At 52.7% G+C, this 70292-nt stretch overlaps 1 protein-coding gene across 3 annotated transcripts; it reads right to left on the reverse strand.

Annotated features, from left to right (window-relative positions):
- Positions 1-8194: 8194 nt before the first annotated feature.
- LOC101329280 (tyrosine-protein phosphatase non-receptor type substrate 1) lies at positions 8195-51241 on the reverse strand. 3 transcript variants are annotated; one of them, XM_033839520.2, is made up of 9 exons: positions 50909-51241; positions 49965-50052; positions 31838-32191; positions 25474-25794; positions 24559-24888; positions 22642-22752; positions 19571-19595; positions 13103-13142; positions 8195-10693 (listed from the first exon to the last, which is right to left on the reverse strand). In XM_033839520.2, the coding sequence occupies exons 2-9, from the start codon at positions 50041-50043 to the stop codon at positions 10439-10441; spliced, it is 1515 nt and encodes a 504-aa protein (XP_033695411.1). In that variant the 5' UTR covers positions 50044-50052; positions 50909-51241; the 3' UTR covers positions 8195-10438. The 3 variants fall into 3 exon arrangements, with proteins under 3 accessions (XP_033695411.1, XP_073648904.1, XP_073648903.1); XM_073792803.1 differs by lacking the exon at positions 50909-51241 and adding an exon at positions 50660-50771; XM_073792802.1 differs by lacking the exon at positions 50909-51241 and adding an exon at positions 50521-50586.
- Positions 51242-70292: the final 19051 nt, after the last annotated feature.

A 70292-nucleotide genomic window follows, 5' to 3' on the forward strand; every position in this document is an offset into this window, starting at 1 on the left:
CCCTGGGTGGCCCAGCCAGGGGAATGCGCAGGGGTCATTCTTGACATAGCTGAGCTCTGGGCACAAGGTGCTAAGAGCGGGGCAGTCAATTTCAAAGGGCCTTTGCTGCATCTCTTGAAAGATGTGACTCTAAAACTTGTCCTGCCTCAGCGGAATACACAGCTTGAAAGGGAAGTCGAGTTAGGAGCAGGTGGCTCAGGCCTTTGGTGCCTGCCGGGCAGAGCTGCTTCTGCACAAACGGGTGAGGGAGTGCTCGTGGGCAGCTCCCAGTCTGGACTGTGCATCTGGTTTCCTGCACCTTCCCTCTGAGCGGCAAATTCACGTCTATTTTTGTAATTATTTGGTGATTCCCTCATGCCTCCCCCCACCCCCCGCCATTTCCCGCAAAGGCCTGGGACCTTGTCAGCTGCTCTCTCTGTGTACACAGTATGACTTGCAGTAAGGTGCTGAGTAAATATTTCTCAAATAAATGGATTGCCCCCTTCCGCCAGTTTTGTCATGTTGGAAAGGCCCTGGGATTTATTTATTTATTTATTTTTAACAGATTTATTGACGTCTAATTGATATACAAAGAAATGCACATATTTAATATGGGCAATTTGATGAGTTTGGACATGTGCAAACACCCATGATACCATCACCACAATCAACATAACAGACATATGCAACACCTTCCAAAGTTCCCTTGTGTCCTCTTGTTTTCGTTTTTTGGAGTGCACAATACCATACTGTTAGCAATTGGCACTACGTCGTACAGCACATCTTTAAAACTTATTCACCTAGCATAACTGAACTTTATAAAAGATAGTTATTTTTAATTGCTTAAATTACAATACAGAGTTTAATTTTTCCTTTCACTTTCCAAAAATGCATATACAACATAATACCTAAAAAAATGTTGGCATCAATAGATAAATTTTCGGGAGGTCTTTACATGTTTTGGCATCTGTCAAGAATAAAGAAAGGTCTTTCTGATACAGTGACATTTGGACACAGACTGGGAGGAAATAATGAACGTTCCAGACAGAAGGAACACTAAGGGCAACGACCCTGAGGTAGAAGCACGTGTGGCAAATTCAGGGAAGACCAAGGACACCAGTACGGTTGGTGCAAGTGCGCAAGCTGAAGGCCCTGGGATTTAATCCTGCTTCTAGGACTAGTTGGGTAACTTTGAACTTCGCCTTCAAGGCGATAAGGCTCCGGAGACGGCCTGTCTGGGTTTGAACGCAGGCTCTGCCTCTTCTTACTAGTCACATCAACTGAGGAAAGTTTCTGAACGTCTCTGCCTCGGTTTCCTCATCTGGGAAATGGGGCCCTCGCTGTGCCTACATCACAGATCAGCGTGAAGGATAAATGGCTCAGCACGTGGCAAGCACTTACAATAAGGCAAGGCACAGAGTAAGGTCTAGATAAATATTAACTCGTATTATTTTATTATTAAATCAACTTTATTAAGGTGTAACTTACAAACAATAACAGGCATTCATCTTAAGAATACGATTTGATGAGTTTTGATGGATATATATACACCTATGTAAGCACAATCTCAATCAGAGGACAATCCCACCTCCGCAAGTGTTCCCTCTGCCCATTCGGTCAACCCCCTCTCCCCTGGCCCCCACTTGTCTGCTCTCTGTCTCCATAGCTCAGTTTTGATGGTTCTGGAACTTTATATAAACGGAGTCTTACAGTGTGTGCTCCAGCCTCTGGCTCCTTTTGCTCAATGTGTTTTCATCCATGCTGTTGTGTATATCGGTAGTTTGTTCCTTTTTATTGCTGTAACTCATGTTATTACCAGTGATATTCTCAGTCTCAGTTTCCTCTTCTGTGAAATGAGGTTAATAATTTCCACCTCATAGAATGCGGTGAAGGAGAAACAGGACCCTGAGTAGTGTGGCCGCATCACCGATCCCCGCACAGAGGACCCTGCATCCTGCACTCAAGCCATGCTCTCCCACCACCTCCCCCTGGTCCCCAGAGAGGGGCCCTTCCAACGTCACCAGGAGCCTGGAGCCCAGAGGGTCAAGGGCTTTGCGGGGTCAACTGGGGAGGGCCCTCTGAATAGATGCACAGCCGTGAGATGATGGCTGTGTTCATAAAGCAGACTGTTATTTTTTAATTCTTCTCCTTGTGTCCTTTCCCCTACTTCTCTCTTTCAAGGATAATTAAAATGCAAGCTGGCACTCCCTGCAAGGAGACAGCTGAAGATTTAATTGCCCCAAGAAAAATTTTCCAGTGAAAGGTCTTGCAGTAATGGCAGCTCCCGGCCTGGCTGCCCAAGAGGCTTTGCATCTCGCACATAATATTAGCTGTAATGCCTTCATCTGCATGTGCATGGGTTCCATTTACTGGCACGGAAGGAGTCAGGGCAGAACGGAGCCGACAGCCTCAGTCGGGCCATCGCCTTCTCACCATTAAACTCTCACCCAGCCTCACTCTGGAGACAGGTCTGTGGCCCAGATCCATGCGGCCGGCTGCCACACCAGCTGACCCTGCCCCGAGCGGGCCTGCGGGGGCAGGAGGCCCAGGCGCCTGGGAACAGCCCCTTCCACCACGAAGGTTTGGCCTGTCGTCCTTGAAGTGGGGCCAGGAGGACACGTCTGCTGAGCGGCCAAGCCCCACCAGCTCTCCACGTCGGGCCAGTTGCCAGCTGTGCTTGGGTTGCCCAATTTCAGGGCAGAGAAAGATCCTGCAATCTCTCATTCTGTTTTCCAAGTGTGGTACCAGTTTCCCCAGATGAGGCATCAAAGGCTCAGACAAGGGTCCCTGGCTCCTTGCCTGTTGGAGAGCGTGCATCAATTTTTTAAAAAGTGATCGCTCTGAACCCTGGATCATGATGAGAGGCAGAGTGACTCATTGGGAAAGTCAGACGGACTGGGGTTTGAGTCCTAGTTCCAAACCTGCCAGCTGGGGCACTTTTATTTCTCCTAAGGTGCCGTGCAGTCTCCAATTTCGGGACCTTTGTGCATGCTCTTCTTTCCCCACCTTTCTTCCCTCCTTCTATCCCTTCCTTCCATCCTTCTTTCCTTCCTATCCAGACCTCCATCCTCCCATGCATCTATCCATCTATCCATTCATCTTCCCTCCATCCTCCCATCCTTCCATCCCTCCTCCCATCCATCCAACAAATTCTTATTGGACACAGCCTGTGAGCTGAGCACAGGAGTTACATTAGTAAGCAAAGCTGGCACCCCCTTGCCCTGAGGCAGCTCCCAGGGCAGTGGAGGAGAGGAGTGTTAAGTCACCACAAGGTCAATGTATACTTACAAATTGTGACCAGGGCTGCAACGGAGAAGCTCTGGACAGGTTGTTACCGTGGTGTTCAACAAAGGAACTCAGCCCATCTTTGATTTGGAAGACAAGCCAGAAAGACGTAGCAAGTGTTCCAGGCAGGGGGAACAGCATGTGCAAAGGCCCTGTGGTTCCTGCCAGGAAGTGTCGGGAGGCTGGAGTTGCCGGTGGAGGGAGTGATGGGGAGAGTAACACAGGGCCAACCCCCACGGGGAAGGGCAGAGCCTGCACCGGTGCCTCCACACCCTCTTTCTCTGGCTCATTCTTACTCATCCTTTAGGGCTCAGCTCAGGAATTACCCCTCCAGGAAGCCTCTCTGCCCTATGCAGGTTGAGTGAGGCCTGTGTACTTTCTCCTAATAGGAAAAAGTGTCCAAAACTCAGAAATAAGGCAAAGAAGGTGGCACTTCCTTTCGTTGCCATACTGGGGCATTGTTTAAAAGGCCCACTAAAGGATCAGTTAGTTTTCTGGGATATATACCCAAGTTTGACTTTGCTATTCTGTACTTGTCATGTTTTATCATTTCCTGAAATGTCAAGTTGACACCCCCTTGTTCTAGTGGTGCTCATGCAGTGTTAGGATTATTACTAGGAGCTCTGGCTCCCTCACCCTTCATGGGCTCACAAGGGTATGGTCATCTTTTGTCAACATTGTATCCTCAGAATTTTGCACAGGGCCAGGTTCACAGCCTGAGAAATAATTATTGGCTGAATGAGTGATCTTGACCTTATCTCTTCACTTCTCTGAGCCTCAATTTTCTTATCTGTGAAATGGACATCATAGCACCCATCTGCAAAGGAAGTAAAGTTTCAGTGAAACACAGAATTCAGTTCCCTGTAATCCTGTGGGCTTCAGTCCCCCTTCTCCCAGGGGCTGGATCCCAAAGGTAGGAAATGAAGATCTGGTGTGGGGAGCTCATGGTCTGGTTGGGGGTGGTACTTAGTCACTGGAGGAAGGGAAGGTGACTCTCTGTGGGGCCAGGGCAGCCAGAGGCAGATCCATGTGGTATTTGTTGGGACAGGGAGACCAGCCTGGCTGGGGAAGAGCAGGAAGTAGCCTTAAATAGACCAGGTAGGGTGTAAGGAAGAGACCCTGGAAACCAGGCTGGGGTGTTGGATTCCCCAAAGTTGGTAAGAGGGAGCCATCCTAGGCTAATGAGGGAGGGAGGGACTCGATGAAATCATTTCAGCCAGGAGAGGAGAGCCACCATTGCTGAGCTCCTCTGAGAACCTGGCCTTGGGGTGGGTGTGTGTGTGTGTGTGTGTGAGAGAGAGAGAGATTGTGTGTATAAATGTGTGTGAATCTGTGTGGGGGGCATGTGAGAGTGGGGGTGTGAATGTGGGTGTGGGTGTGTGTGAAGGTATATGTGTGTGAGTGGGCGTGTGTGAATATGCGTGCGTGTTGACTGCCATCTGCACCACACTGTTGCAAAGGGCTGATCTATTCTCTATCTAACCTTCACTGGAGCCCCCTGAGCTGAAGACTACTACTCCCCCATCTCACAGGGGACCAAATGGAGGCTCAGAGGCGAAGGCATTTGCCCAAGGTCACAGGGTGAGGACTGCGCAGCTGTCTTGACACCCCTGGGTGGAGAGAGGAGGGCTTTGGGCGCAGGGTGAGGAGGGAAGGAGGGGTGTAATTAAGGGAGCCTCAGTAGACAAAGTGATGACAGATAAATGGTTCCTCACTGTTTCTCGTGCTCTTGAGGTCACCTGGATGTTATCTTTCAAAGGAATTCAGCAATGCTCCCTAATATCTCACCTGGGCCAGGCCCTGGGCTGAGCTCCTGGACAAAAGATAAGGCATGGGCTCCATCTTAAGAAAGTGTCAGGTTGGGGCAGGCATCAAAGTTGGGGGTGGGGTTGAATCCCCAGGGAACCAGGGCACCAGTCTTCTTAAAACGCTGAGGTATATCTTGTATGCAGAGAAATGCAGATATTGAGTATGTACTTGATGGATTTTTATATCTGCAAGTCCCCACATAACCACCACTCGGGTGGGGAAACAGCATCCCATCACCCCTAGAGGGCCCCCAGAGGGCCCCTAGGCCTTCTCCCCTTCACTACGTCCTCCAAGGATAGCCCCCCCTCTGACCTTTGTCACCAAGCTGTTGCCTGGTTTTGAACATCTGGGGCCCATGTCTCTTTGGAAAGCATTTTAAATTTCATAATCCTGTATGCAGAAAACAGACCCAGATTCCAGTCAAACACAGTGCCATGGTTAAGGGGGGGACAGAGGGGACCACAGTGGTGGCAGGCTGAACCCCGGGGAGGCCCAAGGGTACATTGGCTGGCTGGTGACCGGATAAGGGAGCGAGACCACCCTGAGACCGCATGATGTTTCCTGGCTCGCAATAGAGTCCAGTGCACCCCAACCCTGTATGTGGCCACTGCTGTCTCTCCAGCAACCCCCTGTCCCCATCATGCCCGTCCAGTGCCCACCCATACCCACAGTGGCACCACTGTCCAGAGGGACAGTGGCTCTTGAACAAAATTCATAACCTCTCTGCGCTTCAGTTTCTCTGTTAAACCGGGGATAATCTTAGGACCTACCTTACAGGTGTGTTAAGAGGCTGGAGTGAACTGATATTAAATAAGTTAATATTTGTACAGAGTTTAGGAGACTTTCTGATACGTGTAAGGGCTTATGTTAAAACTAAATAAAATAAACTAACGTGGATCCAATCTTGGCTGGTGTGAATATGCTAGAAGACGCAGTCGCTTTTACAGCTGGCCATTAGAACCTTGAGAAGGGGCAGAGATTTTCGTGATTATAATGTAAAGTGGGCAGGGGCTGCAGAAGGGAGACCACTGGTCCTCAGGGATGGGGGCAGGTTGCGGCGGTCCTATCGCTCTCCTTTGCACAAGGAACACCCAGGAAGTGCCTGATAAATGCCGAATGCTTAACTTATTTCCCGGCAGGAGGGAGAGGGTCACTTGGGTCCCATGAACTTAGATTTCGCCTGCCAACCTCAGCCCTAGAGATACGGGCTGTGGAGAAGTGAGGCCCAGGTGCTGCGTGAATTACATCCCCCGGTCTCCTCGCTTGGATGTGCAGTTGGCACCCCCGCTCTCGCCTTCCCAGAGAACGAAGGCATTTCCCCACCTGCTCAGCCTGTATTCATGCCTGGAACACCTCATCCTGCAAGCAGCACATGTATTTCACAAGCTGGGGCCAAGGGAGGAGAGCTGAGCTCTCTGTCACAGCCAAGGTCCTGGAGGGTGAGGCAGGTGACCTCTCTGAGCCCAGCAGGAAGCTCCTTGCCTCCTGTGTGGTCACATGGACCAGGCCAAGGGCTCAGGGCTGATCCCGGGTGGGCTTGTGGATCCAAGTGCAAGTCCCAGCTTGACTAAAGATTCATTGTGTGAGATTGGCCAGGTCATGTGCACTTCTGAGCCTCAAATTTCTGTCTCTCTCTGCAAAATGGGCACAGCCACCACCACTACTGGACAGTTAGGAGAATTAAACATGATGGAGAGACCTCCCTGGCGGTCCAGTGGTAAAGAATCTGCTTTACAATGCAGGGGATGTGAGTTCGATCCCTGGTCAGGGAGCTAGGATCCCACATGCCGCGGGGCAACTAAGCCCGCGAGCCACAACTCTTGAGTTCGCGCACCTCAACAAGAGAGCCCATGTACCACAAACTGCAGAGCCCATGCGCCCTGGAGCCTGTGCGCCACAACTAGAGAGAAACCTGTACGCCACAACGAAAGATCCTGCATGCCTCAACGAAGATCCCGCGTGCCACAACTAAAGACCTGATGCAGCCAAAGAAAAAAGAAAAAAGAGAAAGAAAGAAGAGGCAGACTACTTGGGCTCTGCCATGGGGCATTAGGGAAATGACTTAGCTTCTCTGTGCCTCGGTTTACTCATCTGTAAAACAGGGATAATAAGAGTTCCTACCTCACATGGTGGTTGGGGGATTAAATGAGTTAATAACTGTAAAGCATTTGGCATATCACTCACCACAGCAGGCATTAGCTATTATTACTGCTAATAATTTTGCAGAGTCAGTGCCCATATGTAATGTGTTGATATTAACTCAGTGGCTAGAAGTTGGGCTCTGAAGCTGGCAGCTAGAGTTTGAGTCTCAGCAACATCACTCATTAGTTGTGTGACCCCATAAAAGTTACACCACCTCTCTGTGCCTTGTCTATAAACAAGGCCAGTACTATTATTTACCTGGCGTTGTGAGGTATAAAGGGGTTAATCAGTGCAAAGCGCCGACACACAGTAAGCACTAACTATGAATGTCATGTTACCATCATTATATAACTGTCATTAATATTATTAATATTCTTATGGAGGGGACATAAAGAAACTAACATTTATTGAGCACCTACTATATACTAGCACGAGACATGAATCATTGGCAGTGTTATTCTAGGACAAGCATTAGCTTCCACATTTGGTAGAGGAGGAAAGTGGGGCCCCGAGAGGGTGACCTGCTTGTCCAAGATCCCACAGGTGGTGAGGGGTGACCAGACCCCACTGTGCAATGTTTAGGGCAGGAAGACCCAACGCTTAGTGAAGGCCTGCCATGTGCCGAGCACCCTAGCCCCTTTAATCCCCGCACTAAACCTAGAGGGGGTATTATTGTCCCCATCGTGCCAACGATCAGCCTGAGTCTCAGAGAGGTGAGTGGTTTGTTCCCGCAGCTACAAAGTGGCAGAGCCGGGATCCAAACTTGGTTTTCTGTTGGAATTCTGCTCAAGCAGGTGTTTGGGTGGCCTTACCCTGACTCCCTCTGAGCCAGGGGAAACAAAGTCTTTGTGTCTATAAAACACAAGAGAGGATCAAACGCTGAAGTCACTTCCAAGCCCTGGGGCCCACATGATCTTCTCTCAGGCTCGTGGGCGCAGGGACAAACTCACAGAGACAAGGACACTCAACACCCAGAGGGGCCGTTGTTACCCAGAAATCTTTATTACAAAAATATTTTGCAAGCCAAAAAGTTTAAGTTGCAACTATATACAAAATAGGGCCTGTTTCCTTCCCCGCAGTTTGAAAATAAACTCCAGAAACCATGCTCCTTCCATACTGTTGTTTTGACTGCTTCCTTTTCCTGGGGTTCGGTTCACAAGGTATGGGAATCTCCAGGCTGCCGGGCTGAAGCTAAACTACGTGACTTTCTTGGCCTCCTTCCTTACTCCCCTTCCAAAATTCAAAATAAAATAAAATGAAAATGGCACCAAGAAAACATTTTTTTAAAATTCTGTGTGTGTGCGTGTGTGTGCTCACATGCGTGTGCTGTCTCTGGGCAGAAGAGAGGGAGATCAAGGTTTACAAGCCAAGCTTTTGGAATCTGGAAATAGCTCGAGCCAGGTGGCTGGGCCACTGTGCTCCTAGATGCCACAGAGAAGCTCTGGCTTGTGGGGCCAGAGCTGCCCACATGGCCTGTTGGCTCAGCCAGTTCCTGCATGCCATCATGTAAAACAGATCACTGTCCCCCAGAGAGCTGGGTCTGCACTCGGCTCCCCGAGTTCCACCTGGAGGACCTGCTGATGGGCAGGATGGCTCAGCTTCTGCCTCTGACAGCGTGAGCCAGGAATCCCTCGGGCATCAAATGGCTGGACCCAGGGGGCAGTGAAGATTGGCATCTCAGCTCTGAGAGCTGATCAGTTACACGTGAAGACCGAATAAACAGGGCTTGCAATATCTTCTTGCCCTGGGCCCAGCCAGGCCCCCACACTGAAATGGAGGGGTGCGGGGTCCGAGGATAACAGGGTCACGGCCTCTGCCCAACCTCTTGACAGAGGGACAGAAGGTAGGTCATTCCTGGCGTCACAGCTACCCAGTCCTCCTGGCTGTCTTTGATTTGTTCCAGTTTGATTTCGACAGGGTTTGGGAGCAGAAATGGAAGATTCCACCTTCAGAGATGAGCTCAGAGAGCTGGAATGGGGAAAACATCCAGGCACAGCTTCCTACCCTGCATGGCCCTAAAGTGCTTGTGAGCGATGGAGGGGAGGGATGGCATCTTTCCTCTCCCCTCTTTACAGGTGAGCAGACTGAGGCATTGGGTCTTGGCCAGACGGAGAAGGAGGCAGCCTGGAGAAGCATGGGCAGGTTCAGACTTAGCACACTGGGGGCTCGGAAGGCAGAAGTACCAGCCTCGTGGAGAGAGGGCTAAGTGTCTCCGTGAAGCAGCCAACCTGGAACCTTCTTCCCCACCCTCAAGCCTCTGGGACTGGGAGGAACTCAGTTTCCACTGTAAGAGCATCCCTCCAGGACAACCGACCGTTCAACCTTAGACTGCACAAGACCCAACCACACACTTCAACACATGACAAAGAGCCAGGATAACACTGCTGTTGTTTTAAGAAAAATACAGAACAAAACACCACAGATCAAATTTTCTAACACCTCAGTTTCAAGATTGCACATTTCACATTTCTCAATAATTTACAGGCGTCCACAGCGAGAGGTTGTGAGTTAGTGCTTGCTGAAGGAAGCGAGCTCAGGTATGGAAGGGAGAGGTGGGGCCACGTGGAGTATCACCGTCGGAGGTCCTCCAGGTCTCGAGGGCCGTGAGGAGGAGGGGCGTTTTGTCTCAGTCCTTGGTGGCGGAGGAGTTCCTCAGACGGTCCTCTCCTCCCCGGGGCTTGTGGCTGGTCAGTGCAGGGAGGGGAGACCGGGACTGCTGGCAGCCACGGCACCAAGTCTCGGGATGCGCGTCCAGCTTCTTCGCCATGGATGGGCAGTTCGATCTAAAGGGAAAACTTTCCCCAAAGCCCCAGGTGGGTGGTGCTGGGACGAGGAGGTGGGTTTTCTCCCTCCTCACTCTGGAAGATCGGGCTGCAGAGTGTCAAGGAGGCAGTCAGTGGTCTCCAAGACCATGACAAAGACCCACAGTTGATGGACAGAGGCGTGAGAGTTCTTGCACCCCTGATGGCTCTGGCCAGCTCCCAGGTCGGTTCCCTGCCTAGTCTGGCAACACTAGCCTCCATGTGTGGCCACATAGAGGGGCCATGGCTCCCGTGGAAATGCTGGAGAGCCAGCTGGGCTGGGGAGACAAGAGCTACCCTCACTGTTGGGTCCTGTCCCACCCTGGCCCTCCAGGAACTGGGCTGGCTGTCCTCATCAAGGTTGCCCGCAACGGGACAGGAAGGCTCATGGGGACAGACCCTAGAGATGACCACGGCCCTGCTCACTTCCTCTGGACCTGGACACTGGCATACTCTGAGTAGGATGGCTCAGGCTTGGGGGCTGGCTGCTTAGGGTTCCGGTTGAGGTGGACCATGTCCAGGTCGGCGTAGGTGAGGGTGTCCTCGGACACAGGTGGTGGGCAGGCCTGAATGCTGGCATACTCCGTGTGGTTGTTGGGTTCGTCGGCCTTGGGGGTGGACTTCTTCCCCTTGGGCAGGTTCAGGTCTGCATATGTGATGTCGTTGTTGTCCTGGATCTAAGTGAGATGGAGAGAAGGTCATTCTAGAGCCCCCAGCCACTCACTCACCCTCAGTACCAAGTCTGGTTGCTTCTGTCTCTTCTTGGCCTCCACTGGCTCAGCCCTAGTTCATGCCCCTTCTTCTCCGGCCAAGGTCATCTGTCTCCAGCCTTGCCCTTCCAATCAGCCTCTTCCTCACACGGCCTGAAGGGTCTTCCTAACCATCAGTGTAGTGGCCTCACGTCCCTGCTTCAACGTCACCCCCTCCTGCAGTTCTCGCCTGCCTTTCCTGATGCTCTTTCCTCTGCCTACAGTGTCCAGCCCTCCTTCTTCTTGTAATGAAACCCAATCCACCCCGTCAATTTCATCCTAAGACCCTCCTCTCAGCTGGGTCCAGAGCTCTGTCTCTGTGCTTCCTCAGTCTGTGTTTCTGCATCACAGCACCCACCACCTAGGACTGTCTGTGCCTGTTTGGAGGTCTGAGAAGATGCTGACCCCCCAGTGGAAGCAGACATTCACTTATTTACTCATTTATTCAACAAAATTCACTAGGCATCTGTTATGATGCAGAAACCAAGGCTGGCACAGAAGAAGCCCCATGGATGTTAAATGAACGAATGAACGAGTGGTGGATGGATAAATGGATGGCAACAGTTTCAGCCCCGCTTCTGGTGAAGCTGGGGACTGGGGGACAGAAGACAGGGGTGTGTGAGAATGAGGCCAGCAGTGAACAGGAGGTAAATGTTCTGTAGGCAGAAGTTGGAGTATGAATCCTGGTTCTGCTCTCTCTGGCTGAGGGACTGGGCAGTTCACTTAGCCTCTCTGGGCCTTGGTTTCCCTATCTGTAAAGTGGGTCTAATAATAGTATCTATTGCCAGAGTCACTGGGAGGATCCGATGAGATGGTCCAGGTAAAGCTCTTAGGACGGAGCCTGGCTCATGCCAAGTGCACATATGTTCAGCACGTGTCAGCTGTCATCTGCCACCTGGCAAACCTGAACCTCTCCCACATGCTCATCTTATTACCCAGAACTGCCGCCTTGAAATTACCCATCATGAATGACATACTTTGCTCCTTCTGTGCCCGGCACCTGCGCTGTAGCAGTGGAGGGGAGCTACCAACGCCCATGATCCTACCTGATGCACAAAAACAACCTCAGTCCCCAACAGCTGACAGGCGCCCTGCTCACACGTGGATCACCCGATTTAGGCCCTAACACAACCTGCTTGGTAGGAATTATTTACTCTATTTTACGGTGAAGCATCTGAGAGCCAGAGAAGTTAAATTCGGTCAAAGTCACACAGCCAGAAAAGAGCCAAGGTCTGCTGGTCTCTGAAGCTGTGCTCCGACGGCCCACAGCACTGGGAGTCCTAGTCACGGGGCTGCAAGCTCCACAAGAGCCTTGCTCACTGCCCAGGGCCTGGCACATAGTAGGTGCTCAGGAAGTCCCAACTGACTGAATTCTGCGTAGGCTTCAGTGCTCTTTTCACCATCATTCTTTCCCTGCAAAGTTCCAGAAAGAACTTTGACTTTGAAAGCCCCAGAAAGTAAAATGACGGGGGAGAAGGCCTTCCCGTCCCATGACTGGAAATGGTCTTGGATTTCTAATCACCACCTGAGCTCATGCCCAGGACCCGCTGGAGGCAGGAAGGGTGGGGTGGGGCTGTGCTGGGTCAGGAGAGTTTTGGCCTCGAAGCACCGTGCCTCTCACCAGCCCTGAGTCTCTTCAACAGACTACAGATACGACGATGACAACTGCCAGGAAAATGTCAAGGACAGCTGCCATGTTCTCATTCCAGGTTCAGGGTAGGGCCTGTCTCCTTACAAGGCTCAGAGGAGCCCTCTGCCTCCAAGGTCTGACAGCGTCAGCTGGTGCAGACAGGGCCAGAGTTCTTGGAGACAAGCCAGCCATGGTGCCTTGAAATCCCCTCAGTGATGCTGGGGCGAAAGTGCCAGCTCAAGGGAGTGTGCCCTTGCATGAGGTCGTTAACGGCATGGGGTCTTCCCACCAGCACAGGCAGCGCAGTGCTGTGCGTTACCCCGTGTGAGCGGCACAGGGCTGCAAGGGTGCTCCTGGTGGAAGGACTGGCTGGGCACGTGCACGGAGGCTGGATGGCGTGATGAACACTAAGCCCGACTCCAGGGCACCGTTTAGACAGAACACATGGTGGACGGTGCCCTTCCAAGCTGTGCAGTGCTTGGCACTGAGTCAGACAGGCGGGGACAGACTCTCGGTGGTATGATTTCCTTGCATCAACAGGAGTTGCAGATCCTGTTCTAAATTAAGACTCCTTCGCCAGGGTGGGCGGGTGCCAGGGGTGGAGGATCCTTGCTTTCCTGAGTGCCCCCCTCCCTCTGCTCCAGCTGGGAGAGTCTGTCCCAGCCTGTTCCTGTTTCCCAGGAAGGGCATCTCACCAAGCACCGTACCTGGGTTGTTTCTCTAGTGTTCTTCTCGGGCTCATGCAACCTAAAAAGGAAAGAGACGCACAGATAAAAATACCCTCACTATCTCCAGTGCTCATGCAAATGGGTAAGAATAACATTTAGGTTCCACTTCCTATATGGGTGGGGGACGTGGATGAGCGATTCCCAACAGAAACACAACTGCTTATCACATGTTTGGACCAAAGGGCTTTTCAGCATGTACTACCTTTTTTTTGTTTAACCTACTTTATCATCAAGGATCTTTAAAAATTATAATACTCGGTGCTGGGGAAGGTGCAGTGAAACTGGCAGGTTCACACACTGCTGGTGCGGGGGGCCGACCGACACAACGTTTTCTGGAAGCCGCTTGGCAAAGTCAAGAGCTTGGAAGTTGTCCTCATCTTTTGACTCATAATCGCACACTTGGCCGGGTGAGGGGGGGGGATTCAAAATATAGAAAAAACTTTATGCACAGAGGCATTTACCACAGAACGCGATGGGGGAGGAAGGTTTACACCTCACAGCTCCACCAACTGGGACTGGTTAAGGAAATTAGGACAGATTTGTAGATAAAGACTTAAAAGGTTTATGAGGAAGTTTTTTTTTTTAATTACAAATCACATTAAAATGATAAGTATAAAAGCAAAATTCTCTGTGGAATGATTTCAATTATGAAAAATGTGTGGATAACACTGGAAGGAAACATAGTAAAATGTTAACAGCAGGGGTCCTTGGGTGGTATTTTTTCTTCTTTTTAGTTTCCCATGTTTTCCCAATGTTCTACATTATACACATCTAAGTCACCACTAAGAAAGGAAAAGAGAAGGACCAAGTGTTCTGGTTAATCAAAGAAGCTCTTCAAGCACTTGATTCTGTAATTGGAGGCCGTGGCTTGGCTCACTGCAGGGTCACAGTCAAGGTGGTGAGCAAACCAGAGCCACTGGCTCTGCAGGAGTTGTGTAAATTCTCAAGCTGGCCACTCTGGGGATGTTAGCCTGGATCATGTCAGAAACGAGCAATGGGGCTTGGCAGTGGGGTTATTAATGGATTTGGCATGAGCACTTGGCTCAGAAAGCAGTTCTGGGGCAGGACGGGCCCCACGTGGCCAAGCAACGGCCCTCCAGGAGCAGGGACACCGTCTGGAGGGGACCATCACTCACTCAGTCTCCATCCATACCCCTCCTGCTTCCAACGGGTCTGGCTTCCCACTGCCTTTGGTTCAATGCCTCGCCCTGCTCGTAAGCCCTGTGCAGTCTGTCCCTGGCTGACCTCCCTAGGGGTCATTCACTCCCTCGGCCTCATTCACCCACTTATTCACTCACCCAATATTTCTCCAGGGCTACTTGATGTGGCCCACTTTACATGTCAACAACAGCCTTGAAGAACCCCCTCAACCACTTTTCCTCTTGGTTAACCTTTGCTCATCCTTCAAGACTCAACTATGTTGTCACTTCCTTGGGAAGGCTCTGACAGTGCTGGGCTGGCTGGGCTGCCCCTCCATGACAATTTCAAACTTCTTGCATATTTTCCCATCTGGTTTGTGTGTCTGGCTGTCTGCCATGCTTCTTCACCACATAGGTATGGGTGCTCAAAACTGACTTGGAATGAATGACAATCAGGCTGCCCCAGGGCCTTTGCACACTCATTCCTCCTTGCCTCTTCATCTGATTCACTCCTTCTCTTCCCTCAGAGCTGTTTCAAATAGTTCTTTCTCAGGGAAACCTTCACTGAATCCCAAACTCCGTTCTCAGAACACTGGGCTCCTCTCTCAGAGCAATTATTACAGAACAGAAGCAGTTATCCATTTTTCATGTCTGTCTCTCCTCCGGTCCCTCCTGTCTCAGTGAACGGCATTGCTGTTACTCATCCCTGTGCTCGGCTAAGGAAGTGGGAATCACCCCTGATTCTCCTCCCTCCTCCTTTAAAACCTGTGTCTAATCCACTGCAAGGTTTGTCGACTCTGCCTCCAAAGTACATATCGAACCCCTCCAGTCCGTCATCACCACCATCCAGGTTTTAAATTTCTGAGGAGCCTCTGGCGTCTCTGCTCTATTCCTGCCCTGCCTGCACTCCACTCCCCACATGTAAAATGCATCTGCGATGTCATATCATCTTTCTGCTTAAAACCCTCAACTCCTTCCCACCACGCAGTGAAATCCATCTCCGAGTCCTGACTGCCTGGCCTGCGTGACGTGCCCTCACCCAATGCTCTAGTCCTGTCTCCGCCCTCGATCACTCAGCTCTGGCCCCCTTGCCTCCTCCATGGTCTGTGAACACGTCCAACTGCTCCTGCCTCGGGGTCTTGGCACTGGCCATTCCCTCTGCCTGGTCTACTCTTGTTCCCGATATTCCCATGGCTAGAGCCTTCTCGCCCCTCAGCTGTCTCCTAAATGTCCCCTCCTTAGATGGTCTTCCCTGACCGCCCACCGCACACCCACCCCCTGCCCCCCCAACCTCTGCTCTGCGTCTGACTTTGTGTTATTTAGTCAGTGCCTGCAGCACATCGTGTATTAACCTCCTAGCTTGTTTGGTAACTTGCCTCCCTGTGGACCACTAGCTCCATGTGGGCAGGGACTAGGCCCGTGTCATTCACCACCAGAGCCCTGACACCTAGTAATGGGCCGGTGCGCCATTAGCATGCCATAGATGTTTGCTGAATGAATGAACATCTCTCCCATGGGATCAAAAGTGCCACGAGACCAGGGCTAGTGTCCTTTTTGCTACTCTTTGCAATCCCCCGGCTTAAGGCCTGGCGCTCAATCCAGATGAATAAATGAAAAGAGTCAGGGAAGCCTTAAATATTCCAAGAATAAATTCAGTGAATGTCTGACAAGTGAACAAATGGCCGACCGAATGAACCCCAGTGCCCAATTAAGGGAGCAGAGCCACATTTTTCTCTCATCTGAGCTGAGGAAGATTACAACGTTCTCTTGTACGGTCCTAACCTAGGGAGTTAGAAATAGCCAGTCCCCCCACTGGCCCTGCAATCTGATGGGCCCTTTGAGCTCAAAGTGGTGGCATTGCCCCCTCCCCTGCTCCGCCCCCTCCCGGGGTGCTGGGTTGTTACCCATGCCAATGTCCTCTGGAAAGCGTCTGATCCCAGTCAGCCTAGCTGAAGCTGGCGGCTGCACGGGAAAGCACCATTACCGCTCACTAGCTAACGCTTTGGCTTAGAGAGATGAAAGGGAGCAAGTGATCTCACGGCTCCCTCGGTAGGCTCATGCTGGAAAAATAAAAAACAGGCAGAAAACGGTTGGCTTCTCTGGGGAAGAAGAAACAGTCAGCAAGAGGCACTGGATCAGTGATGAACAGCCTCAGCTTCAGCGTCAGAGAAATCTGGGTTGACTCGTGGTTCAGCACTTACTAACTGTGGGACCTTGGGAAGGTCTCACGACTTCTCTGAGCCTCAGTTTCCTCAAGCACAACATGGGGACAATAATAAGCTTCTAGAGCAGGGGTTCTCAAAGTCCAGCTCGGAAGCAGCAGCATCAGTGCCACCTGAGAACTTGTTAGGAATACAAATTCCGCCTCAGAAACTCAGGGGGTGGCGCCAGTAATCTGCATTTTAACAAGCCCTCCAGGGAATTCTGCTACACACTCAAGTTCCAGAACCTCTGCTCAATTAAACTGGGACAAGAGTAAATCATAGGATTTTTGCAATAATTAAATCACCAGTGGGCTAATATAGGTACAATCACAGATCTGTGCCTGGAACACAGTGAATGCCCGATAAACGTTAGCCGCTGATGCTGTTGCCATTATTATTATCGACACACCCCTTTTCTTCCAGAAATGTACTGTCTAATTGAGGAGATGACATGTAAAAAAATAGTGACAACAATAAAAACAAAACAAAAAAGAGAGATCCTTCCACATCTGGGGCTGTGAAGCCACTGACAGGGAGAGTGTTAGGGATTCAGGAAGTTAGAGATCGGGGATTGCTGTGGTGGTTTGGGACGGCATTTGTTCATTCATTTATTCAACAAACCTTTACTGAGCACCCATTCCATTCCGGGCATGGTGCCAAGTTCAGCAGCAATTAGCGGTGAACGTGAGGGAAGTAACCCCTGCCTTCGAGAGGGGTGGGTTATACTATGGGGACAAGTGCAGAGACAACTTGGACACACTGGGGTGTCCATCCAGGGGCATCAGGAGAGCTCCCAGGAGGGGCCTCTGTCCCTGGAGGAGGTAACACCCTTGCTGAGCCCAGAAGGAAGAGCAAGAGGTAACCAGGTAAAAGGAGGGGCGCCTACACTAGCTTCCATGTGGCACAACTCCCGGGGGCGCTGTTCAGAGCCGGCCGTGACTGCCGCCCCCTGGAGCTGTGCAGACCCTGGGTGGCTCAGGAGCAGGGGTGGGGAGCACATCTCAGGGAGAGGCCCAGCGCACAGGGCGAGGAGAGCGAGGATGCAGCGTGAGGGAGGAGGTGAAGGGGGGCAGTGTTGGCTGAGACACGGAATGTGAGCTCCAGGAGTGGCTGGGAGTAGAACTGTCCAGCGCAGCAGGGCTGGACCACGAGGTGCTTGAGGGCCTCAGGAGGGCATGTGGACTACCTCGAGGGCCACAGGGAGCCCCTGAGGGGTTTTAGGCAAAGGACGGAAGCTGAGCCTTGCCCTTGAGAAAGAGTGTACTTCAGTGGGAAGTGTGACAGTTGAAGGCCCGGCAACAGGAAGCACGTTTCCCTGGGGGCAGCGAGCAGCCTGGTTTTGCTGGAGTGGTGGCTCTGCTTGTTCAGGGATGGGGAAGCTGGGAGGCTGGCCAGGGCTCAGAGCAGGAAGCCACCTGCGGAGGTCAGAGCAGAAAGCAAGGCTCTCTCCCAAGGGCACCACAGACTCCCGCTGTGGGTCAGGAGGGACACATAGTGCTTCCTAGGGCCCTCCAGACAGGTCAGATGCTCTTGCTGTGTGCAACCGCAGTGCCTAGTATTTCCCCACTGCATCTGTGGTCCCCAACACAGGACACAGCACCCCTATGCCCCCAACCTTGGTATCGTCCTTGACCCTACAATCCATCGGCAAGTTCTCTTGGCTCTACCTGTGAAATATATCCAGAATCTGACCATTTCTAAGCCCAGCCCATCACCCTGGTCTAGGCCACCACCATCTGCTTGGACAACTGCAGCAGCCTCTTCTCTGGCCTCTCTGCCTCCACCCTCACCTCCTTTACCTTGGTCCACACACAGTGGTCAGGGTGATGGCTTTTAAAACAAAGTCAGATCATCTCCCTCCTAAGCCTCCTCATCCAACCGGGAGTAAAACCCTGAGTCCTAACAGCTACAGGCCCTAGACCCCTGGCTTCCCCTCCAGATCCTCAGTTCTGCTTTGCAATTCTGAAATCCACAAAGCTCTAAAAATATCAAAAGATTTTCAAAACCCATTTGCTGGCAAAACCTGTCCCGAACCAACATGAAGCTATTTATAGTTTGTATTTATCGTCCTTGGTGTGGACGTTCATGTTTCCATGCAGGTACATTCACGTGGTAGATGATGGGGTGCTGCCTCTACTCTGCTGGGGTGAATGTCGGGGGCCTTCCCTAAAGCTGCAAAGTCTGGATTAGTCACCCATCTGCTGCATGGGCCACAGCTAAGGTACGTGGGCCTGCACCTCCTGACCTCATCCCTTCCTGTCCCTTCGCTCCTTCTGCTCCAACGGCTGGCCTCCCCTATCCTCCCGGTACTGCCCACCTTGGGCCTTTGCCTCACCTGCTCTCTCGCCCAGCAGGTGTCCCCTCACAGGTCCCCAGCTCCAGGTCCCTGCTCATATGTCCCCTTCAGAGGAGGCCCTGCCCCTGCCCTCCCTGCCCCGCAGTCTCCATCCCCTTGCTGTGTTTGATTCGTCACCACCTGACGGGGCATTATACTGTTTTGCCTCCAGGCTTACTGCCTGCTTTTCTCACTGGCATCTGAGCCTCATGAAGGCCCAGACTGACTCTTGTTCACTGCTGTATCCTGAGTGCTCAGAACAGAGCTGGTGCACAGTAGAGACAGCAAAAATCACCGATAATGTGAACCAACAAACTAATGCACCATCTGTGATGTCATGTCATCGGCTTAGCTTCTGACCAGGTCACGGGCTTCAGGAGGGCACAGATGCTTCTACCCCACTCATGCCGGCATTGCCAGGGCCGTCTGTGCCAAAGCATTCAATGAATATTTAGTGAACGAAGGAAAGAGCAAAGTATACAATTTGGATTCGGGGGCAGAATGTGCAGGCGTTTTCTGCCACAGTCCAGATGGGATTTGATCAGGGTCTCACTGTCTGTGGACAGCAAGCAAGAAATCAGTGCCTCTGTGTGCAGAAATCCCCTCAAATCCCCTCATTTGAGGTAGTAATTACAGATGGACCTGGTGAGAAGAGCTCATAAAGGAAAAAAATAGTTGACTGGCGCAGTGGGTGTGCAGTATGCTTTGCAGTGTTGGAGGCAAACAACAAAATAACTACAAAAGCACCCGAGCCCAGTGATGCACTTACCTTGTAGAGGAAGTGGAGCCCTTGGCTGAAAGAGAGAAGAAAGAAAAGCCAGTTATTTAACCTAGAAACACACTTTGCTCACGTAACTTTGTGTGTGTGTGTGTGTGTGTGTGTGTGTGTGTGTGTGTGTGTGTGTGTGTGTGTAGGGGCGGAGGCAGAGGTTTACCTCCAAGGATGTTGGGAGGAATTATTGAAATCACCTCTAAACCACAGGAAACCCCGTGTCCACCCCACTGGGGTGGGCGGCCCATTATCTTCCATGGAGGAAGACCAGTGAGCTGGGCCTTCCTGCTTTCCCATCTCTGGGAATTGCCAAAGGTCAGATCCCAAAGCAGCCTTCAGCCTGGGAGGGGTCAACTGCCCTACCTCTGTCTGAGCCTCACTTCCATCCATCACACACCTTACCAGAGACCCTACAGCAAGCCTGGGTCCCCATCAGGGCCCTTCACTGCTGGAGAACAGGCTTTAGCAGGTCTGCTAGGTAGGGGAGTAAATGGGAATCCCACTTCTGCCACCGACTCACTTGCTGTGTGACCCTCTGTGGGTCATCTTCCCTCTCTGAGCTTGGATTTCAGTGCTTTAACTCACAGGGTTGGGCTGGACATCCATTTTCATCTCACCACTTTCCAAAAAAGGATCTTGGGAGGAAAGAAAGGGTCCATCTGGCTCAGAGATTTTAAGCCTGTGATATGGGGCATCCCACAGAGAAGCCACTGGGGATCAGCCACCAGTTGACTCTCATTTTGCTGTAAAACTGTAATTAAAAAGCAACATGCACAGGCAAATGTGCTCTGCACCACATTGTAACAGGCTGGGGGCTGCCACAATGCAAGAATTCTCACTGCCACATTAACGCTTGGTGCCTGGGCAGGTACTGGATTTTTAGGTGAGTGACACCAGTTAGACGCTGCCGCTCAGCATCTAACATTTGAATGGAAGATGATGGGTTGCCAAGTGCTGGGTCATGAGTCATCTCAGGGAGTCCAGTGATGGGACCAATCATCTCCATTTTATACCAAGGACACTGGATGACTCCCTAAGGTCACACAACTGGTAAGTGATAGAGTTGAAATTAGGATATTTCACTGTGAGTATGAGGTAGAGGATGGCAGATACCTCCAGGGACCAATGAGGGAGAAGGGGTGTCTCATTAGGATGGAGGTGAAGTGCAGAGTGGTCTCAAACAAAGTCCCTGGAGACCCACTGTCCAGGTGTGAATCCTGGCCTCAGCACTCACCAGTTGCGAGACCCTGAGCAAGTTTTATAACTTTCCCATGCCTCAGTTTCCTCATCTGTAAAGTGGGGTTAGGTCTGTGAACAGTGCCTGGCACATCAGAAGGTCTGACTGAGGGCCAGTTCTCACTGTCTCTAGAGCCTATGTGTGAGAGCTGGGCTCTGCACACAAGCAGACGCACCACTCAGGGCTGGGTGGCCTTCACCAGCATCTGCAGCTCTCCAACCCCCCTCCCCCTCAGGAACACTGGGTCACCGATGCCCAGGCCCATGGTAATGCGCTCACATGTGCCGGAGCCTGACGTGGTGGCCAGGGATGAGGCTCCAAAGGGGACTGGGACACTAGTGGACACCGTGAACGCTCCATCCAAGGGCTGGCTTGTCACTCTTGGTGGGCAACGGAGCCTGCTTCCCCACCTGAGGAGGAGTCCTTCCTGTGCGGGGGCGCCAGGAATGTTAGGGAAACCACCCTGTAGATCAACTGGCATCATTCTGGATTCCAGAGATGCGGGCCCCGACGCCAGCCCTCCTGGACGGGAGCTGGAGGCTCAGGCAGTGTCTCAGAGCTGAGTCCCTCCAGCCAGCCCAGCGGGGAGGGAAACTTGGGGACCAGAGGAAAGGGGGTGCAGGAGGGGGTACGTGGCTGATGCACAACACGCCCGTTGAGCTCTGCCTGGAGGTCTGGGTGCAGAAGCACAGCTCGGGACCACACTTTGCACCTTATAAGCTGCAGCACGTGGTGGGTCAAAACCAGCATTTTTAAAAGAATATAGTATAAAATATGACAAAAAGGAAAATATCAGAGTTCCAATTTTATAGATGGGGTGTGTGTGCATTGGGTTGAGACATGAAATGTATTTCTATCACTTGTAACCAAAAAAGTTTCAGAAACACTGGCTTAAAATAGTCTCCTTCAAGAGTGGGAAAGAGAACATGTATCCTTTTAGGTCTGAGAATGTGTCAGAGCTGCTGTTTCACATGAGCTTATTTGTTTCATAACTAGCCTCCAAGGCAGGCACTGCCACACCCATTCTACAGGTGAGGAAATGGAGGCCAAATTGTTCAGAGCATAAAACAAGGGTCTGGAACCCTAGTTTGTCTGACTGTAGAGTCAGAGGTCTGGCTACAGCAACAACTACACACACACACACACACACACACACACACACACACACACACACGTGCTTGCCCACGCACATGCATGAGCATGCAAACAAGGGGACGATGTCCTGGATTTGAACTTATACCCTCCTGCTGCAGTCCAAGGCCACACACCTTGCCACAGTGAAGGGAGCTTTCCAGGGAGGTGGCTCGTGTTTCCAGCTCATGTACAATACTGACGACAGGAGTTAACATTTATTGAGCACTTGCTGTGTGCTGGGCATCTTACTAACATTGTACCCACAGTCAGCCATTTAATCCTCCCAACGGGCTCAGAAGTAAGTTGTGGTATTATCCCCACTCCCTTCTAGCCTCCTGCCAGGGTGCCGGGCATGTAACCTGGACAGGTAAGGGGAAAGCAGAAGTCTGCCCGGGGCTCCTGGGAAACACTGTTTCCTCCCTGAGGTCCTCTTGACACCCTCGCATCTCCCTGCTTGCCACCTTGGTAGTGGTCCCATGAGGATGTGAGGCCTGGAGCAGTGATGGCTGCGGGGGTGCTGACCCACCCAGATTCCAGCCTGGTGAAGGGCCCACACAGCCATGGCACTGTTACCTTTGGACTTCTTGTTACCGGGAGTAACTGGACATCTTTATGGCTTAAACTGCATGAGGTCTCCCCCTCTGGGAAGGACAGTCCAGGGGCAAACTCATGAGGAGGAACTGAGAGATGCACCCACCTTTCTTCTGTCTGATTCGGAGGAGGTAGAGGGCGGCGATCATCAGGGCCACCAGCAGGGCACACACTACGCCCACCACGATGAAGATACTGTTCCAGTTGTCAGCCTTGTCTAGGACCACACAAAATAGAGGCTTCTTGTAGGAAAATTTAAAACAAAAAAAAAGGAAAACCCACTGCCCCTATTCACCATGAGGCAGGCTTCATTAACGGAAAACATCTGGCTCAGACATTTCAGGCCACATGGGCACGTCCATGGGTCTGCACACACCTCCCCTCATGGGTTACCCACCGGCAGTGCAAAAACCGTGCTGAGGTAACAGGGGGGAAACGCTGCCGTCAGCCTCGGAGAGGCCCAGCTGCAGGGCACGGGCGGGAATCTCCCTCCCGAGGAACAGACATATGTTCCTCCTCATCTAAGTGAGCCGTGGGGCGGCCACACAGGGAGCTCCTAATCATAGCTGGGGCATCACACAGCGCAGGGGGCAGGGGTGGCGAGGAGTGCTGGACGTGCGTCTGGACATGCAGAGCCCCGAGACTGTGCCCTGGTCCGTGCCCAGGGCCTGGGTCTAGGAGTGCTGAGCCCAGGACATGGGACACGGAGACAGGGCAGGGGTGGCGCCGGGCACAGGCAGGGGACCCCACATGAGGGCACAGTGGGAGGCCAGGAGCAGGTCTCAGACACGTGGGTTCAAATCATTGCCCTCTGTGGTGTGACCTTGAGCAGGTCATTTAAGCCCCCCTCACACACTGGCTTATGTTACTGAGGCCAATAGTAATCTCTACCTCATTGGATAGCTCTGAGGATTACCTCACTAACTAAACAGCTCGCACATCAACCAGCTAATTCACTCTTTCGTCATTTCTAAAAGTATTTCTTGAGTGTCTACTGCATACCCAGCACTGAAGCTATAATGCTGCGACAGCTATGGTCCTAGCAGCTGAGACTCAAAGCTGGGGGATCACCAGGGTCACCTCCCTCAACATTGCCAGAAGCAGGCAGAGCAGCCCAGAGACGGGCACTGACTTGTCCAAGCTCCCCAGCAAGACTGTGACAGGCGGAGTGGATCCACACAACCTGTCTCCGGGGGCAGGGCTCATCCTGTGAAAACCAGCCACTGGTGGCACCAAAGGGCACCGTGACAGGCCCAAGGCTTCTTTAGAGCTGTTTCCTTCAAGGATGCACGAAGGAAGGAAATGGACTCTATTCTAATCCATTCAAAGGGTCGCTACATACAAGTGTACAGGTGATGGAACATTCCACAGTGGTACCAAAACGCCAACTAGGTGCTGCCGTTTTGAAGAAAGAAGGGAGACACATCGACAACAGCTTGGATGGGGGCTGACACCTTTCACTCTCCCAGAAGGGTGGCAGCATCACCATCACCTTAAATGGGCCTAGAAATGTTCCCTGGGAATCGTCCCACAGAAATAGCTGTGCATGTAACAGAATGTGTACAAGGACATTTAGCGCAGCACTGATTTTACTTGAGATAAGCCACAGACACCCTGAAGCCCCCAATCCTACTCCCAGTGGGGCACCCTTGCGATGGCAGCCAGGGAGACAAGGCCCAGGTAAGAAAGAGCAAGCCGGAGGGAGGAGGGCGGACATGGAATGGTGAAAACAATTACTGTTAGTGAAAGAAAGCCAGAGGTAGGACGCTATGGACTGGACGCTCTCTCTCCTTCCCTACTTTCTTTCTTTCATGGATATTTATGTCAAAAGATCTGTAAAGAATATACCAAACTCTAACAAGTGGTCACTCTTGGGGGTGTGGGGTTTGGGGGCGGGAACTCACTCTAAAGTTCTACTTTACGTCTATTCATTTCTAGATTGTTCTATAAAAAGCATGAATTACTACCTTTAATATTAAATAAAAAAGGTAAAGAACTGGGTCAGTTGGATTGGAGGCCTCACCAATACGTTCATCTGCATCCTGGTTCTTCTGGGGAGCAGAGGCCTCCAGGGTGTGGTTTTTGGTGACCGCCGGCTGTCCGTCATGCTCCACCTGGCAGGTGAGCAGCACAGCCTCCCTGTGGGCAGATGAGTTCACCACGAGCCAGCTCGTCCGGTTAAAGGTCCCGTCCTTGTTCTCTATGAGGGTCGAGGCCATGTCCATTCGGGACACATTTCCGTTCTCCAACCAGGTCAGCTGTAGGCGCTGGGGGTAGAACTTGTTCACCTGGCAGGTGACATTCACCTGGTTCCCCACCCTGGGGTGTTGGGTAATCGTCAAGGTAGGCGGAACTGAAACAGCACAGGCAGAAGCTCTGACCTTATGGAACCAACAGGTCACAGGAGAGGGGCTGGATAACAGCTTCCAGCACAGCAAGGGAGTCACCAGAGGACAGTGTCAGGCATGCAGCAGGCGCTCAAACACCGAGGGTGTCTTTGCATAGAAATGAAATCATAAGCACACTGCAGGGCGCACAGTAGGTGCTTGAGGACTGGGCTCCTAGTAGGTTAATGATGTGTGTCATCTACAAGCACAGCCCCTGGCATGCAGTTGGAATATAATAACTGCAGCAAAATATACGAAATCGCCAAGCACATAGGGGCCTGGCTTATCGTAGGTGCTCAGTAGTTGGAGAAACTATTGATAAAGTAAAGGAAACTACTCAGCACAGTGCTCGGCACATGATGGGTGTCCACCTGGCAGCTGCCGTTAAAACGGTAGTTAGTGACCAGCTCATCTAGGAGCCTGGTGATGGGGCAGGACTGTCAGGAAGTAGATTCCAGGCAATTTGAGGCCTGGAGCAAAAAGCAGGGAGGAGGAAGGGACTGGGGCCTTGAGAGCAGGTGCGGGCTTAGGCTGGCGTGAGGGGCTTCTACCTCGGATGGTCTCAGACAAGTTGGCTGTCCCACGAAGAGGAGGGTCTCCCTGCAGGGTGATGTGGGTCACCTCGCAGATGACCTGGGAGCGAACATCCCCCGGGGCCAGCACCACCTTGGTTGTGCTGGAGATGCTGTAGGAAACGTTGTTTCCCTCCGGTTCCACGTCGGTCTGGGAGGCTGAGAGCTCATTGCCATTTTTGAACCATTTCAGGGAGATGTTTCTGGGGGAGAACCCGTGGGATTTGCAGGTGAAGCTCACTGTCTGCTCAGGTGTGACCCTCACTGTGGGGCCTGATACCACAGGAGGAGAGGGTTTGGCTACAAAAGGAACATTTATAAATGATGAACATGATTGTAATTATCATCACTAATGATAAAAATGTGACGCAGTTAAGAACCACCACACATAATGTGACGCAGTTAAGAACCACCACACATATTATGTTTTAAATTCTTCAAATAGTTCTGGGAGGGCAGTGTCATCATCCTCATCTGACAGAGGAGACACACAGGTTCCCAGAGGTGACTCTGAGTCAGGGGCAGGGCTGACATCGAATTCCAGGCCTGAGTTCAAAGTCCACCTTCTTACATCTGCCAGGTGATTTCCCACCAGTTTGGGCAAAGGAACAAAAGTACTGATTGGTCTCACTCTCCTATTAACTGTTCCTAGCTGGGCTCCCCCTGGAAAACTTAGGTAAGTTCGGAGAAGTGTTCACAGAAGTAAATGCAGGGGAAGCGGGGTCGTCGCGGGACCACATGGAAGCTGAGCCAGGCTGGCCGTCCAACGAGAGCTGTGGCCATGGCACCTCCCAGCTCCTCGTCTGTGAAAGGGGACAGCAGGCATTACCCTTCCCGGGCTGCAGTGAGGGTTAAATCAGGCAGTGGGAGCATTTTTGCTATGAGTAAAACACAAGATGATTCTCCAAATTAAACAAACACAGATCCCTCTTTAACCCAGACTGTATTTATATCCCTTCAGGTATCTATGAATTTACTGCATAGTTTTCATTCTTTCCACAAATATTCCAGTAGGACTAATGTGCCAATCCTTGAATTTGAAAGGAAGGGAGCAAAGGGATGTTTTTCGAATCTGGGTTCCTCTCCTGGGTCAGTTTTAGGTTGAAACAAAGATCATTGAGTGCTAAGAAACCAAAGGCGGTTAATTTCTTAATTGTTATTAAATCAGAAGAGACATAGACACAGGCCTATGAAGCAGCAGAAGCACCTCTTGTGTTCTGAAAATGGACACAAATCAGCAAATCAAAAGTGAGGGCAGGGGCTTCCCTAGTGGCGCAGTGGTTAAGAATCCGCCTGCCAATGCAGGGGACACGGGTTCGAGCCCTGGGCCGGGAAGACCCCACATGCCACGGAGCAACTAGGCCCGTGAGCCACAACTACTGAGCTTGCGCGTCTGGAGCCTGTGCTCCGCAACAAGAGAGGCCGCGATAGTGAGAGGCCCACACACTGCGATGAAGAGTGGCCCCCGCTCGCCGCAACTAGAGAAAGCCCTCGCACAGAAACGAAGACCCAGCACAGCCATAAATAAATAAATAAATTTATATATATAAAAAAAAAGTGAGGGCAGTTTATCCCTGTAGAAGGGTCCTCTAGGGTGTCTCCAAATTGTTCGTTATTACGTAACACCTCCTATAAAAGTTGGCAGACAGCAACTATTATAAATATTTGCATTTGTAAATATTTAACTTGCTTCCTAAAACTCATCAGACATTTTGAGGACATAGTAAGGAGGTGTTACTTGAATAAATCAAGTCATAGAAACACCAGCATCCTGGACGTAAGTAAAGGGAGCAGACACTGTGATCAGTTAGCACTTACAGAGAGTTTTGGGGAGCCTGGTGCTGGGCTGATTCCTCTAGGAACTTCAGCTCTCTCATTCCCCACATCAGTCCTGAGAGGGAAGCTCGAGAGTGGCCCCATTTATGGGATGAGGCTCAGGGAGGATGCAGCTGGCCAAGGGCACCCAGCGAGGAAAGGTCAGAGCTCATCTCACTGCACACAGGACTGACTGATTTTAGGGTCTCTGATCTTTACTTAAGCCTCAGTGTCTGATTCTAGACAAAGTGGATAAAGCACCACTTGGTAAGATGAGTGAGGATGTATGTAAAACACAGAGCCTTGCATATAGTTGCTTAATTAATAATACAATAACATCTTAATCATAAGATCTGGTCATTCCTAGGTCTGAAACTATGTATTTATTCTCTAAGTAAGAAGGCAAAACAAAAGTATTATGGAAAAAACAAGAAAAGTCTCAAATCTTGTTCCCTGCAGCTGCCATGAAAAATCCACATGAATAGAGGAGCAGGAAACCACCAAGTTATGATTCTCTCCCCCTTTTTAAAAATAATCCCCTCAGGGAAAAATCTGGGGGAACCGGCTTTCAAAACACACAAGGGATCATAGGCATTTTCCTGCAGGTCAGCCCTTTACAGAAGCTGGAAGCATTCTGAAAGGAGGGAACACGTTAGACTTGGTCAGTGTCACTGTGGTGTACTGACAGGAGGGCTCTGGGCTGAGCAGAGAGGGTCTACAGGGATTCTAGCACCTGTTTACACACACACACGTATTTAAAATATGGGAAAGTTTCCCCAGAGATGAAGCTCGGGTCTGAACAGGGTGATCTGAGTGCACAGGAAGCCCCTCTCAGCCCAGATGAGCTCACCGGGGAGGTGTCTCTGCCTCTCCACTCAGGCTGACTTCTTTGGGCCTCCTAAAAGCTGTCACTGTCCTGGACTATTCTGAAGCACCCACACCCGGAAGAAGTGTTCTTACAACTCAGGCACCACGGGGGACCCACCTTTGTCGGGGAAAAACCACAGCCTTCCCTCTGTGACCTCAGAGAACATGTAGATCAGGGCTCCTCTGTCCTGGCTGGGCACCAGCATCCTCTGCAGCAGTTAAAACACTCACCTGCCCAGGCCCACATCTGGCCAATTAAATCAGAATTTCTAGGGTGGGGATAGGGTCGCGGGAGCTCTTCACTGTCTCCCAGGTGATTCAACTGAGCAGCTGAGGTTGAAAGGCACCCAGCCCCACCCCAACTCCAGTTGTACTTAGTCCTGGAGGGAAAGTGACCCATCCGAGGTCCTCTGGCTCCAGCACATCAGAGCTCACGTTGGTGGAACACGTTCCGGGTGCCAGGCTCTGCTCTAAGCTCTTGACATGTATCCTTCATTCAGTCCCTGCAGCAGCTCTGTAAGGGCAGTGCTGTCACTGATGGACGAGGACACTGAGCCCCAGTGTGGGGAGGGACTTGTCAGAGGTCCCAGAGCCGGGACGGGGCAGAGCTGGGATGGAGGCCCAGGCAGGAGGGGCTCGGCCCAGGCTCTCAACTGCTGTGCACTGAGCTCAGTGACACCCAACCCACTCCATCCAGGGCTTCCCAGATGCTCTCGAGTCATCACAGACTCCTGAAAGGCAGCGTGATTACCACCATTTTACAGACGGGGAAACTGAGGACTAGAGGGAACTGAGACTAGCTAAGATCACACAGTCTGGGAGGCCAGCACCATCGCTCCCTGAGGGGCTGTCCTGTCACCAGGTCGTTGTACCCTCAGGACGTAATGCAAAGGCTGTGTGATTATCCTCTTTCTACACGTGAGGAAATGGGGCCCAGTACAGGGAACTGGGTCACAGCCTTGAAAAAACACCTCGACTGGGGGGCCCCTACTCTGCTGGTGATTTAGACAGAGCACCTCAAATCCTTCCAATTCTCCTGAAAGGAGACCATGATGATCATCATTTTACAGATGAGAAAACTGAGGCTCAGAGAAATGAAGGGACTGTCTCCTCACCCGCCCACTGTGTCCCAGAAGTGTTTCCTGTCACCTCCAAGCTTTCATGGCCATCAGCAGAGCAAGCGCCCCACCTTCACAAGCCCCACACTGACCACCACCCTCCCCTTTTCCCTCTGAGATTCTTGACTTCAAGCAACTACAGGGAGGAGTGGCCTCTGAGTGCCCAGGCCTGGGGACCCTGTAGCAACAAGGAAAGACATGGGCCCCTGACACCTGAGTCTAGAATATGAACTCTTGCTCACGCGGGGCCCCCAGCGCCCTCTAGGGAGCACCTCCCCCTCCTCATCCTCGGCCTGCAGAGCCAGGAATGGGCATGCATGGTGCTGCTGGGACTGCACTGGCCCCTCTCTGTGCTGTCCACGCTACGCTTCCCGGAGCTGCTCCCCCATGAGGCCTAGTGAAGAAGCAAGATCGCAGCAATGGTGGAAAAAAGATTCCTGGTGCTTTTAAGTGTGTCTTTTAGGAACATGTTCAGGACATCACAAGACACTGTAGTATCTGTCTGATCTGGTTGTAAAGGTAGTCCTGCCTCTCACACGGGACTTCTCATAGTTATTACTGAAGAACAGAACAATACAGGATTTTATAGGAGAGGGTTGAAGCTTTCTCTACACTTCGACAAGCACAGTGGGGGTATAGAGAGCAGGGTGTGAGTCAGGACGCTGGGGGTTCAGTCTTGGCTCCCCTACCTGCTCACCAGCCACATCCCTTTCTGAGCCTCAGTGTCCTTATCTGTAGAAGGGAAAACAGACAGCCCTTCCTTCTGAGCACTGGCTATAGGGAGAAAAGGCCATGAGGAAGATTCGGCGTCTGTCAGGCTGCTGTTCACTGGTCCCCTCCCCTCGCTCCCTTCTCATCCAGGGAATCCTCTGGGCAGGCGGCCTGGGGACGAGGACGAGCAGCCTCCTGGGAGGCAGCAGATCTGAGTGGCGGTGGAGCCACTTACTAGCTGTGATTGGCTGAGCAAGGAACCACCAGCTGGGAAGTTTAGTAATAGCTGCAAAGTCAGGATAAAGGCGCCTTCCCTACGTCCAGGGGTAATGGGGAGGTTTGATTGCTACCACATCTAGGAGGGAAAGTTGGCAATATCCACACGAATTAAAATACACATAGTCCATGATCTAGCAATGCCACCTCCAGCGGGCATCTCCCACTTGAGTACAGTGATGCAGGACAAGATTATCCACCGCAGTGCTGTTCTAATATCCTAAGTTTGGGAACAACTTGATATTTGTCAACAAAAGACTGACAGACGCTGTCTCCATATGCTGAGTGCTTTGCAGCTGCTGAAACACTGGGCAGCTCCAGGTGCTGATATGGAATGAGGGAATTGTGGCTAAAAATAGGGAGAGGTTCCCAGTCACCTTGGGCCTCAGGGCCTGAATGTGAGGGGCATTCTGAACCTTGGGGAAACCTATGTAAAGGCTCCCTGTTCAATGGTTAATTCAAGGAGCTTTAATCTTGTCCCCTCTATGTGCCAGGCTCTTCCATGAAACCAGTTCCAATGGTGGTGCAGGAAGGAGTCTGGCCTGGAAACAGATTGGGTTCTGGAAGGATTCCCTCACTGACCATGTGACTGCGGTCTAGGTCCCTGTCACGTCTTGGCCTCAGGCTCCCCAAGTGTACGTTGTGGGTTGCACTGGATGGTGTATAAGGTCCTCCCTGTGTCACAGTCCAGGATTCAAGAGTTAGGAAGAGGATCCAGGGTCCTTGCGAGAAAACTCTAAATGAGCACCTTTGCTACCTCAATGGGGCAGCCCCTAAGTCACCCACATGGGGAACCTCTTCCCTGGGGAGGGACATTCTGAGATGACCCAGCTCTGCTGGGAGCCTTCAGTGACTCTGTGAGTCGGTCCCTGAATCACAGGAGGGTTTTCCCAACAGACCCCCAGGAAACACCCAACCTCTGGGCATCTCCTCTAGCCCGGGCCGTCAGAGTAAACACTGAACCTATGCCTCTAGGAATTTCTTCTCAGTGCGATGTTTCTGAAGAGGAAATAAAGAAACCCTGCCCTGAATAGACTTCTCTTTGGAAGGGGAGAGAACATAAGTTCCACGGGAGAAGAGCCTTGTCTGCTTTGTTCACTGCTGCTTCCACAACATCTGGAGCAGGGCCAGCACACAGTAGGTGCTCAATAGGTGCTGAATAAAGAGAAGACTCAGCCACACTGAGGGGAGCACTCTCTGGAGGCAGGAGGTGATACCTGGGCTGTGACGGGGCAAGTCGCTCAGACCTTCAGTTCCCTCAGCCCTGGAACCAAAGGGCTAGACGGGATGGAAAAGGCAAGGGCTGTGGAGCCAGGCAGACTGGGGTTCCAGACTTTTCCCAGCTTTCCCAGTTGTGGGGCCTTTGGTAAGTAGCACAACCTCTGCAGGCCTCAGTTTCCCTGATCTGTAAAAGGGAGTGAAATCAGATCATGATATAAACACCCACTGCTGCACTTGATCCTTCTTTTTTTTCTTTTTTCTCAAAGGGTGGAGGGCATTCTTGTTGACTTGTTGTCACAGACCAGGGGGACAAAAGAGACCCAGGCCATACTCACCACTCACAGTGAGATGAGTGCCTGGTCCAGACTTAACCTCCACGTCAGGGCTTCCTCTCTTGAACTTCACACAGTAGTACATACCGGTGTCTGCTGGCGTGATGTTACTGATGCGGATGGAAAAGTCCGTGTTGTTTCTCTTTGTAGTATCTGCAACAGTTGTTACTCGAGGGAAGGGGCCTCCTTTGAAACTGTAGATTAACTCCCGGCCTGGCCCTCTGCCCCTGAACCAATTGACGGGCCCCACGGGGAGCAGGGAGGTCACGTCGCAGCGCAGAGTGGCCGTCTCTCCTGCTGCAACTGAAACTGACCTGTCAGGCTGAATCACCTGCAGCTTGTCCTCACCTGCCACTCCTGGAGGGAAACACAATCCAGTTACTTATTCATCCTTAGGTGATCCTGTAGGTTTTCTCAAGTGTTTATCAACAACAGTTTTCATTGACTTAGTGCACCATGAGCCACACCTGAACTCAGCACCTTGCACGTGTATCACATGTAACCTGCACAACGAGCCTGTAACGTGAGACCCTAATACAAGAGAGGAAAGTGAGGCACGGAGAGCTTAAATGATGTGGCAGAGAGTAGGTTTGAGTACTTGAGCCTGCTCTGGAAGTCAGAACTGGGCTCTCAATTCAAATCTGAATTTACCAGGAATAAAGAAAGGGGCACAGTGTTCCTGAGAGGGGGAGCAGCCTGGGCAAAGGCTCAGAGGTAGGCGGCAGCATGGTGTGCAGGGGGGCTCCATAAGGAGTTTAGATTCTGTTTTGGGTCTGGCTCAGGAAGCAGGCCCTGGAAAAGTACTCAGCAGTTGGGGCTTGTCCAGGCCGTGGACTTGTGAAGTACAAGGACTTGGGTGTGAGTCCCGGCTCAAGGCTTATTGCTGTGTGACCTTGGCTATCACTCAGGCGACCATGAAGATCCCATAGGGAGGCCTGTGAGTACGCTCGACAACTGCACACTTGATATTGCTTGATACCTTTAGTTTGGGCGGGTCCCTTTACTGCCCTCTGAGCCTCAGTCTCCTTATCTGTCAGTTACTATGGGCCCGTCTCCATGGATCTCTGGTAGGAACAAACAACATGCCTAGGCCAGGACAGTGTCAAAAAGAAGGGTCTGGTCTTTGGAGCCATCTGAACTGGTTTGAGACCTGGCTCACTTTTTATTCACCCATGACCTGATTATGCATTGCTTTAGTATCAGTTTCCTCATCTACAAGATGGGTAGACCACCCCCAGGCCTCTGCGTGTTCTGAAAAGAAAATGAGATCACACGCAGAAGTCACTTAGCACCAAGCTGGGCACAGGGGAAGCTACTGTCATCACACAATGAATAAATGAGGAGGGTCAGCTGCTCAAACTTCACTCCCACCAGATCTCGCTGATGCTCCTTCAGGCCAGGCCCAGGCTGGGTGCTGGGACACACAGGGGCTGGACCCAGGTCGGGCCTCCAGGGCTCCCAGGCTGGACAGCTGGAAGGGGTCCTAGAGGCTGGCGGTGGGGAGGGACCCGAGCCCCAAATTGGAGAGGACTGGGGCACATGAACAGGGACTCCCAGTAGAGGAGGTTGAGAGGGAGGGGAACACAGGAGGAAGATGGACAGGCCTGGTGAAGATGCTGTGAGAGGTGCTGTAGATGCTCGGAGTGAGGTGCAGCCAGGGCCTTGATTCTGAACAAGGTGTTGGGTGGGCAGAAAGGACAGATCATGAAGACCTTGGAGAAACACACACATACACACACACACAGAGACAGAGAGAGAACCACAGAGACGGGCAGAGGGAGGGGCAGACAGACAGAGATGGAGTGAGAGACTGAGAAGGAGGCGGGGGGAAAGAGAGAATAAGACAGAGACACGGAGTGGCAGCAGCCTGGCAGAGGTGCAGATGGGCCAACTGGTCTCTGCCTGGTTGCTCCACTGACCCTTGATGTGACCCTGTCTTGTCCTGACCGAGGCCACCTTGCCTTGTACATTGGACAGGGTTGCAGTTGCTGCCCCGAGCAGCCCCTCACCTCTGGCTGAGCTGGAGAGAGACCTTGTGAATTTACCCAGCCACAGACTCCTTCACTGCAGGTAAGCCCAGGGCCTCGGGACAGGCCTCTCATCCCCTTCCTGTGGTCCCAGCCCTGACTCCCAGGCCAGGGATTGCCTGTTTCTCATGGCCAGTGAGTGGAAATGCAGAGTGGCAGCCTGAGGACAGCTTGACCCTCATGGTGCAGGGAAGAAACCGCTGTCTGCAGAGGACAGGGGCTTGGGGTAGAACTGTTGACCAGGTGTGTGAGAGGCACACGGAGGAGGCCCACAGGGGCAAGCAGGGACCTCGGGAGATCCCGGGCAGCATCAAGAGCTGCCATGAGCACCCAGCAGGACCATCCCCGAAGGGCTGCGTCTACACTGGAGACTGGACTAGAAACGCCACCGGCAGGAAGCACGGGCGCTGGGGCCAGCAGGCTTGCGTGAGAGCATGGTCCACCCTCAGCCAGTTCAGCACCCGCCCTCCCTGGGCCTCCACTCCGTCACCCACGAAGTGGGGTACTGGCACCCACACCCCCGAGATAGTCATGAGGACACAGCTGGACATAAGTGCCTGCAGCACAGGTGCTGGTTAAACTTTAGTTTCTGTTCCCATTATTACCACAGATACATTATTATATTCTTGATTTTCCCTGGACTGTCATGTTCCCCCCAAGCAGGATGAAGGATCCACAAGGAAGTGTTTCCAGCCCCCTACCTAGAACACTGCCTGGCACACACCGGGCCCTTGATAAATACACGTTGAATGAACACATTAATGAAGGAAGGAGGGATTTCACTTGCTCCTGGGCAAATCCTCTCCCTGAGGCTCCTTCTTCATCTGTTAAAGGGGCTGTCACAGGCAGGTCTGGGAGATGGCGAGCCTGGAGCCCGGGACTGTGCCTGGCCCATAGACACGCTGTCAATGGTGGTTATTATTATCCTTATCAATACCACCGCACAGGGCTGTGAGGCAGCAGCTGGCGAGGGAGGCGGGAGCAGAAGAGGAGGTGCGGAGCCAGGCCTGCGGCTGGGGCAGGGCTATTCTTGTGCAGCCGGAGGCCTGCAGTCACAGCCAGGAGGCCACAATAAAATCTGGAGTTGTGTGGGGCCGCCCCCCCCGCCCCGCCTTTTTTAGCTCCTCTCAAGCTCTCTCTACCAACTGCAGCCAGATTTAGGAGGCTTAATTAATTAGCTAGTGTTTATAAAGCGTTTGAAGAATTTTAAAAGTGCGACAGAAGTGCCAAATATTATTTTAATCTGCTTGTGTGTGTGTGTTTCCAGCAGAGTCATTCCCTCGCTTGCTTGCTTTTCTTTTTCTCGGCAGGTTCTGTTCTGGGAATCGGCCTTGTTAAAAATCACTCCCGCGGTTCTGGGCCTGGGGTCATCGCGCTGGCATCACTGACAAACCCATTTCCCGCTCTCTCCTGCCCTCCTGGCAGAGAAAGCGATGGTTTAGCAGCCTCAACTGTCTCTGGGAGAGGAGGGCAGCTGGGCATCGTCACATGATGCTGGTGGGAGTGGAGAGTGGCGCATCCTTTTGGGAAAGCAGTGTGGCAGGAGGTACCACAGGTGTGAAACCTGTTCTCCAGCCCTTGCTGGGCTGTTCCATGAGGACATGACCCCGGATATGGAGTGGGGTTCCCATGTAATGATCTTGAAAAAGTTGGGAAAAAACCCAAGTGGCCAATGACAGAGGAAGGTTAAGTGAACAGTAGCCTGTCCACTAGACGGAATTACAGGCAGCCATAAAAAACCATCACTGTGAAACTGTAGCAGTCTGGAAATTTTTGCATGGCATAATTTTAAATGATACTGTGGTTAGCAAATAAAATCTGTTTATTGCAAAGCATTTAGAGAAAACAAAAAAGTATAAAAGGAAAATAATAATCTCATAGAATACCATCAAAGATAACTGTGATCAACGTTCTGATGTTGTTAAAATATGAGTGAATAAATACGTAAAATCACACTCAGGTTACTAAGGATATGCGCAAACATTTTGCTTCATTCATTCAGGTGTTGTTATAAAAATAAAAAATTGGAAATATTCTAATTTCCAAGAAAAGGAGGCTGCTGATCCCCTGACGATGAACTCACATGATGACCAAGCCTACACGTAAGGATTATAATTATGGACACAGAAATAGACTACAAGATCAGAGTCAGTTCCTGAGTGATGTTTTCAGTGTGATCCCAAACTTCTAGTTTTGAAAAAAATGTATATCTGATATTAAAGATTAGTAGTAATTAACTGTGAGTAGTAGACTTCCAAGGGATTTTGCTTTTACGTCTTCTGTTTGTGTTACTTGTGCAATGAAAAAGCAGGAAAACTGCTTTCAGTATGATCATGACATTGTAAACTAAAACTACGTATAAATAAACAACTGCAAGGTACTATACAAAGCCATAAAACACAACTCTCTTTGGATCATGAATCTAATGGGTTTTTCCTTTTTTTCCTTCTATTTTGGGTATTTTCAGATTTTCTAAACTGGATGCCTATTAAAGAATATTTACAGTATCCCATTTGGTAATAAGAAAATACAGTGCTTGGCGCAGAATAGATGCTCAATAAACATCTGCAGACTGACTGATCTAATCGTCTAGAGAAAAGGCCTAGAATGATAAACATCACGATGTTGAGGTAAGTTACGACTGGGAAATGGGACCAGCGTGGACCAGGGTGGACACGGGGATAGGCATATTTTCTATTTTATAGCAAATAATATATTGAAGTCTCTCTCTCTTTTTTGTAGTGAACATTTGTTGCTTTTGGAAGAATATTAAGCAATGAAATAAAACACGTAAGTTATCTAATGGAAGAAGTCAGCACAGTGGGTGGAACTGCCCCGTGTACTTGTTGTACGAGGAACTCTGTCCACAGGATGCAGGGAGCTCACAGCATGGCTGGACAGTGATGAATTACCAGGATCTGCTGTGAGCCAGGCCCTCAGCTCAGGGCTGCAGAACGGCTGTGTCCTGGCCTCATGGGGCTTGCACACGAGCAGACAAGATAGACTTTAAAGAAACAACTCCAATGCTACATTTGGACTGAGCCTCAACCCTTTAGACAGGGACTCCTGCTGGCACCTCTGACCCCATCTCCTGCCCCCTCCCCATGACCTGCTTCCCCCCACCGCGCCCACTTTGTCCTCCACGAATAGGCCAAGGAGGGTGCGAGAAATGAAGTAAGATGGGGACTGAAACCTGACCATTGGACTTGGAAAAATATTTGATTTTTTTTTTGTACAACAATCATGTGTAGTTTTTGAGATTAAGAAAAGATGAAGACAATTTCATCAGAAGTGAAAAAATAAGCATGGGTGCTTTTCTAATGGAACAAACAAATCAACTTAGAACTGAAACTTGCCGGGAGGGAAACAGGGCCACTGTGATCTCTGGGTGTGATTCCTCCTGCTTCATAAAGATGCAGAGGCAAAGCTGGAATGCCCATTTCCCAAGAGCCAGCCTTTCCCTGATGGGTGCTCACTGCCACTTGCATGGGAGCCTGCCTGCTCCTGGAAGCAGTGGGTCACCAGGGCAGGGGTCTTGGGGACAGGCTGGAGGTTACCCCTCAGATTTCCACAAACTCAAGGAGGCCGGAGGTCTGGCAGTGCCCAGGGCTCAGCATCCCAAGATGGCATCCACCGCGGCCCCCACAGCTGGGAGAGCTCAGCATCCCCCTTTCCTGACCTCGATCGTTTTCGGCCATCCTCAGGGGGCTGCTGGTTTATCCCCCCAACACAGCAGCACCTCATCAGGTGCTGCCTTTGGTATCTCTGATGTCTCTGTACGAAAGTGTGTAGTGCAGGAGTGTGGATGGGAGTATGCACACAGGAGTGAAAGAGGGCAGATGCAGGAGTGGGTACACGAGTGCACAAGTGCGCCAAGAACAAGTGTTCACACACATGTGCATGGGTGGGCATGTGCACAAGATGCTCGTATGTGCAGGAACGTGCTCTGGTGCAGCTCAGAAGTGTGTCAGAAGAAGACCAGGGACCAGGGGCAGGAGGGGGGCATGAACTGTGCCCAGGAGGGTATCTGAATGTGGGTGTGAACCTGTTGGTGGCATGAGAGGGTCTGTCTGCACCTAAGGTGTGAACAGACAGATATGGGGAGGGGTGTGAGCATGTGGGTGCATAGAATATGTGTGTGGGTAGGGGAGGATAGGAGCGGGATGTGCGCACAAGTGTGTGTGTGTGTGTGTGTGTGTGTGTGTGCGCGCGCGCAGGGAGGGCACGTGTGTGATGGAAATGGTGTATACATGAGTGTGAACGTGAGGGTGTGTGTGCTTTAAGTGCTGGGGAGCAGGGGCCCAGCGTGTGTGGAGACCACTGTCTGTGTACACCGTGTGTCCATGCACCCAAGTGTGTGAGTGTACCCAGTGGTGAACATGCCTGGCACATACAGGGTGGTGAGAGAGGAAGGAGGGCAGGGGAGATGCTTCCCTCAAATCTGGCTCCTGGCGGGAAAGTGCTGCATGGCCCCTGGCACAGGGTCCTGCCCTTGACCAGAGACTCAAACCTTTACTGAGCACCTACTAACTGGGTGCTAGCCGTAGGGCACAGTGGTAAAGAAGCCAGCCTGGAAATGCCCTGCTGAAGCTCATGACCCTGGGTGGGGCAGACGGTCCCCAGGATGCATTCAGGAGGGGGCTGCATGGGTGATGGCTGTGTAGACTCTGCAGTTCCCATTTGGGGAGCTTGGGGCACCGATTTTCCTCTGGAGTCAGAATGATTCATTCATGCCCTTTCAAACCTCACTCTATTGCTAGGCCCTGTCCTAGATGCCACAGGACACAGAGCCAAGTAAGACGGCTCCCCACCATGTGGGGCAGAGTCCCGGACACAGGCAACGATCATGTGCAGGGTGATCAGTGAGCAAGAAGAGGCTTGGGGATAGGGTATTGGAAGAGGGGTGAGATCTGAGAAGACATCCTGGAGGTGGTGGTCCCTGAGCTGCATCTTGAAAGCTGACAGAGGCTGGGGAGAAGGGAAGGCATTCAAGAAGGTGGAACTTTTCTTCCTCTGCACAAAGGTGAGGAGGAGAGAAAAGGGCTTGGCACAATTCAGGGACCAGGGCACAGTCTTTGGGACATGCTCAATGGCTGTGAGCAAGCTGGGGAAGGGCTAGGGACTGGGCTAACCTAGCACCTGAAAGGATGGCTTCAGTTACCATCTGAACAGCAGGTCATCACTGGGAGCAGTCTACTGGTACCCATTGGGTGGAGATGCCCCAGGTTCTGCGGTGGAAACTAGCACCTGCCTTGGAACCAGCACAAAAGAGGATACACATGGCCTTGTGAATAAAGTGGGGGAGGGCCCAGTGGGCCCAGGGTACTTTCTCCTTTACCCCCACTCCAGGCAACTCAGAGAACTGGGTACTGTCCATACCCTTGCAGGGAAAGGGCAGACTCTGGTAGCTCCTTCCATGCAGCAGGTAACCTCCTAAGGTGCCAGGACAGTCCATAGCTTGGGCTCTGGGGCCAGAAGACCTTTATATGTCAGCCCTAGTGGAGTGACTTGGTAGAGTCACTTTTCTTTAAGCCTCCACTTTCTCACCTGTAAACAAGGGGGTACCATCGTCTCTCTCCCCAAGGCCAAATCTTCAGTGGTTGGAAGAACTGGCCTGAGATCTGTACGTTTCCTCGACTCCCATCTTTCTCCTGACCCACAGCCAGCTATTAGCAGAGCTTGCTGCCTCACCTTCCAAGATCTGGCCAGACTCTGACCTCTCCCTACCACCTCTACTGCACCACCGTCCCTCACCTAGATCCTCATCTCAGCTTCCAAACCGGCTTCCCTGCTCCACCTCACCTCTGTGTAACATGTATCCTCCCTGTAGCCAGAGGAGCCTCTAAAACCTAAGGTAACATCATTCCTTTGTGCAAAACCCTCCTGCACCCTTCACTGTACTCAGAGTGAGGCCCAGGATCCTTGCGGTGGCCCCCAGGGCCCTGCAGTCTTGCTCTCAACCATGCCAGATTCTCTACGCACCTCAGGGCCTTTGCACTTGCCATTCTCTCTGCCTGGCACTCTCATCCCATAGATATCTGCATGTTGGGTGCCTCACCTCCTTCTGGCCTAAGAGGCCTTCCTCGGCGTGGTATATAAAACACTACCCCCCTCGATGTCCCTTGCTCTGCTTTATCTTTCTACAACACATATCACCCTGTATCTACAATACATATCACCTGACATATGACAAGCATTTGTCAATTTCATCAGCCTCTATCTCCCTACCCTAGATTTACTTATAAGCCCTCTGAGAGGGATTTCGTTTTGTTCCCTGCAGTTTCCTTCAGGTTTATACCAGTGCCTGGCATTCGTTGAATGCATGTTCTGGTTTGGATTCTAACTCTGCCACTCATGAGACCGCAGGAAGTGTCTTAACCCCTTTGGACTTCTGGTTTCTCATCTGTAGAATGAGAATGAGGATGATGATAATAATAATAATAACACTAGGGCTCTTCTAGGATGAAACAGGCTAATGTGTGTAAAGAGCTCAGTGCTGCTCCTGGCACAGAGGAAGCGCTCGTGCAGGGCAGTGTCACCATGCAGTGGATATTTAAGGATGAAGAGGATGACAGAGGATCCCAGCCTTAAGCCTGAGAAGCTAAGGATTCTCTCTGAGGCAGAACTAGCTCTGCCCCAATGTCTGCACAGGACCACTTGGAGCTGGACCTGTGGGCAGGCTATATGCGCTGTTGGCGGGAGGCCGGGGGGGGCAGGGAGGGTCAGAGCCCTGGTGAGCATTTGCTAGGTTTAGACGGGATCTGGAGGCAATGAAGAAATGCTCGCAGCGCAGCCCTCTTTGCAAAGCAGCAGGGAAAGAACTATGGATACGTGTGTGCTGTAAGCACCCTTCATGTTCGCCAGGACTGGTGGGGGCCAGGTGAGGCTGGGAGAGCATGCAGGGGCACTAACACCCACCATCCACTTCCTTGACAACCTAAGGACCTCCTTCCCACCTCCCCATTTTGCAGAGGGAGAAACTGAGGACCGGAAGTGAGGCTTGGAGAGGCTGAGAACCCAGGCGGTGTCCTTCCAGGCCCAGCTGTTACTCTAGGACAGGCCCTGGTGCTGCCCGGCCACGGCCTCATGGGTACAACGTGTGGATGAGGTCACATAACAGGGAGCCCTCATTTATTTAACCGTCATGACGGCCTAGTGAAGCAAGTGCTGTTGTCACCAGCCCCTTCCTACAGGTAAGGACGCTGAGACCCTGAGAGGCAGGGAAGGGGCAGAGGCAGGACTCAAAACACTGAGGTCAGTCACGTGCGATCTCTTCCCCCTGTGACTGGGTCCCCTCTGGCTCAGGATTCTGGATTCTCAGGCTATCACGGACGTACACACGTTTTCCCAGCTGAGATAACGGCCCCCTTAAAAGGAACGCACATTTATTAAATGACATTTGCCAAGGTTTCAGCACACTCTGCTGCCCACAGCAGACAGTCTCCGGACAAGATTTTTCCCCAAGCTGACACTATCCGCTGATGCCTTTTATAGTGTTTTTTGCAGTTCACAAAAGCACTTTCCACAGCTCTTAATTCCCTTAACCCTCAACAGTCCCTGTGCAGGAGGAAAGAGTGGTAGCATTTCCGTTTTACAGATGAGGAAACTGAGGCTCAGAGCAGGGCAAGACACCTGCTCCAGAGCACACGGCCAAGAAGTAGCACATGCTGGATTCACTCAGGAATGTGCCCCAAAGTGGGTACCTCTCCACTGCCTCCCCTGCTAGAGAGGGGGTCTGGGGTACCATCAAGATGAAGGGTGAGAGAGGCATCCTGGCTGGAGCATCTGAGCTGGAAGGGACCAGCAGGAGAGCAGCCAAGCTGAGCCTCCACTTCACAGAAGGGGAAACTGAGGCCCAGAGGGGCAGTGTAGTGAGTTCCAAGTCCTGGCCGGTAAGTGATGGAGCAGGACCTCCACCTGCTCTGTAGAGCTCCAACCATAAAATGGTGACCACACAGAGATAACAGTAATAGTAATGACGGTTAATGAGCATTGAGCACGGGTATTATCAGGAGCACGACAGGCTTCACCAGCCTCCGCAGGGACCCGGCAACACAGGCTGTCATCACCCCCACTTCACAGAGGGCAAGGCTGAGGCTCAGAGAGGTACAGCCACTTGGCCAAGGTCACAGGGCTGCGGAGCAGTCTGACTCCACCCACAACTTCACCCACTGCACCACACAGCCTTGTGCAATGAAGGACCCACTGGGGGAGGCTGGCACCGAGTCAGGCCCTCCAAACCAAATCAAGGCCAAAAGGGCGTAGCACGAACTGTGTCATGTTTCATGGTTTGCCTGCTCGTTCACCAGGGTGTCTACACTGGGGCAAGCTGTTCTATATAGCCAGAGTTTAAGTACCAATCCCAGGGTTTCTGGGCCCCTACCTCCATCCCAGCTGGCACTGATATTTTGTGCTTCCTGATATTTTAGGGATCCCTATTTCAGCACGATAGACAGGGATTTGCAGTGTGGTCATGGCCCCCGTTACAGAGGTAGGACTGTGTAGTGGTTAGAGCACAGGTTTGCTTTCCAACCAGGGTTACTGCCTGTGTGACCTCATGGCTCTGAGCTCCCTTTTGAAAATGAGTGTCTTTCTTCATTCAACCAATATGTATTAATCTGCCTACTGTTACCAGGCCCTGTGTAAGGTCCCAGGAGGCCCAGCAGTGAATAAGACGTAGTTCCTACTCTCATGTAGCTTATATTCTAGTGGGAGAGACAGGGCTGAAATAATTAAACAAATATAGAAATAGTTAGGAGTGCAAACGAATTTGGTGCCATGATAGAGAATAACAAGCAGAACCACTTTTAGAATGGGGCAGTTGTAAAAGGCATCTCCGAGGAGGTGAGATTGCAACTGAAACCTGAAGAATGCAAAGACCAAGGAAGGTGTTCCAATAGGCGAGAACAGCAAGTGCAAAAGCCCTGGAGTAGGAAAGCAGCTGGTGCATATGAAGGCCAGAAAGAAGACTGCTGTGGCTGAAGCCCATGGAGGAAGGCAAGTGTGGTACTGGTTGGGGCTGGAGAGATGGATGTGGTCCCGAAAATGCCATGTCTCATGGATCATTGTAAGGAGTTTGATTTTATTCTAAGGGCAGAGTGGGAACCACTGAAAAGTTTGGAGAAGGACAAAGAGGATTTGATTCACTCCAGCTGCTATGGGTAAAGAAACTGGAGGGGGTAAGAGTGAAAACAGGAAAGCAGTGATGAGGATACTACAGTGTTTAGTGGTCTGAGTGCAAATCCTACCTCTGCACTTATAAGCTGTCTGAGCGCAAATCCTACCTCTGCACTTATAAGACCTTAGGTAAGTCACTTCACCTCTCTGAATCTCTCTTTCTTCATATGTCCAATGGTATAATAACAGTTCCCATCTTACAGAACTGTGTGGTGAGAATTAAATGAGATGGTGTACAGAGTAGTGATCATACCACATGACCTCACATGTTCAATGTCAAGTGCTCAGTGAACCAGATCCTACTTGGTCTGGCCCTGACCTCTCCTAACTCCCCTACTGCCTATCTCCCTTAAGTCCAGACTCACTGGCTATTCCTGGAACACAGTTAACCCATCCCAGCCTCAGGGCCTTTGCACTTGCTTCTCCTTCTGTGTGGCCTGCTCTTCCCCTGATATTCTCATGGTTGCTCCCTCAGTTTTATGCAGGCCTCTGCTCCTCAGAGATGCCCTCCCTCTCTCCCCACTCAACCTTCTATTCCCTCGACCTGCTTTAGTTCTCTTCACGGCACTTGTCTCCACCTGACATAATGTTTACTTGGGTCTGTTTTTCCTTCCTCACTAGTGTCAGTGCCATGAGAGCAGGTATTTTTGTCTGTTTGCAGTTGTATCCCTAGCACCTAGAGCCACCTCTGGCACATAGATGCTCAAAAATATTTGTTGAATGAATATTTGTGATTAAAATGACCATAATAAGGACAGAAAAATGGTTGAGTAAACCAAGCCTTGGATCCAGCTTTATTTAACTCTCACTGGTTATGTGGCCTTGGGAGGAGTCCAACTCAGGATTCCCTGAGTCCAACTCAGGGAATCTCAGTTTCCTAACCCATAAAATGGGGATGAAGGATTCTATGCTTTTTGGCTCACTGTAAGGATTAGACAATGGCTCACATCCAAGCATTGATGGATGAAATGATGCCTGATGTCTACCATTTGCTTTACAATCCTCCCTCCTCCCCCACCCCCAGAAAAATGAGGGGCAGGTGAAACACGAATGGCCGATGACTGTTGAAGCTGGGGTTCCTCACACCATTCCTCATCTCGCAAACGTTTGAAATTTTCCAAAATAAAAAGATAAGGAAGAGGCAGCACACATCCACAGCTCAGCTAGTCCCTAGCACACCATGCACTACTTTTTTCCAGCATGGGCCGCCACTTCTGGAGGACAATGTGGGCTCTGAAGAATGAGGGCACTAGAACCCACCGTGGCATCGTCACCCACACGCTCCGGCTCCGGGCCCCTAGCCTAAAGGCTCATCCCTCACTCCTGGCTTCCAATCTCCCCCTGATCTGGGCACCTGATCTCCCTCAGCTCCTGGCTTACTCTGCAGCCATCTCACACTCTGCGCCCCCAGTCGGACGTGCCAGGAAATCTCACAGACACAAAGAACCAATTCTGTAGAATGGCCAGCTTCCACCTCAGCTGTTCTGCATCTCTCTGGACCGAGGGCCTGGCAGGACACCTGGCAGGGAAAATCCACCTTGTGGAGGGCTCCATCAAAAGACCTGTCCCAGGAACGCCCAAGTTAACAGAAAAGCAGTTTCAGTTGTGAAAACAGATGATTCCTTCTTCAGTACGGGACAGAAACACATCTTGGGAACACCCGCCGCCTCTGCCTCCCAGAAGGACACACTGATTGACAGAAATATGCGAGGAGTGCCAAGAGGGCAGGACGCCAGTACCCCAGGGCCTCAGTGTTTCTACCTGTCAGGGCGAGGTGACGCCTAGTGAGCGTACATCATGGGTACTATGGTCATCCTGACTCTGCCACTTACTGTGTGGCCTTGAGCAAGTTGCTCTGTTTCTCTGAGCCTAGTTTCCTCACTGGTCAGATGGATTTGATTACAACCATGCACATCACCCAGGGTAACTGTGAGTCCCACTGGGATCATACATGCCCAGTGCTGAGCCCAGTAAGTGGCCAGAAACAATGTTTCCCATTATTATTACTTTGGTATTTTCCAGGGAATTTGGGATCCTGTCAGATTTCTAGCTTTAACGATGGAAACTTCCAGCACAGCTCAGTTTTAAAGAGCCTTGGCCTGGATGACAGGGGGCTTGGCATGCCACCCAGGCCTTGCCAGGGACCTGCTGTGTGAGCCTGGCCGGTCCCTTCCTCCCTCAGGGCTGCAGTTTTCTCAGCTGCACAAAGAGGTGCTGACTGATGGCTCTCTCAGGCCCCCTCCTGCTTTCCTGGTCTAGGAATCGGCAATTCCAGCCCTGTGGATCCGGACAGAGACACCTAGAGGCAGGCTGTGCCCACGGTGGCCGCTCAGTCCCAGTAACTATTCCATCACACCAGCTGGTCGGTCTCTGCGCAACTTGTCCTCCCCAACCGCACAAAAGCCACAGGGAAAAGTGCCAATCTCGTGTTCACTCTCAACAGCTTTTGTTGTTCTGTGAGCACCTACTGTGTGCAAGGAGCTGTGCTGGGTGCTTTCCAACATCAGTCCCACTCCCATAGATGAGAATACCCAAAGAACGAAACAATGACGATTACAACACTGGTTGAACGTAACGTGCAGTAAACTGGTACTGAGCGCTTACTACCTGCCAGGCATGGCTTCAAGTGTTATACATGGGTTGGCTGACTTAGTGTCTGAAATACAGTTGTTGATGTCAACTCCATTTTACAGGTGAGGAAACCGAAACACAGAGCTCAACAAATTGTCCAGGTAGGGTATGCTGTGTCTGTATGTGGAGAGGCTACAATGCAGAACCACTATGTGAACCAGAGTTAAACATGCACTCATATGTGATAAAGCAAGGGGAAAGTGATAAGTAGCTTTAGATAAATCCTGGGGTGAACGTTCAGAGGAGGAAGAGATCCCACGGAACATGAGGCAGCACAAATGGAAGGCTGAGTAGGATTCCGACATATGAAGATAGGGACGTACAGGGAAGGGCATCTCTGGTGGCAGGAACAGCATAAGTGAAGGCACAGAGATGAGAAAGTTCAGCTGAGGGTGTGGATTTGTACGAAGGCATTTACCAAACTGGGTTAGGCCGCGTGTTAATGGGCATTAAACAAACCCAATGCTTCTTGTTCATATGTCTAGGGAACCCTGGAGCAAACAAGGCCTGGCTGGGGCTTCTACAACTGCAGGCCTTCTCAGGGTCTCTTAGATGCCAATGCACTTGAGCTGCCAGGAAAGCTTTGGCTGCAGGGAGGAAGCCTGGTCGTTTAGAAGCATCTCAACAGGTCAGCTCTTTGGAAAACATGTAGCTGAGGAATAGGGCCTGTCAGGGAGGGAGCCCAGGCCTTGTTGTAGGTTTTTTTTTTTTAAAAAAAGAAAACTTGGACCCACTCAACAGTTTTGAGCAGGGGAGTGACATGATTAGAATTGTGTTGACAGACCAGAAATCTGAGCACATTAAAAAGAGGCGGAGCGGGGGGCACCTTCCATCAGTCCAGGACTACAAATAAGAAAATAATCTGTCGCACGGAGCCATTGGAAGCAGCAAGCGAGCGTGTGTGGGATCTGTACAACAGTTTTAGACTGCCTTCCTCTCACACACCCCCTCTCCATCTGTCGCAAAGGGCACCAGGAAGATGCAGGGAGGAAGATTCCAGCTCTGGGGCCTCCAGAGCTCGGCTGTCCAGATCGGGGGCTCTGATGGGAGCCACACTGCTCCCAGAGCTGTCGTTTATGAGGACCAAGGGGCTGCCAGTGCTTGCATCCTCTGGGCGCTTTCAGAGAAATGACCACGGCTCAGTTAACAACTTCTGCCCCAGAAGGAACCCTTCCACAAACCTCTGTCTGAGCTGGGTGGGGGCCCCTCTGGTTCTCTTCAGCTTGGACTAAGTAACCCTGATTAAGTCATTGAATTTCCTCCCTCAAAGGCTGCCTAGCCATGAGGCCAGGATTCAAAATCCAGGCTCCCTACCACTTACTGCTTGGACAGGTTACTTCCCCAGTTCTGGACTTTATTTTCCTCATCTGCAAAATGGGGATAACAGCCAACTCATGCTTTGCTTCGCTGATTGATGGGATTATGCAGATGAGGCGCTCAGCACACAGCCTGGAATACAGGTAACATTCAAGGAACATTGGTTCTCCTCCCTTCTCTCAACACACGGTTCCCATCAGGACTTCATACGTGCTGGATGAATCACACCACGAGTCTCCACGGGGTTGGTAAAGGAATAATTAATGGCAAGAAAGTACCCAGAGAACACCAAGGCCTTAAAGGACCTTCCACAGACTGAGTTCTTTGGGGCCAAGCACTCCGCCCCCCTTTCTCTTCTTGTGAAACAGGAAGTGAGATGAACTTCACCACTTAGGGAAGTACAGAGGAGTCACCAGCATGCTACCCTCTTCCGACAGGTGAGAGGTTCAGCAGAGGGCCAGCTGTCCCCCAAAGCCTGACCCCCATTTTGGCCTGGCCTTCTCCAAGTCAGAGCGAGGAGTGAATGGGGGTTTATCTGAAGTCTGTTCAGCAGGGGTCCCAGAGGTCGCCAGACCTAGGTGGGGCCAAAGTGAGGAGCCTGCAGGCTCAGTGTCAGGCACCGCTGCTGTGCTGCAGAATCCGGCTGCCCAGCTGTCCCCACCCCGGCCCCTTGCCCTTCTGCCAGCCTCACGATCTCCCTCGGTGAAGCTGTTTGAGGAAACAGGCCTCACGTTGGCTCCAAGAACACAGGTTAGTGACTTCGCCGCCTCTTTTCAGAATTTCCCTTTGGCAGCATCTGTGCTGAGAGCAATCTTTAGAAACTTCTTTCCCTGTCTCCCCCAACCAAGATAATTCCCATGACCAGCCCCCTCCAAACAGTGATCATGTGAAGCCACAGCAGTCATGTGACACTGCCCAGGCTGACAGTTCTGCCAGAGACACTAGTAGTCATTCAATCCAAAGCTGTCTTCCTAAGCCTGACATTTGAGTTTCGCAAACAAATCCATTTTCTTAGAAAATTGGACAACTGCCTCCTTCTACCTTCCTGCCCTTCTGTCCTGCCTCTCTTGTGCTTTGTCATAAAGCCCATGCCTGGAGCCCTGGGAGAAGGGTCTGAAGGCCCATCCTTCAGCCAGACCAGGTGAATTCCCTGCCACGGGCGAGGGTGACCGGGACCCTGTAGAACCGAGTGAAGGATGCTGGGATGCTTGAGCTCTGGCGGTGACACCCCCTCCCCACCACCCTCAACCAAGAAGTTTATTCTTACCTCCTAAGATTTATTTATTTCCAAGTTAATCTTTGCCCGTCTGCTGCTCCCACTTTTTCAGGCTATTGATACTGAATGGATTGGAACAGAAGTTTTATGGCCTAAACTTTACCATTTTATAGATTGTTTTTATAGGCAAAACGGGGAGAATTTCCTCCCGAGAAGGGTGTTGGTGTTCCCAGGTAGCCCTGGGAAAGGCAGCTGCCCACTCATTAATCAGCATCACCCCTCATTTGCCAGGGATGGAACCACGGGGTCCTGGTTAGAGAAGGGTCTGGAATAGACATTTAGAAATTAACTTGGACCCAGTTCCCTGCTTCAGGAAAATTAAGCGCTTGAGAGAGACCCTCGTGCACTTCCAGGCCAGGAAGGACGGCAGGGCAGGGCCTCGGACTTTTGCTGGGTGTAAATGGCCGGCTCAGGCAGGAAGGAGTAGATCGGAGATGCCACCGGCTCACCAGAGAGCCATGAAATCTATCAGGACCTCCTCTTGTCCAGCGAGGACCCAACTGTAATTGAAAGACTGGGAGAGGGGAGGTGGGGGGATGGCTGCGTGGGTTCCGGGGATCAGGGGAAACTGTGGGGCAGAGAGAAGCTGCTGTCCACCCCCACTACTCCCTCCACCCACTGTTTGCTAGTTCTCCGTTTCTCACAGCTATCAGATGGTTACCAGTCTCTAGGCAAAGGCAGGAGGGGGGAGGTGCATACTGAGCTCATCTTTACCTCCTTCCTCAGGGGAGGGGAGGTGCAGAGACCCCTCTGCTGACAACACGGCTTCAAGGAGCCAAAAAAACAAGATCCCCATTCTCCCTCCAACAACTCCTTTAACGCAGTTTCTCCACCCCCCACCCCCTCCCAGGATACTCAGGGTGCTGCAAAACCCCTTTAAGAAGCAGGGCTCCTGAATGGTGACCTCACCCCTTGGCGAACACACGGTAGACTTCTGAGCCCGCCTGCTGGATACAGCCAGGTGTTTGATGTAGGCCAACAAAAAGACACGCTCAGAGCCACAGGTAACAGCCCCACAGAGCACCTGAGCTGCAGGGAGTTGCCTGGAAGCCTGGGGAAGGGAGGAGGAAGGAGGAGGGGCCGGAGAGCAGCAGGGAGCACGACCATCCAGCAAGAGGCTTTGGCAACCACGGGGACAATCCGCCGTGTTTCCACATCAGGATCTGTGGATTGCAGCAGCTCACCCCAGGGTTACCCTGGCCTCCCTTCCTCTCTCTCCCCCATACTAACACTGTTTTACTCTGCGCACAAGAGGGATAGCTCACTCTTCCCTAATTGCAACAGCCTGCTTCTGTTCCATCCCGTCAGTACTGGAAGGACCTCTGCCCCTTCTCTTAGACCCTGAAGTCAAACATGTGGAAAACATAAGAGCTTCTAGAGAAGCCAGGGGCGCCTTGCTCTGAAAGCTTCTGACAGCCTGCCTCCGCCAACAGATTGGGCAGGGGCTGGTGAACCAACTCATCTGGGTCTGTCCTGCTGCCCAGCATAGTGTCGCACAGTCAGAGTCGAGAGACACTGTGTTCCATCCTTGGCTGTGTGACCTTGGGCAAGTCGTTGTCCCTCTCTGGGCCTCAGTTTCCGCATCTGTAACCCTGGTTACGGGCACCTCTCCCCCATACTGCTCGACATTAGCCGAGTGGCGGTCTGAGAGGCCTGAACCCGCAATCTGGGGACGGCAGCGGTGGGGGGTGGGGGTGCTTACCTGACCAGGCGCTGGACGCAGCGAGCAGCAGGCAGAGCAGCGGCCTGAGGCGGCCGGGGGCCGGGCGGGCGGGCTCCATGGGCCGCGGCTGCGGAGCGAGGAGGGAGAGCGGCCGTGAGTGCGCGCTCGGGCGGGCGCGGACTGGAGCGGGGAAATGACTAAGGCTCCCCCCTCTCCTCTCCTCGCGGCCGGGTCCCCCCCCTCCCCGGTACGGGCGCCTGGAGCGGCTTAGGAGCCGCCGTTAGCGCCGCGATTTTCGGAGAACCCCCGCCCCCCGGAGAGATCGAGAGGCGGAGAGGGGGAGAGACCCCAAGCACGCGAGAAACGAAGCCAGGGACGGCCCGAAAGAAGCGGCAGGAGAGGGAAACAGACCCAAGGGAGCCAGGCAGAGAGCCAGAGACACAGAGAGGCGAGAGAGGGGGAGAGAGCGAGCGAGCGAGCGAGCGAGCTCGGAGTGAGCAAGGCGGCGCGCAGATCGAGACAGCGCGGGAGAGGGAGGACCGACGCGAGGGCAGGGCGAGGGGCAGCGGGCCCGGCCGCCCCCGCCGCTGCCCACCTGCCCCGCCCGGGCTCCTTGCGGCGCCGTGGCTCGCCTCCTCTGGCCCATAGTCCCGGCCACGGCCCCCGCCCTCCTTCCCCTCCCCCTCCTCCCGCCGGCCGCGCGGGAAGCTGCGGGGCTCCAGCCCGGCCGGCACCTCAGCCGAACGCCCGCCGGCTGCGCGCCCCGGGAGGGAGGGCGGCGCGCGCGGCCCCGGCCCCCCCGCACACCGGCCCGGGCCCAGGCTGCGGCCCCCGCCGGGGGCGCCCCTCTCGGCTCAGGACTGGACGAGCCCGGGCTCCGACAATATGCCAGTTCAGAAGCCCGCGCGGCGGCCCCGGGCCCCGAACCGCCTCCCCCTCACCGCCTCCCCCTCGCCCCCTCCCTCGGCCAGCCGGGCTCGGACCTGCGCCGCCGGGCCGGCGAGGGCTGCGAGACGGTGGAAGAGCCGCCGGAGCTGCCCAGAGCCCGGGCCCCTCGCTCCACTTTGCGCAAACTTGTTTTTCTAAGGTCAGCGCCGCGAGCCGGTTACATCGTCCTCTTAAGGTGGACTGGGGAAGTTGCGGCCGGCCTCCCCTCGCCTCCGGACTCCGGCCGCGGGAGGCTGGAGGCGGCGAAGGAGCGGGGGAGTGAATGAAGGGGGAGCCTGCCTTTCGCCCCTCCCCAGTGGCCCTGCTCCTGTGCCCCAAAGCCGAGGGCCCCTCTCGGGGTGGGTGAGGGCCAGAGGGGCCCCGATTCTTTCAGAGCTGGGCCGAGGTGAAGGAAAAGCAGGAAGTAAGTGAAGGTAGGGGGAAGGGGGGAGGAAGGAGAGAGTGATGGTACAAAAATAGCGTGTGTGTAGGAAGGACTTCAGTACCGCCTGGAAAAGCTCGCGGGGAGGAGAGGGAGTAGAAGAGGGGCTGTGGCCAGGAAACCCGAAGGGAAGGGTCCGGGCCTCCCTGGGCAAGTGGGCTCTTTTAGCGAGGTTCCTCTCTGTCAAGGATGGCTGATTCAGGGGTGCGGAAGGCCCAGGCAGGGGTGCGGGGCCAGGGGGAACTTGAAGGCCTGGGCTTCAGGAAGATGGCCGGTGGTGAGGAAGATGAGGGGATGGGAGGAGAGCAGGGGCCAGAGGTCTGGAGACAGGACAGAGCCTGCTGGTGAGAAAAAAGCAACGATTCTCCCTTTCTCAATCTCTCTCTCTGTTTCTCCCCTTCTTTGAGGGAAAGCTGTGTACCCAATAGCAGCCAGGCCAGAGATAGCAGGTGGGAATCCTCTGGTCACCTGGCCAAAGAAGGCTCCAGACTGTGGAAGGGAAGGGAGACCAAGACCCTCTGCTAATTGTAAATAACAGTAGCCGTTTGGCTTCAAAAAGCCATTAGGAAGATATGAAGCAAGGTGGGAGAAAGGCCAGTTCTATAAACTGTGGGGATTGAGGCTCAGAGAGGGAGGGGACTTGCCCAAGGCCACACAGCAAGGCCTGGGTAGAAACCAGATTTGAATTTCTGATTCCCAGGCTAAAGATCTTTGTACAGTGACAGCCCCCACTTCTCCCCCGCCTCCCCGGACCCTACCCCAGCCTCCCTGTCGAGTGCCTGGTCCTGGTATGATGCTAAGACAAGGAGGCAGGCAGGGTGCTGCCTAGGTTCAAATCCTGCCAGCCACCTCTTGTGAGCTGTGTAGACTTGAGAAAATACCTTGTCATTTTTGTGGCTCAGTTTCCTCATCTGAAATGAGGCCAACAGGAGTATCAACCTAAAAAGACTGGTGTGAGGTTTAGATAAATTAATATTTATACAACACTTTAAAAAGTGCCTGGCATGTACCAAGTGCCACATAGCATTTGATAAATAAGTCAAGTATTTGACAGCAGTCCTTGGGAACCCACAGGGACCTGGGCAGTATTTGAAGTGCCAGGGGATTTTCTTTTCTTTGGGTGGGGGAGTACAGCAGTGACCCACGCCATGTCCCTGTCTACAAGGAATTTACATTCTAGTGGGGAGACAGATAGGTAGAGAAGCAGAAATAATTAATGAACAACAGAAGGTCGAGCTTACGCAGTGAGAAGGGTGCACTCGTTTAGATAAGGGTGAGGCCTCCGGAGAAGCTGGGAGCTGAATCGCAAAGAGGGGCAGCAGGGTGAGGATTTGGGGATTTGTTCCAGGAAGAGGAACCAGCACATGTAAAGGCCCAGGGGCCAGCTTGGCTGGAGGGGAACGAGTGAAGGATGGGGGAGAGTGGTCCAGCTGGGTGGCCTTGCAGGCCTTGGTAAAGCGCCTGCATTTATTCTGCAGGAAAGAAATCGCTGGCGGGTGTTAAGCATGGTCTGACTTATGTGTTTAAAAGGCCACTCTGGCTATAAGTGGAGAGTGGGCTGGAGGGCAGGGAGTGTGGAATCAGGACACCAGTGAGGAGTTTTTCTGGGATCCTCCTAGTATCTGAGGTGAGGGTAGGGAGTCTCTAGCTGTTCAAGGCCACATGTGACTGAGACCACGAAGGTGACCAGTGGGGCTTCTGGGAAAATCCATCCCCCAAATCCATGTGTGTGGAAGTGGGGGCCGGGGCCGCTACTGAAGGTCAGAGATGAGGCAGCCTCTGGCCTGGGCTTCCAGAAGGCTCTGCAGTTCCCTGTACACACACACAGACACACACACACACACAAACCTGCCCGGGATTAGGAAACTGCGGATTAGGGAAGGATAAGAGTGGAACCAGCTGCTGCTTATATGGAGCACCTTAGGCCAGGGCGCCCAGCAGGACTTCCCAACACCCTCACCTGCGCCCCAGGTGGGGGCCCTGGCCTTGTTCTCCCGACCCAGCATCCACATAAAAGTCACCCGTGGCTGACTGTCAGGGCTGGGAGGTCATTGAGACCAATGGGCAGCTGGATATACTGAGGTGGGGGGACAATTTGCCTGAGGTCACACAGATTATGGCCGATAATTGAGGTGAATCAGCCCCCTTCATAGCAGGCATCTTGGGCTGCCCCAGATTAAAATAAAACTGCCTTCTGACCTATCTCATTCATTCACACGCTTATCCATGTTTATTGAGCGTCTGCTGTGCGCCAGGCACTGGGCTGGGCACTGGGGATGAAGCAGTTAGGAAAAACAGACAAAAACCCCACCCCAAGGAACTGACGTTCTGGTGGGGCAAGCAAGTCTCTAAAATAGCTGGTCTGTGGGATGGGGGTAGGCTGCAGGGTAAATAAAGCAGGGAAGGGGCCCAGGGCTAATGAGAGAGGAGGGCGTCAGGGGAGGCCTCAGAAGAAGTGATATTTGGGCAAAGACCTGGAAAATGTGAGCTGGAGCCAGAGGTGACTGCATCCAGGCATCGGTCCTCAACTCTCTCACTCCCTGGAGCAATGTGTCAGCACATCCCCGGGCTGGACCTTCCCTCCACATCCAGAACCAAAGCACCCCTCACCCCTCCCTGCTACCACCTGGGTCTGAGCCTCCATCATCTCCCACCTGGGCTCCTTCTTCCCACCCTTGTCTGTTCTCCACTCAGCAGCCAGAGGTCAGCCCACGTCCCTCCCCTGTTGTCCAGCATCGGTGGAAAGAAGATTTGAATGAGTGTGTGGAGGGGAGGGTCAGGGCCTTGAAGTCGAGACTGCCTATTTGACTCATTGGACTTGGGGAAACATTTTTTATGAGCCTCAGTCTTTTCGTCTGTGAAATAGGAATAACAAGGTCTACCCCTCCTCGAGGGGTCAGTGGTGGCACAAATGTGAAAGCAACTGTGGTGGGAGCATATCTGGAGTTTGCCTCCGCAGGTGGGGTGATGGTGCCCCGTGTGTACCAGGCCCTTTGATGTCTTCGAAGCCTTAGCCACCCCACTGTGTCTCCAGAGGTGAGGAAACAAGCCCAGGGACAGAAAGCAACTGGACCAGGGTCACTGCCAGGGCACGCAGGAACCTGCAGGGACCCAGTGCTGCCGGGCACCAGCCCTGTGGGCTCTGCTCCTCGCTTCCCGTCACCCTGGGCTTGGCGTCAGCACACAGGCCCGCCAGCCACCTTTGTGTGGAGCCTGTCATGAGGCTGGAGCTGCCAACGACCTATTTTTCTGGGCAAGAGGAGCCATTTGGAGTTAGAGGCCTCAGCTGTGGAGCCAGAGCAATAAAAATAAAACCAGCAAGGACTCCTGGGCAGCCTGGATCGGGGAACCAACCGCCCCGGAGAGGAGCTGCTGAGGGGCCGGAGAGAAGCTGGTGGGGGTCGGAGGAGGGACTGTCCTCACTGTACCTGGCTCTGTTCTCTGACCTCTAGGTGGGTCATCTCCAGAGGTCACAGAAACTGCAGTTCAGAGGGATGGAGTGACTTGCTCGGGACATGGGACACACAGCTAGTGAGTGACCAAGCCGGTTAGGATTCGAGCTCAGTTCTCCAAATAATACCGACAGTTCCCATTTGTTCAGCACCTACTATGCTTTCCAGGCATACTTTTGCGACATTTTCAAACCACACCTGGGTACTCATAATTCCTCTAAGCTGCCTTAGAGGGGTCTCTGCTCACAGGTCACCTTGCCAGACCACCCTTTTAAAAGTCATCTCCCTTGTGACCGCCTGGAGGGGTGGGATAGGGAGGGTGGGAGGGAGGGAGAGCAAGAGGGAAGAGATATGGGAACATATGTGTAACTGATTCACTTTGTTATAAAGCAGAAACTAACACACCATTGTAAAGCAATTATACCCCAATAAAGATGTTAAAAAAAATAAATAAAAATAAATAAATAAAAGTCATCTCCCCCCACCCCAATGTGCTCTACCTCCTTCCCCACTTTCTTTTGTCTTCATTGCATGCATCACAGCTTGCCAGCGTTGTGCATCTGCGTTGCATGTTGTCCATCTCCTTAACTAGCTGCGGGTCAGCCTAGCCCTGGGGCCCAGTGCCCGGCCGTGGGAGCACATCCTATGGCTCAAACCCCAGCACTGCCTCAGACCAGCTGTGGGGCAAGTTACTGTGCCCATCTGTGCCTCACTTACCCAGATTCAGGGATGGATGGAACCAGACCTGAAAGGTCTCTTGTAAGGGAAATGAGTTAATCTGGGAAAAGATGTTGGCTGTTGTCATTGTTTTCTCCCAGCACTGTGGCCCCAGGGCCTTAATAGTGAACAGTAGGTTATCAGTAAATATCTGTTCAATTACAAAAATGACCTGCCCAAGATCACATGGTAAGACATCTAGGATGTGGCAGAGTCTGGATTTGAAGGAGTTTCTCTGAGCCTGTGCTTCAACGCACCCTACTTTGTAATCACCTTCCCACAGCCCCCACCTTCCGGCCAGAGCTGAACAGGAATCAGAGCTGAGCAGCTACCATCCTCACCTGGAAGGACTGTTAAACCATAGATCCCAGGGCCCCACCCCCAGAGTTTCTGATTCAGTAGGTCTCAGGTAAGATCTGAGAATCTGCATTTCTAACAAGGTCCCAGGTGATGCTGCTGCTGCTGGTCCAGTGGTTCTCAAAGAACCACTGAATGGACGGGTGGGACTGTTTCGTGAGCCCAGTTTCAGCTTTCCTGTTGTCTATCCCTGTTTTCTGTCCTCCCAGCCCAGGGGAAAGCAGAGGGGGCAACAGTACTGGTTCAGAGACTGCAGCTATTGCCCCAAAGCTGCGGGGCTCTGACAGATCACAGAGCCAGGGCCTGGGGGAGCCGTGCTGTAATTAGTGCTTTCCAGGGGAAGTCAGCGACTAAGCGACTTGGCAGGCAGGCAGGCAGGAAGCTCGCCTGAGCTCGTCAGGGGTGGGACTGCACTGCCAGGCCCTAAACACTGTTCTCAAGCTCTGGGGATCTGGCTCTGCCTGAAGCTGAGCCCAGCTGTGCAGAGCCTAGCCTCCCCCTACACCTCTGGGTGGGGGTCCCCTGCAGGGTGGAGATGCAAGGGTGGCATCAGGACAGAGTTGATTGGCTCAGCGTGTACTGGGGGACCTGTGTTCAAGTGCTGACTCTGCCCGATGATAATACTAATCACAGCTAAAATGTAGGACTGTTAACTAAGCCCCAGGCCGGAAGGATTTCAGTGGATTCTCTCACGCTCCTCTCACTCCAACTTTCTTATGTGGACACAGTTCTTATCCCCATTTCACAGATGAGAATACCGAGGCGCAGAGAGGTTAAGGGACTTGTGCAAGAGCACACAGCTTGTGAGTTGCAGAGTTGGACTTTGAATCCAGGAGTTCTCATTCCCCAGCCCCTGCTCCAAACCTCTGCACATTCTGACTTCTGTAGTACTTTGCTATGAGCCTGGAAGCCCCACAGCACACTCCCTGGGTCTCCATCACCATGGAAGGGCTTGCTGATTTCCAGGCCTCTCTGTGGTGCCTGAGCACCAGGCCTGCTGACGTGTTGCAGGCATGAAAGTATCTGGTGAATGAAATAATGAATCAGCACATGAGTCTCTTTCCAGTTGTGATGGGACAATACAGTTCGGTGGCTAGGAGGCGTGCTTTCAACTCCAGGTTCTGTCCCTCACTAGCTGTGTGGTCTTGGGTGGATCTCAGCCTCCATTTCCTCGTCTGGAAACAGGTTGAGGGCAGGATTAATGGATATAAAGGGAGTGAGGGAGGGAGAGAGAGAAAGAGAGAGAGAGAGAGAGAGAGAGAGAGGGAGAGTGCAAACGGCAGTGAGAAGCCGGTTTGGCACCTGCCTCTGTCCCATCTTCTTCCATTCCTGCAGTTGCTCGGGCGAAATACCTTCGTGTCTTCCTTGAACCCTCTGTTCCTCGCCCCCGCCCCACTCACAGTCCTGCCTGCCAATCCTCTTGGCTCAACCATCAAAAGAGAGCCAGAATCTGATCACTTCTTACCACCCGTATTATCTTCTGTTCACACCTGCTTCCTTCCATCTCCTCACTGGTTTCCTGTCTCTCACTGGACTCCTCATCTTGTCCTTCCTTCAGTCAAAACCTCCAAAAGCCTTGCCTCTCATCTCTTGGAATAAACCCCAAAGTTCTCCGTGTGACCTACAAGGCCCCTTGTGATCTCACCCACTCCTCCGTCTCCGAACTCGCCTACCCCCTCTCCCCCAGCTCGCTCCACTCCAGCCATACTCATCTTCTCCGTATTCTAGAAATACACCCAGCAGGTGCCCGCCTTAGGGCCTTTGCACTTGCTGCTCCCTGTGCCCAGAACCCACTCTCCCCAGCTAACCACCCGGCTTGCCCCGTCTCTTTCATTGTGTCTCTGCTCAGATGTCCCCTCCTGGGAGAAGCCTGTCCTGACCACTCTTTCTAAAAGTGTCCTATCATTTCTTACCCCGCAGCCCACTTTATTTTTCTTGGTGCTATGTAACTACGACATACTCTTTGGTCGCTGGAGCTTTCCCCCACCCCATTCGAGCTCCATGCGGGTCTCTGTGTTTGCTGTCCGGCACCTGGAGACTTGTCTGTGCAGAGCGGGGCCTCCGCACCAGCACCAGCTGCTGACAGAGTGAAAGGAGCCCGGCAGGGAGCAGCTCTGTCCACAGGCGCTGGCGGCTCCCCTGAGGGGTGCAGGTTCCTCTGCCCCCTGCCCCCGCTTGGCCTGAGTTTCCTCAAGAAACAGATGTCCTCCTTGAACTTGGGTTTCCTTCCTAGGCGGGGAGGCCAGGACTCCAGTTGGCCTCATTCCTATTCCCAAGAGGAAATATCTGTCCCTGGGCAGGAAATGGCCTGGCTCTCAGGGGAAGGTGAAGCAACACACACCACGCTCCCTGCTCCCAGCTTCTGATGAGTTGGCACTGTGGCCTCAGGGCAGCGGGTGTCCATGCGGGTACCACGCTGCCACTGTCCCTGGAGGGAGGAGGGCGGTGGGATGGAGGTCCGCCCAGAACTCATTTCCAGAGCTCCTTGGCCTCTTACCCCATGGGAGCCTCACAGCCATGCTCTGCAAAGACTGGGCTTGCATGTCAGCCTTGCCCAGCTGGAGTTCGTTCCACTTATGTCTACCCAGTTGCACAGATGAGCAAACAGAGGCTCCAGGAGAGGCAGAAACTGCTGGGTGACATATCGGGCCAGTGGAAGCAAGGTGATGAACCCAGATCTTCTGATACCAAATCCTTTACTCCTCATCTTTGTCCACAATCCACCCTCTTCCCTGACCAGAAAGAAAGTAATAATGGTCCCCATGGAATGGATAAGAAGACTGAGGGGAAGAGAGGGAAACAGGGTGACCCAAAGTCTCCCCACCTAGATGCTAACAGGCCAAATTGGAAGGTATTAGTCTGTGTTTGTCCTCCTAGTGTTTCTTCTCCCCAGTTTCAAGCAAATACTGGGACTTAATAAACAGCTATCGTAGGGATTTGGCAGAAGGGTACCGAGAGTAAGAGCTTCTTGGTTTTTGTAAAGTCTGAAACTTGAAGAAGTTGCCAGAGAGAAGTGGGAGAGGCTGGAGGGAGGCAGATGTATTGCATGTGGCTGCTGGTGGGTCCCAGACGGGAGAGGGTGCTGCCCTTCCCCCGACGGGATGGGGCGTGGGACAAGGCCTCAGGGCAGGCCTCCTGGTGGCCCTGGGAGGCCAGACCTGGGTTCCAAGGCCTCTGGCCTCGCCACACAGGCTCTGTAGTCCCACAGCGCTGCTGAGCTAGCGGACCCCTGGAGTGGGACAATTCTCATGGCCTGCATTCAGTCAACAGATATTTGTTGAGCAGCTACCTTGGTCCAGGGGCTGTGCTGGGTGCTGGAGGCATTTACATTCTAGTGGGAGAGATGGGAAAATGAACGCATGAGTCATGAAATACCCTGCATGCCATGTGGGCAGCGGTAGCTGCTGAGAAAAAGGAAGCAGGGTGAGGGACACAGACTGATGGTGGTGAGGGGTGCTGCTATCCTGTGCAGGGCGGCAGTGAAGGTGTTGCTCAGGGAATGGAGTTTCCTGAAGGATGTGAGAGGGAGAGCGACAAAATGAAAGGAACAGCCAGTGCAAAGACCCTGGGGTGGCACGGTCAAGGACATGGGCAGCTGTGTGGGCTGGGGTGGGGAGGTGAGCTTGGAGAGGAAGCAGGGCTCACAGCCTCACAGGCAAGGCAAGGCCCGCAGCTTTCACTTGGAGTTACAGGAAAAGCAGTGTGGACAGATTCCTGGAAACCACCTCAGATTTCCTGGGACTCACTAAGACTCTGGAACTGAGCAAACTCTGGAGAGGAGGGAGTCCCCAGAATGACCAAGGGTGAACTTGCTTCCCCTCATCCCAATGGATAGGATCACAGACCAGAGGAGGTTACCGTCAGCCAGGGCTTCCCAGACTTTAACCCAGTTAAATGTAGATTCTGACTCAATAGGTCCGGGTGGAGCCTGAGACTCTGCATTTCTAACAAGCTCCCATGTGAAGCTGTAGTTGCTTGTCCACGGACCACACTTTGAGTAGCAGGTGCCCAACTGTGCCCGTGGCCTGAGAATCCTACCTGCTGTTCAGTTTCAAGCCTAAATCCTTGGGGTGTCCTTTGAGCCTGAGGGCCTGAAACTTGTAACTGTTGCTCACAAGAACCAATGGCTCTTTCCCGCCCCAGGCAAGCCCCACCCCTTCCCTGGGAGCTTGTGGGGAGCAATGGACTCCCATTGGACCCTGCTGGGGTCCACTCTCCAGCCCTGCTGTACTCAATAAATGTTAAACATCACTCCCTCTAATTCTGCCTGTTCTTTAAGGTGTGTAAAAAGATGTATTTTGATCTTATTAGTTCAAGTTTTTCTATTTTTGTGTCTGTCTATGAAGTATACATTTGTCTAAAAGTATATAGTACATTTATAAAATACACAAATAAATGTACATTGGGGTGCATTTTTTAAATGTTTTTACTGATAGGGAATATGATTAAAACATTTTTGAAGATGACAGATTTAAAGCCCGGTGGAACTGATAGAAATAGAGATTATTAGAGCTGGAAGGAATTTCAAAGTCCTCAGTTCCCCCATCACTCCCTCTCTCATCTGACATGCAAACCTCTCTGTTACACTAGATTGCCACTAGCAGTGGGGAGCTCACTACCTTTATGGGCAATCCAGTTTATACAGCTCTGGGAACAGTTTCCTGAACTCGGTGCCTACCTGTGTTTCAGCTCCTCTGAGCTCCCACAACCTAACTGAACTGCTCCCTCCCACTTCATGTGTCTTAGCTCTGCAGTCTCCCAAGGGCCCAAAACTAGGCTGTGTGCAGAGTAGGCCTTCAATAATGTCCCATGTATGGGTGGGAGTGGCAGAGAGATGCGAGGGGGATGGGAAGGGTGACATTCCTGTCATTCCTCATTTGGAGGGTATACTAACATCTCAGTGCTGTGTCCTCCTGGGAGTGTGTCCATCTATATATTGTACATCTATTTGTTTGCGTTTGTTTGCATGTGTTTGTACATATGTGTATGTGTGAGTTGCCACTGTGTGTTTTACTGTTGTGGCGCGTCTCTATGGATGTGTGTGTGTGTGTGTGTGTGTGTGTGTTGCACTACAAATATCCATGTGTGCTGTACATGTCTTTCTCTGAGTCTTTGCATGTCTGTGTGTTCGGGGGGTGTCACTGTAGGGTTGTGTGTCTGCCTCTGGTCTGTTTGCATTGTGTGTATTACACATGTATGAGTGTGTGCTGTCTGTAGATGTCCACGTGTGGTGTGCATGTCTCTCTCTGTGTCTCTGTGTGCCTGTGTGCCTGGGGCCTTTCTTTGTGTGTTTCGCTCTGTGTGTGTGTGTCTGCATGAGTGTGTCTCCCCTCCCCTGCTCAGCCATTTCAGGGAGCCCGGTAACTCCCTGAAGCCTGGTCGACTTAAGGCCGTCTGACTGGCAGGCAGCAAGGGTTCCACACCCCTCCTGCCCTGCTCGGCTGGGCTGCGCTAATTACTGGGTTACATGCAGATGGCAAATGTGTGGCTGCCAGGCTTGGAGGAGGGACTGTGTGTGGGGGGGGTATGCAGATGAGCAGCACCGAGGAGGAGTGAGAAGGCAATTTAAAGGCAGAAAGGGGAAAACAAGCCTCCTTGGCTTTGGAGTTAGGGTTGGGGTTCTCTCCAGACGCATGGTTTTCATTAAGAGGACACGATGGCTGACATTTTCCTTCCCCTAATCAACCTAGTGTCTTAGAATCACAGGATCCTAGAATCCTAGAATTTTCCATCTATAGGATTCTAGAATCTCAGCCTCATGCAACTCTAGACTCTTAGAAGCATATTCAAGAACTCTAATCCTCTTGGGATCTTAGCATCTTCAAATGTTGTTCTCCTCTCCCTCCCCCTTCTCTTGCTTTTCTTTGTATAGAATCATGGCCAGGGAATGACTTTGAAGGTTCATCCAGTCCACCCTGACACCGCCCCCCACCGCACCCCCCCAACATCAGGCAGAGCAGTGGAGAGAGAGGCCCAGTCAGCTGGGACGTTTTTGGGGATGTTGAACTGGAATCTTCCCTCGGGCAAGGACTTGTCTCCTGAATGGTCTGGGCTCATATTACCCCTCCACCTTCTGCAGGATCTGAGACAAATGCGCCTTTGTTCCCAGGAAATGTTTTCAGCCTTTCAGGAACTTGTGTAACAGGCTGCAGGTGTGAGGAAAGCCTAGGGGCGGGGCTCCTCTGATGGCCTCAGCGGTGGAGGCTCAGTAATCCAGTCTGGGGTGCAGTGGGCACCAACCAGGCAGCCACCCTCCCCAGGATGTCCACTGAGGTGTCTCCTTCCTCTCATCGCTTCTCAAGATGACAGCTTAAAGGGTCAGATTATGTCCCATCCCAGGGATCCTGGGAGCCATGGATGGTCCCTGAGGGAGCTCACTCCACTCACTCTGAACTCCAGGACTCAGTCGAACTCTTTGGCGTGGCAGCTTTTCAGGCCCCAACTACTAGCCATCCCATCTCTCCCTCCCACGTGTGACCAGCCACACTGAACTCCCTACTCACCTTGAATCTATTTTACATCTTCATGCCTCCAAATCTTGGCATGGGCTTGTTCCCCTCTGCCTCTTCTTCAGGGTGCAAACTCATTCATCCATGGGGCGCAAGCTCCCACTCAGTTGTAAGTGCCATGAAGGAAAAAGTTTGACTTATGTAATACTTTATTTCCCAGAATCTACAACAATGTTTGGCACACAGGTTTTCCACAAATGTTTGTTGAATGACTAGCTGATTGAAAGTATCCTTCACAATTTCTCCTCTGAAACCTCTATTCTCCAACCCCATACAGGTATTTCCCTGGGACCCAGAACTTACCACCTTAGGCTATGGGTCTTTGCTTACATTGTCTGTCTTCTTTACTAGACGAGGAACCCCTTGAAGCTGAGGTCATGTCTGGTCAATGTTTACCTGCAGCATCCAATTCAGAGCCTGGCACCCAGCAGGTGCCCAGTAAACACAGGGCAGTTGCCAGCAGCCTGGCTTGGTGATGTGCAATCCCCTTTTGGTCCCAACTACAAGTGCTGGTCCAAGCTGTTGGGAACATCTGCTTCAAAGTCTCATTTGCAATTATACCTTCCTAGGCTCTCGCCACTTAACATTTAATAACTAGACAGCTAGCCTTCTCTGGCAGCCACTTAAGCCCCTGATTGCCTCTTGTCTGAACTTGGCCCTGAGTGAGGCCAGGACGGCTCTGGGGTTAAGTGTAAAGCCCATATCCTGAGTCTGGGGCCAGCATAAGGTGGTAGCCTCAGAGGTAGGAGGAAGGAATGCCCACTGGCTTGGAGCTCCTGGATGACCTTACCAGGCAAGGCAGGTTGGGCATTGGCTCCAGCTGGCTCCACCTCTCTTCCCTGCCATATAGGGCTGTGCTTGCTCATGCCCTCGTGGGCTGGGGAGGAGGAGAGAGGAAAAATGTCAGTGGGACTTTTCCTGACTCACATCCGAGCTGGGCAAGAAGGAAGAAAGGGGGATTCCGCCTGGGCTGTGAGCCAGCAGGAAAGGTGGGTCTAGCCTGTGTGGCTCCGCCCCCAGAGGCCAGGGCCAGCCCACACGAGGGCTGGTGGTACCACAGAGTGGGTGCTGGCAGCTGTGCCAGCCTCTCTTGGCATAGGGCTGGGGAGTCCTTCCAAGTGGGCTGTGGAAGGGGATGAGGCAATGGTAATGACCTGACCCTTGGGTTTGCTCAAGCACCTGCCCAGCACTGGGAAATCCTGTAGACTGTGAAGGCGGCCTGCTCTGCAGCAGACCTCTGCAGGGTTGCTAGGGCGAGAGAGTGAGGAACAGTCATGGGAAGGCTGGGGAAGAGGATACAGCAAACACAAAGGCTCTGAGGCTGGGCTGCTGGTACCGCTGAAGCCTTGGGGTCCAGAGAACGGTCAGGAAATGAACTTCAGAGCCAGTTTCTCAGCAGATGCTGGGGGAAGGTGCTGCTGGAATTCATACCTGGGAATCGTTGACTTTTCAGATCCCAGAGGGGAGTTTCAGAGTCAGGAGACTTGGTTTCCAGGTCTTTCTCTTCCTCTAGCAAGCCCAATGACCCTGGGCAAGTCCAGGCAAGTCCTTGCCCGGTGTTCACGCTGCCACTGCACTTACTGCACAGCATGACTGCCCGACCCTGCCAGGGTGGAGAATCCTCCTTCTCCCCTTAGAGGTCATCTGACCCAACCCAGGAAACTGAGACCAGAAACTCCACCAGCAGAGTCGGCAGGGTGGGTCTGGGTGGCAGGTTGGGCTTGGTGCAGAACATTCTGCTCTTACAATGGGCAATATTTATCAAGCACTTACTATATGCAAGGTGCCATGTTAAATAAACCCTTTACCCACATCCATAATCTAATTTCATCCTTGTCCCCTCCTTCCCTCACCCCCTTATCCATTTACGACAATTGTTGACCTTTAGAACCCAATTCTGGTCCATTTGTCTCTTTCCACCTCAGCGCTACCCTCACTGCCCCCCATCTGCTCACGCCGGGATGCTGTATCAGCCTCCTCTCAGCTCTTCTGCAATCCATCCCCAACCAGCCTCCAGGAGGCCTTTCAACAATTTAAATTGGATCACTTCCCTTCCCTGCTTTTGAACCTCCAGGGCCTGCCATAGTGCTTAAAATCAAACCCAAGTCCTACGGCTGGCGTCGCTCAATACACCCTGTCCCTCAGTCCTCTCCATCCTGAGGTGGTACCATCCCCACTGCCCACTCTGCTTCAGCCACACAGGACTCCTTCCTGTCCTTGAACATGCTGGTCAAGTCCAACCCAGGGCTCTGTGCTTGCTCTTCCCTCTTCCTGTGACCTGCCGCCGACTGCTGGCGAGGTGGTGCCAGGGATGTGCTTTTTGATTTTGCCGCTGGCTGGGTCTCCTGCCTTGAAGCTGGGGCTGAGGGTCTAGGATTGAAGCCCAGCCTCACCCACACCCCTCTGCCCAAAGGCCACCTGCTGCAGCTCCTGTCGAGGCTTCTCAGGCCCCTGGAAGCCCCCCGTCTGATTGCTGATCAGCGATCCTATTTCCTGCCCACCCTGTGGGTTTCCAGCACTCCCTTCTCTCTGCCGCAGTCATTGTTACACAAGTTAATGGAATAACAAGACACTTTACCCATTATCTGGTGCAAATACCTTTTGTTGCCAGAGCCAGCTCCACAACTCAGCTCTCCCTGCGACCGAGCCCATGGGCCTCCTGCTCCAGCCTCCAGCTGAGACCAGGTCGGGGCGACACCCCAGAAGTCCGTCCAGTGCTCGGGTCCAGGAAGGAGGGTCAGGAGGCACCAACCCTTCTTCTAGCTACCATATAGGAAGCCCACTGTGTGCTGGCCTTTTGCATATTCAATCTTCACATGACTGCGTGCAGTTCCGACCCCCACTGTACAGACTTGGAGATGGAAGTCTGTGTCACCCTCAAACGGTGTCCAGTTAGGGTCTGTCTGGACATGCACTCCACAGCTTGACCCCATCTCCCGTTCATTCCTTAGGGCTTTATCTGTGTGATCCCTCTAGAGCCTGTTTCTCTATTAGGTACTATTGGCCCCTCTATGTATAGATGAAGGTGAGGCAACTTGCTAACTGTCAGTAGGTGGGACTCTGTGCCCTCGCTCGGGAGCACAGGAAGGTGGATGTGTGAGTGTGGGGTGTGGTGGGGGTAGGAGAGCCCCCAAACCTCACTCCCTTGGACGCTTCCATCCCGTGACCCCACACTACCAGAATCACCTGGCCTAGTTCACGTTTAGTGCCTCAAGCATGTACAAGACACCTGGAAGTTCACCAGAGACAAGACGGACAGATCTCCTCCAGATGACTGTGTGACTCTCAGAGGACAGACAGCAGGACAAGTGATGGTTTCCCCTCCCACCCATCTCCTCCCGCCCCAACCCGTCCCCAGTCAAGGATGTGGGGAGGAGAGAAAGTGTGTGACGGTATGCAGGGGAGAGGTCTGGTCTGGGTGGGACACCCAGTGTGAGTGAAGGCTCTCCCCCCTCACTTCACCTCTAGTGGGTGACCTCACCCATCATCAGCTTTGAAGCTCCGTTCACCCTGATGACTCCCACCCAAGTAACCCCACCTTCTTCCTGGACGCTCCTCCTGGCTGCCCCACGGGGCCTCAGACTCAAAGTGCCTGTAAAGGACCTCACTGTCTCCCCCACCTGCTCTTCTCCTGGGTGTCTTTGTCCTCCCAGTTTCCAGAATGTTCCCACACCCTTTGTTTGCCTCCCTCCTTCTCCATAGCCACCCAGCCCCAGTCCCGCCTGGTCTGTCTCAGAAGTGTTCCTCCGAGCAGCCCATCTGCCCCATTCTCGCTGTTGCTGCCCCAGCTCAGCCCCACCCGCCCCCTGAGCCGAGGGTCTTCCTGCCTCCAGTGTCTCTGACTTCAATCCGGCCTCTCCAGGCCATAGGCCAGGCTCTCCAAATGCGAGAGTGTGTCCTCCACACTTCAGGGGCACTCTGGCTGTCCTTGGGATGCAGTCCACCTCCTTAACCAGGACTTGAAGTCCTTTCTAAGTCATCAAGTACTCCCCCAGGACCCTGTGGCTGTCACATGGCATTTCTCCGAATATGCCTCCTGGTCTTTGTGTAAGAGCATCATTCTCGCCACATCTGCCTGGCAAACTCCTGCTCATCTGTCAGAGCCCAACTCTCAAGGGCCTCTTCTAAGGAGACTTTTCCAACAAGCTCCCCGTTCCGGGTTGGGGTCCCTTTCCTGTGCTTCCCCAGCCCATGCATGCCCCTCTCCTAGTGAACATCCTCACGAAGTGGCAACTTGTGCCTGCTTTTTCCTTTCTCACCAGACCTGAGCTCTAGGACAAGGCTGGGGTCAGGGCGGTGTGTGTGTGTGGGGGTGGGGGGGTCGGCAGTTGGAGATGGGACTCTGACTTTAGCTTAGCAGTAAGAGGGCAGGCTCTGGAGCCTCCACCTGGGTAGATCTGGGTTCAGATCCTGGCTCTGCCACTTTCTAGCTGTGTAACCTTGTATAATGGAACTTAAGCTCTCTGTGCCTCAGCCTTTTCATCTGTAAAATGGGCAAAATAATAATATTACCTCCTATATGGGGTTGTTTTGAGAATGAAATGAACATAAAGTACTTAGAAAAGTACCTAGCACATGGTAGATGCTCAATAAACATTAGCTCTTATTATTACTCCACATCCCACATAAGCTACTCTTCTAAAGGTCTGTTCGCCTAACGATTAAAAAGCTAGTTCTGTCTAGGTCAGAATTATCTCTAAGCCAGTTGTTCTCAAACTCAGATGAGCAGCAGAATCAGTTAGAATTGTGTGAGAAAGGCAGGTTAGTCAGCCTAGCAGTTCTGGGACGGGCCTGGGAGTAAGCTTTTTAGCAAGTTCCCTGCATTCCATTCTGAAGCAGGTAGTCTGAGGCCAGACTCAAACCCACTGCTCTACAGGGTGATGAAGGAGAGCTTTGCCATGGAAACATGACTCCTGTAACCAGCCCCTCCTCACCCGCGTCCTCTGCACTAGCAGGGAAATCTGGGGATGTGGCAGAGCAGCCAAAGCCCTGCCTCTGAGCCAGGAGGCCTGGGTTCTCATCCTGGCTTCCTTCTTCCGGGTAAGTGGCCTCCCGTCTCTGGGCCCCATTCTCCTCTCTGGAAAGTGGGGATCCCACCTCCCTGTTGTGAGTGTTGGAGGCTTCACTCTCCAGAGGCGCCCTGAGAGAGAGGCACAGTGAGGGCTCAGCAAGCCGGGGTGGGTGTTACCTTCGCCCTGCAGCCGTTTGTTTTCTGAGGCCTGCTCTCCCTGAGTGTTTTATTTTCTGACGATTGATTCCAGCTCATGTCTGGGGCCTGCACCTGCATACAAATGCCAAGAGGACAGGCAGGACCCGGGATCTGTCCCCGCCTGTTCTCCACCAAGCACCAGGCTGTGAGTTCCCAGCAGGCCCGGAAGTCCCAGGATCTCCTGTGAGGCTGGGACCACCATGCCCTGTCATGGCCGGAAGCAACCAAGGTACCAGCCCCTTTCAGAGCGAGTGTCCCTGTGAGAGAGTGGCTGCTGGGAGGTCTTCAGGGGACTTGGGAGCTGCTGGGACAATCAGTTGCTGTTTGGGGAGTGAGGTTGGCAGGGCCTTGCCCCTTGGCACTGAGCCCCTGCCAGGCCCCTGCCAAGCCTGGGCCTGGTTTTCCACTGCCTGGCGGTTCCAGGGCACTCAGGGAGGGGGCCCCGGGGGATTCATTGCTCCTGTCCCCAGAGCCTTAGCTGTGGTTGAGGAGGCCTGAGCAGGTTTTCAGAGCAGCGTACATGCTCTGCCTGGGCCTTGCTGTCTGCCCAGGCTAAAGGTGGAATGCTGGGCCGCCAGGCTCTGCACAGGCCATGAGGATACACGAGGCCATGCGCTTGGGTGGCCCTAGTCAACTCGACTGGGGAAACAGCAGTGAACAAAACAACGTCTCTGCCTCTATGCAGCCTATGTTCTCACACAGGGAGACGTAAAAGCTGGAGGCAGTGCAAGGGAGAAAAATAAAGCAGCATGAGGGGACACAGGTGATGGTGCAGGTACTATTTTTACTGGAAGGATGAGCGAGTGTCTCTCTGAAAAGATGACACTTGAGCAGAGACCCAAAGATGCAGTGGAGTGAGAGAGACAATGTGAACATCTAGAGGAAGAGTGTTCAGGAGGAGGGAACAGCATGTGCAAAGCAGCTGAGCAGGGAGAGGACCTGGTATGTTTGAGAAGAGCCTGGAGGCCAGAACAGCTGGAGTGCAGGGATGGGGAGGGAGAGGGAAGGCAATGGAGCCAGAGGGGTGAAACTCCTCACAACCACCCGGCGGTGGTCCCACCATCATCATCTCCATCTTACAGATAGGGAAACTGAGCTCAGAGAGGTTAGACAACTTGTCTGAGGCCACACAGCTGGTACACAGAGGCACCTGGTCAGATACCACTCATTCTGATGCCAGAGACTCCTATCACCGTCTTAGGAAGATACTCTATTGTGAAGTACAGGTGGTGCCTTGTATCAGTAACCTGGGGCTCACCGGGGGCTGGTTGTTTTCTCTTTCACATTCAGCAGGGCTGCGTGCTGGGCACCCAGGAGCAGGACCATCTCTGAGGACCTTTCTGGAGATCTAGCGTCTGACAGGCCTGGCTTGTTATCCTTGCTCTGCACTCACTAGTCACTGGGTTTTTCTGGGTCTCAACTTACTTATCTGTAAACTGAGGCTATTCTCTCTATCTCAGAGGCCTGGCAAGAAGCAGATGAGCTCAGGACGTGGTGGGTGATTAGAAAACACGTACCCCTCCACTCCCTCCAGGCCCCTTAAGTTGTGTTCCTCACACCTCAGAGCAGTTTTCCCTGGGCATGTGTTCAGGAGGAAGCAACTCTCCCCAGGGCTGCTGATCTGCAGGCCTAGGGGGCTGAAACAGGCTTCCCGGAGGTGTGGATACAGGGGTTTGGAGGACCATGCCGCGGGGTAAAACCTTGTACAAATACGAGCCGTGGCGGCCCCCTCCCGGCCCTTCCCAGGACTCTCCCTGCTTTTCCTTCGCGGCATCCATCACACTTGTAATTACTTGGTTAGCGTCTGTCTGCTTCTCTGGGCTGCACACTCTCTCTGCTGGCCTTGTTCATGGCTGGGTCCCCAGCACTGAGCAGCCTGCCTGGGGCGTAATAAATGTTTGCCGGGAAACCAAACACACAGACGCCTGGCTGGCTGTGTGAATGCGTGGATGCTCTTTGGAGCAGCTGGACTCAGTGTCCCGCTGAGATCTGGGATCTGACACAGGCTCTTCAGGCACACGCTTCTCGTGTGACCTTGGGCAAGTCACAGTGTCTTCTGGAAATCCAGATAGGTTAGTGAGGAGGGGTGGTGGCGTGCAGAGGACCCTGGAGAGTGCTGGAGGAATGTGTGCAAAGGCAAGGAGGCTTGTTCAGAGTACGACCAGGCGTCCGTGGGACCGACGTTGGCCCTGCGCTGGGCTGTGTGTGGGAGCGTGGTGGGCACTGTGTGGGAAGAAGCTAAGGCACAGATGGGGAAAGCCCTGGCCTCGTGACCCTCAGCGCGGGGAGGGAGGGCAGTTCCCAGCCCCTCGTGGGGACCAAGTCCAGGGGGTGACGCCAAGGAGCAGGGGGACAGGGCAGCGTCCCTGGGCAGACTTTCAGGCCGGTGCTGGGGGCCTCAGGCTGATGCACCCAGACACAGGGCTGGAGGCCTGAGGAGCCCGGGGCGCGGGGGATGGGAGAGGAGGGGAAATGAGCCCTTAGACAAGGGCCCTGGTGCTGCAGGGCAGCTGCAAGCACTGGGGCTGCGGTTGGAGTCATTGCTCAGACTGCCCGCTCACTTCTTCCCTTCCTCGCAGAGTGTTTCTCAACTGGGGTCACGGGGTGTTTGGGGAGCTTAGCTCGGTGGCTGGTGCGTGTGCGTGCGTGTCCAAGGGTGACTCAGAGCGGACCTGCGCCTCTGCGAGACGGAATTCTATCATGGAAATTGTTTGGTGACCCTCGGGTGACATGAGGTCACACAGCAAGCTGGCA

The sequence above is a fragment of the Tursiops truncatus genome, chromosome 15 (genome assembly GCF_011762595.2).
Source record: "Tursiops truncatus isolate mTurTru1 chromosome 15, mTurTru1.mat.Y, whole genome shotgun sequence".
NCBI classification, from domain to species: domain Eukaryota; kingdom Metazoa; phylum Chordata; class Mammalia; order Artiodactyla; family Delphinidae; genus Tursiops; species Tursiops truncatus.

What these genes read in the sequence shown, in the direction of transcription:
- LOC101329280 (XM_073792802.1), bottom strand. Translation starts at nt 50,571, where the DNA reads ATGGGCCAGAGGAGGCGAGCCACGGCGCCGCAAGGAGCCCGGGCGGGG. An exon ending in CACTCATCTCACTGTGAGTG is followed by an intron (nt 25,795 to 31,837) that starts GTGAGTATGGCC and finishes TTCCTTTTGTAG; the next exon opens with CCAAACCCTCTCCTCCTGTG. An exon ending in GGCTCCACTTCCTCTACAAG is followed by an intron (nt 13,143 to 19,570) that starts GTAAGTGCATCA and finishes TTTCCTTTTTAG; the next exon opens with GTTGCATGAGCCCGAGAAGA.